The sequence below is a fragment of the Thunnus thynnus genome, chromosome 19 (genome assembly GCF_963924715.1).
Source record: "Thunnus thynnus chromosome 19, fThuThy2.1, whole genome shotgun sequence".
NCBI lineage: Eukaryota > Metazoa > Chordata > Actinopteri > Scombriformes > Scombridae > Thunnus > Thunnus thynnus.
The window spans coordinates 5,155,926-5,216,873 of record NC_089535.1 but is presented as its reverse complement, the minus strand read 5'-3'; the positions used below and the strand labels follow the sequence as shown (position 1 = coordinate 5,216,873).

Genomic DNA, 60,948 nt, shown 5'->3' with positions numbered 1-60,948 from the left:
ACATTACACTCTGCTTTCTTTCTATATGCTAAATCTGGCAGAGCTGCATTTGATAGTTTGATAGTCACTCGTTTCTTCATCGTTATCAATAAATTAATCAGATTTTTAGACCTTTCTAACAACGGTGCAACATTTTGACTTGTCATAGCAGGAAAAGCACAGGTGGAAACAATAACATTAACTTATTGTGATGCAAGGAGAACTATTAAAAGATGTTAATAGTTACACCTAGCTTGGTACATGCTGCTACACTGTGGTAGCAAAGTGCAAAATGTTTTGTTTTGCTTAACGTTCAATATCTCCTTCCAGTATTTTACTGCAACTGCTGCTCCAGTGCTTCATTAGAAGCGTTGTGAATAATCTCTCCCAGACCTGGCTACTCTTTAACGGTTTTTTTAAACTAACTGAGTAAACTGTACAAGAATTCCAACACACATGTACATTGCGTCTATACAAACGGCACAATAAAGAAATAACAGAGTCTTTTAAAAAAGTCAAAATGTCTGCTGTGAAACTTTTTTTATTCAACTTTCTCTCCATGTTCAGGATCCACTGTATCAGACGATTTTGCAGTCAATCTTTCTCAATAAGACATCGTTACCACCTGTTTGAAAAAGACATCCAAGCAATTGTACAGAATATTGGCTTTATTATGAAACCTGGGGCTTTTTTTTTCCACAGACAACCATTCTACATTTGTACAGATCCATTTACCAGATTTATGCTGTAATCACAAAAAAGGAGAGAGTGTGTACAGAGCAGTTTGCCTGCCTGATCTCACCGAAGATTGTTTTTGATACAAAACTGGAGCATATTCAGTAAAAAAAACGCAACACTTCTTCAGACGCTGCAGCTGTGTGTCAGATGTGAAGCCGCTGCCTTGGACGTTAAGAGTTTTACCTTGTATGGGGAAAAAAAAAAATCGTCCGAGATACTTATTTGAAGGGCATCGTCCCAAAAAAAGGTTGCGTCTTAATGAATATGCTCCAGAAAAAAAAAAACAGTTCAAAATTGTATACAATCGTATAATTTAAATTCCCCGACCCCAACAAAATAACTATATAAGAAGCAACTAAAGCACACAGCAGTCATTAGGTGTCAGACCCGCCCACCCAGCCAGCCACCCTCAATTAACACGTAACACTTATTTCAGTATTTTTCTACACGTAGGAGTTTCACCCCAAGTAGTTCAGTTTAAAACCCTGCCTCAGCTCCTCGAGGTCTCGCCACCAAAGCGAGTTTTAAAATAGGAAGTGTCTGAAATTCAAAATGGACTCGTGAACTCTTACGGGCCGAGAAACCTGGCTCTGCCTGTTGTTTTCTGAACTACATAAGGGAGTCCCCGCTTCCCCCCCGCAAAAAAAAATATGTCCACTGAAGTCTCCCAACCCCCCCCATTCCACCCCCTCCCTCCCCGCCCGACGGCATGGATCGCTGTGAATCAACAGACAAGAGCTAGAAGCTGTAGAGTTTCCCTTAAAGACCAGCTGCTATATGTAAATCCTTCAGATATTTCGGCGTGTTCGTCAGGAGTGCAATTTGTCGTCTGAGAGCGAAACACAATGCACAGATATCACATATCTGCCGGCACATCGTCTGACATGACCCCCATGAAAACACAATCCCCGTCCCCTCCTCCCCCCTCCCTCCTTCCTTCCTTCCCTGCATCTCAGACAATTAGCTAATGTATTCTGGTTTTTTTAAATCATTTGAAAAAGGTTTAAATCTTAATAAGGGCTACATTCTCCTGTGGGGGACTCCTGGCGTGTCTATCCATCCATGTGCATTTCTAAGTAGTCTCTTTCATCTTAAAATTATGAGCCTCACAGTCATTCATACAGACGAAACTGTACTGGCATGAACTCGGTAATTAACTGTAATTATCAAACAATATTGGAGGAAAAAAAAAACAAACAGTTAAAACCAAAAAAAAAACTAACGCAAACACCAGACATCTATCCCAGAATCTTTTGGCCGTTCGTTCCAAACATACAATTATTACACGTATAAAGAAGGAACCAAAAATAGGTTAACAGGAGAACAAAACATCTGAGATCCAATCATATGTAGGCTTTACTCAAAACTGCCAGTCTCATTTCCAGAGTGTAAATAACTGTCTTGGTGTTGGAGAAAACAGTGGAGGACACACAGGGATCGATTCAAAATCGCACTACACCACTCGCCGTACTTCGAAAAATCTCTTCAGGTAGTAAATCTGTCCGAGCGTCATCGCCACCAGAACCAGGGCTTCGAAGAACGACCACAGCACCACTCTGCTGTTTGTGTTGTCGTTGACTAGAAGCAGAAGAAGAAAAAAGAAAAGAGACAAATTTGTGAAATTACACTCACATAATATCATCACCTGTTATTTTTGGGATTTTATTTTTAGACTCACTTGCTCTGTGTATCCTCTCACGGACCTCCATGTACTCCTGCTCGTGCTTCACAGCTGTCATGGCAACTGCCAGCTCATTGATCATCTCCTCCAGCTTGTTTTGGTGAGCTGAAACAGGAAAAACATTATCCATCAGCTGAAAGTCACAACACGAGTTACTGTGCACAAACAAAAAACATGCACAGGGTATGCAAAACATGCATAACATCTGTCGTGTGTGTGTGTGTGTGTGACTGGGGAAGCAAGACATTTGTAACTCATACTTGTTCTCACTGTGCAAGTAGTCAAACCACTCACGAACATCACAAAATTCCTCGGTATGTACCGTAGGAATGCACGATATTAGTTTAAACTATGGAAACAACTCTGGTTAGAGGAAACTCTGCAGTGCATCACAAACTCAAAAGTCTATTTCACAACAGCAGTACGCTGCCCTGTTCCCTACCATCCCAGCTGTCACCACCTACAAAGAGGGGAAAAGTTGCCAAAATAAAGTCAAATAAAAAAGGGAAGAAACTAACACACAAGCTCAATAAAAGCAGAATAAAGAGAGAGAAAAAATGGTTTACACTGTGCTTGATTCTTCTGGGAACAAGCTGACAGATTTAATGATATGGAATTTCTCATTTTTGTCTCTTGTAAACAAACATTTATGCATCTTCTTCTACTCCTACCTTCTGTCTCCATGTCTTGGCCTTTGGGTGCCTCTCCGATATCGATGGTAAACATGACAATCTTGGGTGTCATAGTGGACATCTTGTTGCTGAAGCAGAACTTGTAGGTGCCGTCCATGTGTGCTGCCACTGAGTATTTCCCACTGGACTCTCTGTCGCCTTTGTAAATCTGCTTTCCATCAGGCCCTGTTATCTGTAGAAAAAAAAAAAAGTGGGGAGAAATAAAAGAGTTAATAACAGTGCACCAGTAATATAACATGATGGCTTTTGGAGGCAACATATGGCAACACTTGAGTGAAATAAAAACACTCACAATTGTGCACATTAAAACAGAGCAACATGTACACGGAAAACTTGTAAAAGAGAAGCTTAATTTTATATAGTTTCACGTTATATTAGAGGTTTTAACACTTCTGCAGAATTTAGCCGCTATGCTAACGCTGCACTTCCTGTATCGTTTTGAATAATTCAATAACAAGTGACACACGTTTCTTAACATAAATCTGCCTGAATAATACCTCTGTAACAATCTATCCCTTCAGATTGAGTTGTTTTTGTCCGACTGTGAGTGAAAAGCGATCAACCCTAGACAGAAACTAGTTTAATGTGTCGTTACGCAGACAGACGGCGGCTGCTGCTAACGTTAGCGCAGGCCCGCCGCCGCAGGTTTAAGTTCAAATAAACGCAGATTTCCCCTCGTTAGGTGGCTACTTTATCATCTCACCTCAACATCGATGTCCAGGAAGCCTCCTTCGGCTACCTCAAACATGAGGCCCATCTTGGTGCCGGAGTTGACCCGCTCATAGAAGCACTCCTCGGCATGGGCGTCTATGCTAACGAAGTAGCCGGACGCAGTGGCAGACAGGACGGCCAGCAGGACAACCAGCTCCGACACGGTAAACATGTTTGAAATGTGTTGTAGCGAAGGTCGCACCAAGCCAGAGGATATAAAGGGTATCCTTGCTTCAGGATGTCGGTTTATATGATTGAATTGTTGCAGGAGAGGAGCCGCACCAGCTTCGGCTGCTCTCTGACTGCCACGTACAGGCTTAAACCGACCGGCGAGCAGCGAGGGCCAAAATTAAGAGAGTGCGTGGCGCAAAGGTTGTCACAATGAAGATCTGTAGTGGTGACTCTCCTCTAATTCAGAGTGGAGCAGTGATGGAGGAAGTACTCAGATAAAAGTATAATACAGCAATGTGAAAATACTCCATTAATAGTAAAAGTCCTGCATGAAAAGTCATACTACAGTAAAAGTACATAAGTATTATGAGCTTCATGTAGTTAAAGTATTGCAGTAAAAGTAGTGGTTTGGTCCCTCTGACTGATATATTATTATATATGACATCATTAGATGAAGACTGAAGCATCAGTGTTAGAGCAGCATGTTACTGTTGTAGCTGCTGGAGGTGGAGCAAGTAATCTTTGATTTTTGCTGAAATATTGGATCATTTGAACATTTATTGAAATGAAAGCATGTGAGAAGTTTAGAGGGAAAAATCACTATTTGGTGGAGCTGTTAACAACTCATAGACATGTGAAATGTGACCCCGACTACACACTGCTTTTTGTAAGACGTCAAAAGCCAAAAAGGTTAGAAACTGCTGGTTTCATCTTTAACAATGTGTTGTATTTTAAAAGTGTGTAGAAAGTACAATATTTCCCTCTGAAATGTAGTGGAGTGGAAGTATAAAGTAGCATCACATGGAAATACTCAAGTAAAGTACAAGTACCTCAAAACTGTACTTGAGTAAATGTACTTAGTTACTTTCCACCACTGGAGTGTAGACCTTATATAACTCTTCATTTGATAGGATGACTACTTTTATCACTCAATATATAGACACTGAATTTTCCTTTTCTTACAAACAAGTAGACAACTGTTTGGTTTTTCTAATTATACCTCTGCTAAAGCTAATGAGTTACATCTATATTAACTTTTATTAAAGAGCCCCTCCAGACATGTATTAAGACTCTGCTTGGAACAATAATGTGTGTCTGATGTGGTTTTTCCACAAAAAAGTATAATTACCTGTTAAAATCCTTAAAATGGCATCTACTCCTCCCTCATGAATTCATAATCTATTATATGCAAAAAAAAAAATTTATCTCAGAAGTTTAAAGATCCCCTCCAGACATGTTTTAAGTTTTGAATAATAATTTACATCTGATATAGTTTTTCCATAAAATAGTTAAATTACTATTACTATTCCTTTTCCTGCTGGACACCAGATGTCTCCTCCTTCACTGTAAAGTCCATCCTCAGTGTTTGTGCTTCTGGAGGCTTCAAATTTCCACATCACACTTCTGCATAAGTTGAATATCGGACTACGATTGCCTCCGAACTAGTTGTGATGTCATAAATCCTGCTCGTAGGCCCCTTAAAACTGGATTTTCATTGACTGCAGATAAACTTTCCACTTTCATTAGATGAATGTGAAAACAAACTCTGCACATACATCATTCTACACAGAGAAGCTCAAACATCCAACTGTAGGAACGAGAAGAAAGACACATTTATTGAGTGGAGACAAGCATCCCATAAAAAAAAACATACAGCAACACAATAGAGCATAATGGTTTAATTGAAGTTATGAATGTTTTTGGCTGAACAGGTGGATCTCAGTCTGGGTCATACAGATTAATTCATGCCATTAACGTTTGTTCATCTGACACTGTTTTATCACCAGTTTACTGTAATTATGTGGTTTAAGATAACTGCCACCATCTCAGTGATGGGTCCTAGTAAGGCTTACATCCTAAAAAACTCTCCTCAAAGACCCCAAAAACAAAAACTTTCTGGCTTGAAGCTGGACGTCACAATTTAAAGAGTGTTTTTTTTCTTCTAACAATATCTTTATTGATATTTTCAAATAATATCCAACAGTATAGACACACATATGTTCATAGAGGTTATAAAGGATAATATCAAAGGCAAGTAGTCTCTAGTTTGTAACATATGATAACTCCTGATATCAAATTGTTCCAATAGAATAATCAATAAATAAATGATAATGAATATATATATAAGTATTTTTCTGAGTTACTATAATACCAAAATCAAACTACTTGCTCCTCTCACAAGAGAAAATATTCATTAAGAGTGAGATGACACTGAACAGCCTGATACTCCTGGTTCTGTTTTTCATCTACGCATCTAAATGGAGGAAAATGAAAGCCCTGTTTTCAGTTTTTAAAAGGGACGTTGTGGACAGTCGTCTCAGTGCTTTGAGACTAATGAAAGGAAAACATGCAGAGTCTCTACTCAGAGTTTACGACGAACTGAAAATATCTGATGACCTCCAGAGCAGCGGTCAGCACTCAGGTTCAACCATGGGCCAGTTTTTTTTTAGCACTGCCTATAGAGGGGCCAACATATAGGCACTGTGAAAACAAAGCCTAATATGTTTTGTTTATTTCTTTTTATTAATTCAAGAATAAAATTGGGGTTGTATCTGTGGGCAGATTTCATAATTCCCATTAGTAAGTGACAGCAACTTATTTTAATACTCATTTGGCAAAAAACGACTCATAAACATGAACATATCCTCTATGTTACAATACAAGACTAGAAATGTAATTGATAATGTATCCACACACAATAAAAAGTGCTGTTATTGACACAAATCTGTTCTGCTCACATCAGCCAAATTATGTTATGTACCTTTTTTATTCACCTGGTAAATTTATAAGATGTTAGGAGGTCAAATATGTTGGGATTTACATGAGATTTGTGTTTACATTGTTATCTCCTGTAGATTTATGAGGAGTCATGAACAAGATTTGATGTATAAAAGGGAAAACTTCAGCTTTCCTTTAAGGGCCAAATATTTTTGTTGGAGGCCCAGATTTGGACCACGGGCCACTATTTGCCAACCACTCCCCTAGAGCAACTACATTAAAAAATAATCATGGTATCATTGTAATATTTTCTATTATTATTTACCTTATTATATTATTATTTTATTGCTTCTCCATGTTATTTTAAGTCATCTTTCTTATCTAATGTGCCTTGTATGTTAAGAGATGTTTATTGTTGTTATTATTTGTATGTTGATGCTTGTAAATTAACCTTTTCTTAATAATAATAAAAAAAGATGATTATGTAATCATGTGATCTCTGCGGACAAAGTTTCAATTTGTGCAACTGCCGCGCGGCAGAGGCGGTGCGGCAGCGGCAGAGCGTTCCACTCCCTCCGCTGCCGCTCTGCCGCGAGTGCCGCTGAAATCAATAAGCTCTAATGAGCATGCGCGGAGTGAAAGTGGACGGGCTCTTTAATTTACGTTACGCTGTTTGCCGGACGGGTCCGAACGCTGCGGTTTGTTTCGAGGGGACGACGCGCAAGCGAACATCGGCCGCCGCGGGTGGAAAAATCTGCGCACCCTCTGTTTTGTCGCATGTTTGGTGACGTCCGATAATCGACTTGCTGTGAAGTCTCCGGGGCCGAGGCCTACAGACTTTTTGTAGCGCCCGCTGGTAAAATCTCCCGTCGATGCCTGGATTCCGGTGCCCGTTGTGACCGGGTGTGAACCGATGAAGCACTTTATCCTGTGATTGAAGCAGAAACGGTCGGAAACGTTAGCCAGCTAGCTGAAGCTACCGCTAACTGCCAGCGAGGAAGTGAGGAGCGAAAAAAATGACATCTCGGAGGTAAAAGGAGGGGGGGGGGGGGCTGTGTGGAAAACAATGTCTGCTGATCATGTTAGCTGAGCTGGCTAACTTTAACTCAACTCAGCTGTTTGGATGTTGTCGGTAAACAAGCTCAGAGTGTCCCGGTGTTTCTGGGAAAAAAAAGCTGGAATAGCTAGCAAAACCGCTTCATGTAGCACACACACCGGCAACTTGTAACCCAGTCAGAAGCTGTTTGGCACACACTGTAAACACTGATACCAAACCTACAAAGCTCACTCACTTCTTTGTTATTCATAGATTCTAGTAACAGACAGAGTTGAAGATAGCTGAACACTGACTTTGACCGCTGAAAACCGAGCACAGCTACTGTCAGCAGCACTGAACGGCTTTATTGTGTTATGAAATGCAAATCAAGTCAGTTTCGTGCAACTACACATCACGAATCACAGATCGGTCTCAGAGCGACTTCTATCCTTAGATTTGGAAAAGGAAAAAACTGCCTTTTTAATGGGGGGAAAAAGGGGAGGAAACTTCAGGAAGAGCAACAGAAGAGGAGAGATCTCTCCTCCAGTACGGAGACATGAAATGTGAATATATATATATATGTACAGACAGTAGAAAGAATGACAATATTAAAGGACGGGTTCACACTTTTTAAAGCAACAGTCAGGAGCCCAAATGAACAGTGAAACATGATTTTCTTACTGTAATAATCTCCCCTGTTCCCCCCTTCATAATGCACTTACAATTTAAGTGATGAAGAACAAAATCAACAGTCCTCCTTCTGTGCAAAAAACATATTTTAAAGTTAATCTGCAGCTAATATGAAGCTTCAGCGTCCAAATGAGTCAAATCAAGTAGATATCTTTCAATGTTACAGTCTTTTTAGTGCCAAAGTCCCTCTTTTTGTTTCTATACTTCCACCGCAGCTCAACAGGGAAACACTGTCCGAGGAAAACCTGACTGTCGTTTTAAGACAGACTTGAAAAATTGTGAACTCGTCCTTTAAGTAAATAGAGTACAAACATTAAATACTAAGCGCAGAACATTTGTAGCAGAGCGTAAAAGTGATTTGAAGGGAAGGCTGCGGATCAGAGACGACATCAAGCGACATTCAGGTGCTGCTAAGATCTCGCAGGACCGCAAAACCTCCTCAGTATCACAAAGAAAGATGACAGACAAAACTGAAAGATATCATTTTTAGAGGGAGAAGTCTAGAGCTGCAAGGATTAATCGATTGAATGATTAGTTGGCCCTTATTTTGACAGCTGATTAATCGTTTTGAGTCATTTTTTAAACGGCAAAATGTCCAAATTCTCTGATTCCAGCTTCTCAGATGTGAATATTTTCTGGTTTCTTTTAGTCTTCTATGACAGTAAACTGAATATCTTTGAGTTGTCGGGACAAAACGAGACATTTTACACTGTTTTCTAGCATTTTATAGACCAAACAACTAATTGATTAATTGATAAAATAATTGACAGCTTAATAGATAATAACAGTTAGTTGCAGCCCTGCTTGGTACTGACACAACAAGATAAAGGGAGAGAACAGAGACCACCAGTGTTCTAACTCTAAGTCTTGATTTCATACGAACGGTCACACAGCAGGACGTACAGTCATGTTGGGTCTGAAGTGACGGATTGTAAATCATCCGCGGCGGTTGAGACACTCGCATTGTGTCCGAAACCTCTCTGGTGTTTACTCACTCCCAACCTTTTCTTGGCACAGAGGATTGTTCTTATACCGTCAGTGTCGCTGTGGCTCGGCCTGTTTGTGGGTTTGACATGCCTGTTCTTAAATTATACGAGCTCCCGTTCAGGCGTGATCTCTCTCTCTCTCTCTCTCTCTCTCTCTCTCTCTTCCTCTCTCTCTTCCTCCCAACACACAAATAAGCTTTTGGTAAAAGTCAGAAAATAAACAGAGATGGAGAAGAGAGGAAGAAGACAAGAGAGAAAAGAGAGAGAGGCCTCGAGAGACGGAAACGTAGACTTGTTTAGTCTGTGTTGAGTTGTGGTTATTTAAAGAATTAAAAAAAAAAAACCAACAGATTGACCTTCATGTACAGCTGCAGTGATGTTCTGGTTACTCTTCAGTACTGATGACTGGCCTCAGTTTAAAGTCAGTGTTCAATGTATTTACAGCAGAAAACCCCAGAATAACATAAAGAGCTGCGAGGATTAGTAGATTAATCGACTGTTTTGAGTCATTTTAAAGAAAAAAACGTGCAAATTCTCTGATTCCAGTTTCTTGATTGTGAATATTTTATGTTTGTTTTTTTTACAGTAAACTGAATATCTTTGAGTTTTGGACAAAATAAAACATTTGAGGACGTCATTTTTCACCGTTTTTGAATTGATTAATCTTTAGTTGCAGCCTTAATAACCTATAAAGAAATATAATCATCATTCAGGTTTTCCTCGCTGCCTGGGAACCTTTGATAATATATACTTATATACTACAGTGAGGCTGCAACTAATGATTATTTTCATTATCAATTAATCAAGTCAGTTTTTAGTTATATAGCCCAATATCTATATATTAATATCTAATAATGTCCTCCTGCTTCTTGATGTACTTTTAGTGTCATCTCTTGCTTTTTCTTCTGTGTAAAGTGTCTTTTAGAAAAATGCTCTATAAATAAAATGTATTATTATTATTATTATTATTATATCAGAAATCACACATTTTTCTCAAAGGGGCTTTACAATCTGTACAGTATACAAATCCTTCATCTGTAGATCCTTAATTGATTCATCGTTCGGTCTACAAAACGTCTGAGAAATTATAACTTTTTAGTCACTTTTCACTATTTTCTGAGTCACAGGTGACGTCTTGTTTTCTGAGTTGAAAAACCAACGATGTTCAGTTTACTGTCATTTATGATACAGAAAAACGTGAAATCGTCACATTTTAGAAGCTAAAACCAGATAATTTTTTGGCCATTTTTATTCAATCATCAAAACTAGCTATTGATTAATCAACCATTCAACTAATTGTTACAGCTCGACGCTACAGTGAACTCTGTAGTGAATAGTAAATAAAGATTTTTGGACTCATAGCCAGAACTGACAGGTGTAGTTATGCTGCAACTGTAGTTTTTTTAATCTATTACATGAGTTACGGTTAGAAAAAAGTCGTTTAAATGACGTGTTTATTACTATTTTCATTGCAATGTGGGAAGTTTTGAGGACACAGTATAACATGGGGCAGTTTTATCAGGATTTTTCGTTAAAACGTTGTTAAAATTTAGTTTCTGGTAACTTTATTTGCACTGTGTATCAGTTAGATAGCAGAGTAACAAGGTTATATTCACTGGGATTGAATCAAACCTTGTATTTCTACATAATCTACAGTAGATTTGTGAAATTCTGACAAGTTTTGTCGTTTAATATAAATATCAAAACTTCAGCTTTCATCAGGAGGCCAAAATATGTTTCCCTGAGGGCCAGATTTCGCCCTCGGGCCACTATTTGCCCACCGCTCGATATACAGTAGAGCGTTAATTTAATAAAAAGTCAAAGATGAAAGTAAACAAAACGCACTATACAGTAATAAGGAAGTGATTTCAGACAGAAGCTAATCATCGTTCCTCTCTCCCATCTCTCAGGTGGTTTCACCCCAACATCACAGGCGTGGAGGCTGAAAACCTCCTGCTGACTCGAGGAGTGGATGGCAGCTTCTTAGCCAGACCCAGTAAGAGTAACCCGGGAGACTTCACCCTCTCAGTACGGTGAGTCACTATCGGCTATAAGCAGTAATCACTTCCCTTTTTAAAGAAAACGTTGGATGATAGTATGAAGACCGACCTTTTTACTAATAATAAAAAAAAAAAAAGCTTGTGGTTTTTATCTCGGGGCCTGTCGACCCATAAATTTTGAAGCTGAAGTATCATTAACTGGGTTTAGCTGATGTAGACGATGTTATTTTTGGAAAGAGTCTCATGTTTGAGCTCGTTCTCTCTCTCTCTCTCTCTCTCTCTCTCATCTCTTCACCATATTTACTTCCTATGGAAACAAAACAAAGTCACGCTCCTCTTGTGGAGACATTTCCAGACTGGGAGACCAGTCTCTTCTGGTTCAAACCAGCGCATGTCTTTTCTCCCTTCTCTGCACATTTCTGCCAGACTTTTTAACCAGAAGTCATTCAGGGTTACAGAGCTCCAGACCTGCCACAAGTTCTCCTTTTTTTTTTTTCTATTTTCTGAGATAATGGTGGTCACCTACGATGACTCAATGCAGTTTTGTAGCGTCTTATCTGATTGGCCGCTCGGTCTGTTGCATAAAAACGTTCAGTTCAGTCTCTCGATGTCATCACCGCTGCCTTTGAATATCTTTCACGGTTTTTTAAGTCTCTCACTTCTTGTAAATAGCAGAGATGTTGTAAGTGATGCATGCAGAACACTTAGAAACAATTAACTCATCAGTCAGTCGTATTTTTCACAGCAAAAATGCCAAAATTTCACTGGTTCCAGCTTCAGAATATTGATGCATTGACTGAGGAAAGAGAGAAATATTATATATAGTACAATCAGCTCACCTGCACTAAACTGATACAGTGAGTCTCATCTGTTAACCTGGAAGACTTGTGTTTTGTTTGAGCTGTGAAACATCAGATTTCAACACGGTGAGAGAAATAAAAAAAAAAGTGTGAATCCTGGTTTTTAGTTCAGTTCGTCAGCAGCCGGAGAGTCAATAACGTTGGGCTTTAGAGGAGGAGACTGTAGAGATGTTGGTCTGTTTGAACAGTAGTTTAGTCGACTTCACTGCATTTATCACCGGACAGCGACTGACAAAATGTGAGTCTACTCTTCTCGACAGATACGTTGATTTAGCAGCTTTTAGCGGGCAGTTTGTTGCTTTTTTTTATACCAGATATGTCAAAAAAGCTGAATATTTTAGGGTTTTGGACTTTAAGTTGAATGAAACGACACTTTAAAGATATGTTAACTTAAATTTTGAGAAATTTTTCACATTTTTCTGTCATTTTATAGACAAAATGAGTTTAGTTGCAGCTTATTTTAACTATAACACATGCACAAGTCTATACGTGGACTCATATGACTCCTCGGTATAGATATATGTGTTTATAATGTTCTCACTCCTGGTGGTAACTCTTCTGTAAATGTGTTGTTTTTTTTTTGCTGCAGGCGAAATGGAGCCGTCACCCACATTAAGATCCAGAACACAGGAGACTACTACGACCTTTACGGCGGGGAGAAGTTTGCCACTCTGGCGGAGCTGGTGCAGTATTACATGGAGCATCACGGCCAGCTGAAAGAGAAAAACGGAGACGTTATCGAGCTCAAGTATCCGCTCAACTGTGCGGACCCCACCTCAGAGAGGTGAGCACCGACACGTTATCGGTTCTACTTTGGGTCGTATTGAATTGTTAGTTTTCTTTATCGAGTTATGAACATATTGGGGTGGCCAAGTTTGGAATAAGTATGACTTTTATTGTGTTAGTAAGCTGTATACTGTAATGTGGTTGTACTGTGCAGAAGTTTAGGCACTAAATGTAAAGTTAGGCATCAAAAATAATGAAAGAAGGAACCACTGAAAGACAGCAGTCAGCGGACTCACACTCTCCTGTTTCTCTAGATGGTTCCACGGTCACTTGTCGGGTCGGGAGGCCGAGAAGCTGCTGACAGAAAAGGGGAAGAACGGCAGCTTCCTGGTGAGAGAGAGTCAGAGTCATCCCGGAGACTTCGTCCTGTCGGTCCGAACGGGAGACGACAAGACGGACAGCAGTGACAGCAAACCCAAAGTCACTCACGTCATGATCCGCTGTCAGGTAAACCCGCCTTCCTCCTCAACGCTCCTCAGCTAAACGGAGACCTTTTATTCTCTCCGTTACGGTGTGATACTGACAGATACAGATGCTTTTTATCGCTGTTCTGATTTCTCTGAGTCACCTGGTTTCTTGAGTGCATGTAAAACATCGTGATTGTCTCGTGACCGGTCTTTTGCACTCGTGGCTGATGTGTCCGTGTGTTTCTCATCCAGCATGACCTGAAGTACGACGTGGGCGGAGGGGAGAAGTTCGACTCCCTCACCGACCTGGTAGAGCACTACAAAAAGAACCCCATGGTGGAAACTCTGGGTACCGTGCTTCAGCTCAAACAGGTACCTCTCCTCCTCCTCCTCCTCCTCCTCCAAGTATCCCAAAACTGACTTTACAATCTGCTCAACAAGTAAGACAACTTCTCTCTCCTCTCCAGCCGCTGAACACTACTCGCATCAACGCTGCAGAGATCGAGAGTCGAGTCAGGGAGCTGAGCAAACTAGCGGAGGCCACAGACAAGGTCAAACAAGGCTTCTGGGAGGAATTTGAGGTGAGCGGTTGTCTCGTTCTGCAGATCTGTCCTTTTTTTTATGGATGAAACAATGTACAAGACAACATATAGAGTAAATAAATATCATGCAGTTTGATAAAAGATGTTCTGGTTGAGACTCTTGTTTCTTTTTGTTTTCTCCTCAGACCTTGCAGCAACAAGAGTGCAAACTGCTCTACAGTCGCAAAGAAGGCCAGAGAGCAGAGAACAAAAACAAGAACAGATACAAGAACATTCTGCCTTGTGAGAAACTCTCTTTCACTGTAACAACCTCCGAGTTGTATCTCTGTAAGCGCAGGAATCACCTGAAGAGATTTTCGAAACTAACTGTGCGGTTTCTGTTTCTGTTTCCAGTCGACCACACTCGTGTGTGTCTGAAAGACGGGGACCTAAATGAGCCAGGCTCTGATTACATCAACGCCAATATCATCATGGTAGTATCTGCTATCATGGTAAACTCACTTCATCCTCAGGACACACACACACAAACACACACACACATAAATAAACGTAATTAATTCTGTGTATGATAATATGTAGATGATCCAGATGTTAGCATATGTCAGTTTACACTCTTGTTTTTGACTCCTTGTGTTGTGTTTCTCTGTTCATGTCGAGTATTCAGCTGACTGTCATGTCCATCTGTGTGTGTGTGTGTGTGTGTGTGTGTGTGTGTGTGTGTGTGTTCAGCCCGAGCTGGACTCAAAGTGTAACAGTACCAAGGGGAAGAAGTCCTACATCGCCACTCAGGGCTGCCTGCAGAACACCATCAGTGACTTCTGGAGGATGGTGTTTCAGGAGAACTCTCGAGTCATCGTCATGACAACCAAAGAGGTGGAGAGAGGGAAGGTGAGCACAACTAAGACGGTGTAGTTTCAACAAGCTCTCCCAAATTAAATGAAAAAATACGTTGTTTGTCCTCTAGAACAACACCTTGGATCTGATGCCTCTATAGACAGGACGACATAGTTTGTCTGCCTCTGTTTGACCGATAGAACGGCGCTCCCTTGTGGCTAAACAGAGTAAAAGCGCTAATTGAGAAAGTGGTGATGTGCTGTGACGGCAATAGAAACGGTCGTTGATCTTGTTGACATCTTTATGTTGTATAAAACCGGCAGACGTTACATCAATATGTTGTATTTCCAAATAAGCTACAATTTATTTTTTTATCTTTCACTTCTCCCGACAGAGTAAGTGTGTGAAATACTGGCCGGACATGTCGGCTCTGAAGGAGTACGGCGCCATGCGTGTTCGCAACGTCAGAGAGACGGCCGCACATGACTACATCTTAAGAGAACTCAAACTGTCCAAAGTTGGACAGGTAAGTGTGTGTGTTGTTACTATAACATTATAAGTTAGTACTTGATTGTTTAAGAAAAATCTGGATTTGTATTTCATAAGATTGAGATGATCTGTTTATTTGTTCTTAACCTGTAAAACAAAAGTGAAATCCAGTCTATAGACAGTACCTGTAGTGTTACTAATGGCGCTGGTGGATGCTTTGAAGTGTATCTTTTAATTAACATGTCATTGTGTTTCTATTGTTTTTTGCACTTAACAAATACATGTGGGCTTTTCTTACGTAACAAGTCCAAAAATATTTCTACATGTTCTTAAAAATGTTTTATTATCAAAAAAAAAAAAAAAACACATATAAAGTATGTCATGTTAACAGTATGTTGTACTTTTAACTTCACCAGACGCATTAGTTCCTTCAGAAGACGTCAATGTTTAAAAGCTGGTCACAAATATATCGTTTCATTTTTAAAAAAGGGTTCAGTAACTTCCTAAAACAGCTGGTCACTGTAGTTTTTAGCAAACGTTACTCAGACAGGAGGAAATAGAGCATTTGTTGGGGACTATTTTTAGCGGTGGATGAATCCACATTTGATGCTCTAGTGAGTATTTCTGGCAGTAGGACGGTGTGTGTGTTCATGGTGATGAAGGAACATGTCACTCAGTGCAGCGATGTGACTCACTGATGTGTTTTTAATAGTTTTTGGACAACAACAGAGGAATAAGATACATCAGGCTTTGATACACACACAATACTTGTTAGCAGATCAATTTATTGTTTTGGTCTTAAAAGAAAATATAGATTACCATACTTTACTTGAAATTTGACTATATTTGGTTGGTGATCTCTGCTAGAAATATACAAGACATGTAATTTTAAACTACTCTTTACATTATTAGATAAATTTGTCATTTTAGGTTGTAAAAAATATTGTTTTAACTGATTTATCTTTGTGAAACGGTAATATATCAATGAATTATATTTATTACCGGAAATCAACACATGGCTTTCATATGCACAAAATCAAAACAATACAATATCTTTGCCTTCACGTCTCGTTTTTTTTTTCCTCACATGTTAAGATGCCGACCAGATGCTTGGAAGATTTTCTGTCATAAATTTTATTCAAAAACATTTTACTGCATTCACATGACAAAAAAAATACAACCTTACAGATTTACACAATCATAAAAGTCCATTTAAAATCTGTTCAGATCATTAAGAACATCGTATTCATGTTCTGAGCTTGTTATTGATTTGTATTGGTAACACACTGCTGCGTGTTTTCAGGGCAACACAGAACGTACAGTTTGGCAGTACCACTTCAGGGCCTGGCCGGACCACGGAGTCCCCACCGACCCGGGCGGTGTACTGGACTTCTTAGAGGAGGTCAACCTGAAACAGGAGAGCATACTGGACGCTGGACCTATAGCGGTACACTGCAGGTACATATACACAGAAAACAAACACATAACGCCCTAACAATGAGGTTCACGTCAAACTTGGTAGCCCTCGATCGATAAATCATAACTGTTAAACCAGAACCTTCCCTTCACAGAGACGCAGTTTCAGTCATCAGTAAATCCACTTTAGTTTAGTTTATTACATTTATTTGTCAGGGACCACGTACACAATAAAACATTCATCTCACACAGGCAGAAGAGATTTATTTATTTATTTCTCTGTTCTCTATTTCTCTGTTATGTGTCTCCGGGTTATGCTAACCCATTATTGCTAACTTTGCAGCTAACCTCCGTCACTTTTCCAGCACTTGGGGAAACAACAGACGTGACTTTTTAGCATTTATTAACTGACACACCGTAGTCTGTACTGTACATTTACTGCCAGACTGACAACTTACCGCTAACCTTTTCCTCTGCCCCGCTCGCATTCACCGTCACTTCTCTGCCTCTCGCTGTTTCCCGCTCGCTATGCAAACACACTACGCAAGCCTCAACGGCGTTACGCTACCAGTGGTTTCCCAGGCAACGAGATAAAGGTTGACTCACGTACCGGAGCAGCGCTGCACAGAGACTCCCAAACGCTATCGATTTCTGAATTAATGGATATTTGGCGTTATTTTTGGCATTAAAAAAAACATTTTTCTTGGCCTGGCGGGGGTTCTTGTTGTGATAATTACAGGAGAAACACTGATTTAGTAAACGCTGAGTAAACGTTGAGTACAGTTACACCCAGCAGTCTTCATTAGATTGGGCGAGTTCAAAGTTGTGAAAACAACGGGGGTGTTTTGAATACACCCCCGTTGTTTTCACAGGCAGTTTGTTAGTCTGTCCCTCCCGCCGCAGGAAATAATGGATTAATCCTGGAAAGCTATTGATGTAGCACTTTTCTCCTTATGAAAGTAACAAGGAGATTGTTACTTTCATAAGGAGCTCTTCCGACCAACGAGAATTTGGTCGGACGAGAGCATATCGACTAACTAATCGACCAGTCGACCAGCAGACTACAGCCCTAGACATCACAGAAGAACAACGCTCCTTATAACTTTTCATCTATGTTCAAAATCATCAAATTTATCACTTTTTCTCCGTTCTGGTTCACAACCAGACGTTCTCCACGTCTGGGTGTAAACTGCAAGTGTTGAGAAGCAAGCATAGCATGAAGAACCTCGGAGGAGATTCACAAACAAACAAAAACTAGTCTTTTTATCCCACAAAAATGTGATATCACAACTTGTATTGTGATGTATATCAGCAGAACAATCAGAGTGATCAATAAATGAAAATGGAGTTTGTGTATTTTGTTTGTTTTTGACATTACTAAGGAGCAGAATGACCCATTAACATGGTTCTTATATCCCTGGAAACCCTGACAGTCTCTTATCCATCCAGCCATAGATGGATATTTGTGCTGGAATAAAAACTTGTGGATATAAAAAGTCTCCTATAGCATGCAGGGCTGCAACTAGAGATTCCTTTCATTATAGAATAATCTGCAGTTGGTTTTTTTTTATTATTAATCATTTTGTCTATAAAGTATCAGAAAATAATCAAAAATGCCCTTTATAATCTCCCACATTTAACAATGACAGTCAAGAACCTTTAGATAATTAATTTACTGTAATGAATGACAAAGAAAATCATTAAATCATCACATTTAAGCAGCTAAAACCAGGAAACATTTTTGCACATTTGCTTTAAAAATGACTAAAATGATTATTGGATTACCAAAATAGTTGCAGATTAATTTTTTGTCAATCACCTAATCGATTAAGCAACTAATCACGTGTTGCACTGCTCTAAAAAACCTCCTGAAAAATACAATATATGTCATGCATATGTCACATAAACAGGCCGTTAAAGCCTCTAACAGAGGAGACATGTCGACTCAAAGACGTTCTCTTGTGTTCTCCAGTGCAGGAATTGGGCGGACAGGAACGTTTATAGTGATCGACATCCTGATAGACGTGATCAGAGAAAAAGGTGAGTCTGCATATCTGATATAAAGTCAGTTTAGTTCAAGAAGTTATGCAACCAATGCTTAGGATTATTATTTATCTATGTCGTTTTCATCCTGCAGGGGTGGACTGTGACATCGACGTGCCAAAGACCATCCAGATGGTTCGTTCTCAGCGCTCTGGGATGGTGCAGACCGAGGCGCAGTACAGATTCATCTATATGGCCGTACAGCACTACATAGAAACGTTGCAGAGACGCATAGAGGAGGAACAGGTGTGCAGCAGACAACATCTCACTTCAGCTCCGTTCACATCACACGCTCAAGTGGCCCCCAGATCCGATTTATTTGTCTCCAAGGCCGCATTTAAGGCCTGGACGCGATTTTTTCATGCGATTAATTGGCACGTCGATATATTTTTTCGAACTGTTGTTTGTGTCATGAGTACTTTCACACAGAACGCGAATATTACGAGGCGAAAAAGCGCTGCGTGACTTTTCACACAGCGAATAAAAGCATCAACCAATCACAGAGCGTTAATCGCACAGACAGCTGTTTCTTGCGACGGCCCACGTGGGGTGTTGAGAATCCCGCTATGTGAGTTTTGAACTAATTCACCATATCTATATTGATTGATCAGCTCCAGGTCTGTCTGTGAAAGCAGACAGGTAGGTTCACTCACTACGGTGGGTGGAGCAATAAAGCCAATGAATCAATACATTGATGTATCATGTATCATATGCATCATCACCATGTATTTATAAATACAAACACTGTGGATTTCTTCTCGTGGAGCCGACATGCAAACTGTTTCGGTTCAGTAACTCCCTGCTGTCAGTCAGCCTGGTGAAGGAGCTGCAGCTGACAGGCGGCTGCTTCTGTGGACGTGAGACGCTGAACGCAGGTCGGAGATCATCATCATCATCACTGGAGGATGATGTCGACATCCTCCAGTGATGATGATCTTGTCCTTCTTCTCCTCACTCGACAAAAGAAGAGGAGAGCGTTATATCCGCTCGATTCACAACTGATGCGAACTATTCGCTATTTCGCAATTTCATGTCGTTTATTGGCGTCGCTGTGTATGTGTAAAGGCCGCGTTTACACTGCCTGGTTCAAGTGACCCAATTCTGATTTTTTTTGCTCACATGCGGCACAGATCGGATATGTATTATTATGAACGTGTAAACGGGGGGGAAAAAAATGCACATGGAATCGGATATTCTCAGATCTGTTTTGGGCCTCAATCATATGTGGAAATAAATCTGATAGTGATCGGATATCAATGCCGACGCGGCTGTCATCTAAACGGACAGATCGGATGGATATTCCCCTGTCGTCGTGATTCACATGTCATTAAAAATGCGACCGTCTTATACTTTTTCACATTTTAATGACGTTATTTTCCTTTTCGCTAACCAAACCCTTGTTTACGCATGCGGGTTGTTTCAAGTATTAAGAAAGTGTAAAACAAAGGTATCGGGTATAAAGTAGATGTAAACAGATGGGCAGACAAATCAGATGTAGGCAGAAAATCGTAACTGGGCATCAAGACTTGCAGGAAAAATTCTTCAAATTTGGCACAAACATCCACTTGGACCCAAGGATATGAATAGAATTTGGTGGTTAAAGGTCAAAGGTCACTGTGACCTCACAAAACACATTTTTGGCCATAACTCAAGAGTTCATATAAGTATAACAAAGTTTCACACAAATGTCTAATAGGATAAAACGATAAAGTGATGACATTTTATAACCAAAAGGTTAAAGGTCAACTTCACTGTGACATCATAAAGTTCTGTAAAAACACTTTTTCTGGCTGTTATTTGTTCAGATACTGAGTTGGTGACACTAATCTTAAAAGTGTGGTGATTTTATTAAATATCTTGAAAGTCTTCACTACAACTATTATGATGGATATAAACTGCAACCTGATTGGCTGGCGGAGGCGTATAACTGTGAGGCGGTATATCTAGTTTCATATCAGATCTGGGCCACTTGGCACATGCGGTTCTACATCTGATCTCTGGCTCATGCGACCGCTGTCAGAACGATCGTGTGGTTTATTTAACGTCTCACTTCTTCGCGCATATCGCCTGTCGACAACGTTCAGCGTCGGTGCCTCACAGCCCAGTAAAAATAAACATGGAGGAAATGGAGCAACAACAGCGACGAGGGTCAACGGAGAGACCAGGAAGTGTCAGATTTGTTTATGGAAAAGCTTCTATTCAAGTCAAACTGGAAGGAATTTATCACAACTGAATAGAAGCACAGTCCATGTTTCTGATTTGACTTTATATGACGTTATTCTTGTAGGCATGTGGCTCATATTTCAGTTAAGTCTGCACTTGTGTGACAGTTGAACGTAGCCTTTGTCTTTTTTATTTTCACCTTCTCTTGTTTCTAACCTTCCTGTACTTTCTCTTCTGCAGAAAAGTAAGATTAAAGGGCGCGAGTACACCAACATTAAGTACTCTTTGTCTGACCTGACTGGAGGAGAGCAGAGCCCTTTGCCTCCTTGCACTCCTATTCCTACTCCCACCTGCACAGAGTAAGTAAATGCTGATAGTAAAGAACCTGCCTGTTTTAACTGTTTATGTTATATTTAATCACTCTTTGTGTCCTTGTAAAGAAAAGTTTACTGGTAGTTTCTCACGGCAGCGTGTGGATGTGTTGGCAGGATGAGGGATGACAGCTCCAGAGTGTATGAGAACGTGGGCCTGATGCAGCAGCAGAAGAGCTACAGATGAGATTCACCTTTGACCCCAGTGCTCTATCAGTTCCAGGTAAGTACAGTAACATAGCACTCAGCATAGAAAACAATAATATACTGTAAACTCTCAAAATAATGAGTAGCAAACACAAAGAAAGGCCTGGTAATAACTCTTAAGGCTGCATTCACACCAAATCAGGCGGTGCGGCGAAAACGCTTGATAACGTTAAAGTTAGACCTTGCTAATGGCTCAGACTCATTTTAAAAAAGACGAGAAAAAGAGAGAGAGAGAGAGAGCAGCTGTGGGCGAGCGAGCTAGAGAGTGAATGAAGAGAGGGAGCGCTGGTAGAGAGAAAGCCGGTGAAACAGATCAATAAAACGTTATTTTCTGATTGTTTCACAGCGGTTACATTGTAGAGCACAAATAAACACACCCACACCCCCCACACACACACACACCTCCGCTCGACCCTGCGGCTGAACGCCACACCGCCTGATTTGGTGTGAATGCAGCCTAATGACTCACATGGTAAATTCAGTATAATATATGTTCCTACAGCACTAATCTAATCCAGTCTACTGTTGTGGTTCATTGTCTTCAAATATAAACTTTATAAAATGATATTATGCCAGTGGTTTGTTTTCAGCTCCATCTGCTGCCTCAAAAGTCACCTAATACATCAATTAAAATTGTTTTAACTTAAAAATATTGTTCTAACTTACTACTTTGCCATTTTTTTGTAAGTTTTTTTTAGTGTACTGTTTCATGTTATTATCCTACCAGGAAAGGGAAGGATTACACCTTATAAATTGCTGTATTGTGAAACATGTTTACAGAGTGTCGAGTTTCATTGACAAGTAGCTTAACCCCGATCAATAAAACAACAAAGTAGAGGTGATTTTTAATCAATAAGAGAATAAAGAATAGGATTTTCTGATGGGGCGTCCTGGTGGCCAAAAGGGTCTAAGACCTCTCATCTCATTTCCTGTCACTTTTATACTGTTATGTTTCAAAATAAAAGCAGAAACATCCAAAAAAATACTTAAAAAAAAAAAAAAAAAAAAAGCAAGAAACTCAGAGCAATAGAGTGGTAAGTAAGACAAGACTGTGAAAATGTACATCATAGTGCATTTATTCAATTTATTTAGACAACAAGTAAACATGGAGGAAGTGTTGAGTTAACTAAATAAAACAGAAACAGGGATAATCTCAGATCTCTCAGGCTTTTTCTGGCTAATTTATGTTTCATGTGTATTTTTGTGTATCATCCGTATGTACAAAATAATACAGATACACTGTTGAGATTATTAGAATTCATTCAGTCATTAATATCAGACTCCTAATTATTTTTCCTCTCTGTCTCCTTCAGGATCTTGATACCTGACCAGTTTTTTTTCGCCAGCCACACCTTGACGCCTGAGACTTGACCGTAACAATAACATGGATCAATGGAAAAAAACACAACACACAAAAATAAACAAAAAAAAAAAAAAACATAATGTGAGAGAGACCAGACACCAGGGTCCTCCTGTTTTTTCGCTCATCCTACATGAACGTTGGCCCTCTAGTTGAATTTAAACCACTGTGATCATCAGAAGAGCCTTTTTGAGAAGCCTAACACGCTAAATCCTCTACTAAACAACACACAGTCTGGGGTTTTTTAGCCGCAACAAGGGCTGCAAACAGCGAGCGCTCTCTCTCTCTCTCCTCAGAGGGGGGGGAAAAAAACCTAGCTAACCTTTGTTCATCTCTCGTTTTTTTTTTTCAAAAATTTTTATTAACCAAAGGAAAATAATGTAGATTGTTTGTTTTGTAGATGGAAGTGAGGAGTTTTCTGGAAAAAAAAAAAAAAAAGGCCTGTGCCAAAACCACGAGTTTTATCCACCGATTTAAAAAGTCTTTATCGGGCCTGTGAAGCCTTTTATAAAGCAGCGGGAGCTGAGAGAGCGCGTTTGTGGAGCAAAAGTGGGGCAAAATTTCCAGTGATTTATTGTCTCGTTTTCACTGAGTCGTATATAGTGTAATGTTTCTGAATGAAGAAGTATTGGCATTGTAATGTAATACCATATTTACTGTTGATTCGTAATCCACTGACTTCTAAACATGAATTCCTTGTTTTTTTTTTTGTTTTTGTTTTTTTTTTGTTTTTTTTTTTGCGCCAGAACTGCCTTGAATAGAAACTTTTAATTCAGGCTGTTCTGTTTGTTTTTCCACGTTGGGTTTATTAATATGTTTCCACTGAGATACACGCGGTATCTGTTGATTAACCATTCCTGAGCTCAAGCCGAATGTCCTTAATGCCGCGTTTTTACTCCGCGGCATAACAGTTACAGTCACAGCCTTGATTCACCTGGTGGATTTATTAAATAATCTAATCTGGGATTAAGATTAAGGGGAGTTTTCAGGGGAGGGCACATGTTTGATTTTTTTTAATGCCTCTTCTTCATGCCTGCACTTCAATGTCAGAGTCGGTATCGTGTTAAGATTTCAGAGGAGTCTGTTGTGTATCTCAGTTGCAGGCACGGCTGCCAAAAAAAACTTTGTTTTTTTAAGTTTTTTTAAAAGTGCATATTACTTCTTTTTTTTTTTTTTAAATTCTTTCTTGTTATTTTTTAAAAGACAAATGCCTTTTTTTGTGTACCATTGCCTATTTTTTGAGCACCACATGTACTTAATTTTAAGAGTCACAGTTTTAAGAAGCAATCACACACATCTGTAAAGCTTTCGGCGGTATAGATCAGTCGTTATGATGGTTGTACTGTAGGTTTGTGGCCCTGTGATTCAGTAGTTTATACACACACACACACACACACACACATATATATATATGTATACAGGTTTCTATAGGAGAGTGGTTTACCAGCAACCCAGGTAACCAGGAAGTTGTCTTTCTATTAATGTCAATCAAACCATTTAAAGAAATAGTTTGACATATTCAGGAAACAAAAATGCTTATTCTCTTTCTGGTTGAGTTACATGAGAAGATCTCAGCATAAAGACTGCTCCTTCTGTTTAATGATGCTCTGCAGTATTTAAAAACTGATCCTCTGTCCAAAAAGTGCAGAAAAATTTACTGTTCTCTGTTGAATGTTGAATGAAAAAAAAGAGTAAAAAAAAAATGACTTTCATAATTTCTCAGAGCCAATGTTGCTTGTTTTGTCCGACCAACATTCCCCCAAAAACTAGAGATTTGTTTTAATTTACTGACGAAGAAAAGCAGCAAATCTTCACGTTTGAGAAGCTGAAATTAGAGAATATTTGGTCTGATTACTTGAAAAATGATAATTATTGGATTATCAAAATAGTTGCCGATTAATTTTCTGTCAATTGACTAATAATTATCTAGCTATGTTGTTTTTTTAGAAGTATTTTTGGTGAACGATAGCAGTCAGTGCTAACTTTAGTCACTAACTAGTCAGTCGAATGTTTTCAATGTGAAGCAGCAGGAAATGTTGGTTTGTGAGGCTGATATCATCACATGTTGCATCGTTTCCCGCCACTAATGATGTAAACTACCATATAGACACGTAATTATAGAACGTAAATACATTGAATGGAACATTTTACCATGAATAGTATCAAAAATGGGCTTTTATTTCATGAAAATCAGAAAGATTATAAACAGAAATATTAAAACAAGTCGTGGTTTTATGTGCTGGAACTATTTGTTGACCGACTCACTTCTCAGAAACAGAGCCAGAGCCAGGCTAGCTGTTTCCCCCTACTTCCAGTCTTTATGCTAAGCTAAGCTAACAGCCTGATAACTCTAGAGTCATATATGGCGTACAGATATATAGATAGGAGACGATCTTCTCATCGAACTCTCCTGCAAGAAAGCAAATAAGCGTTAATTCCCAAAATGTCGAACTGTTCCTTTAATCTTCACCGTCAGCTGCGGTATTTAGGGGGAGTCTGATGTTTTTGTATCTGCATTATCATCGTACTGGTGAGAATCCACAACACTTGCCCTCTCATTTCAAACATGTGGCCTAAATATTCTCTCTCTTCGAGCCTTTCCCGACCTCTCTGCACATCTGCTCGCCGTCACTACGCCTTGAAAAACTGCAGCCTTTTTTTTTTTTGTTTTTTTTTGTTGGGCGATTGAACTTCGCTGCTGACTCAGAGTCTTTGAACTGAGCAAAAAAAGGAAGAAGCGGCTCTCCTCTTTTGCCTTGAGGGACGGTTCTCAACAAACCACTGATCCAGGATTGAACAGTGTCTCTCTGTAATATTAAGAATCATGAAATCAGTGTTTTTTGTTTTGTTTTTTCGGGAGCTGCTTCCTCCCACCTGGAGGACTCTGCTAACACCCGGCTGCTGCTGCATCACAGCAAGTGTTCTTTTGAAATGATTCCTCTCCTCCCGGGTGACCATCCACTGACTGAGTAATGAGATCTTCTGTAGTGTGGTGTACTGTATGCAGTTTTATCGTTGAACGGATTGAGTTTGTACTTGTCTAATGTTTAGTGGAGTGCTTGCTCGTGGTGTTTTGTGTCCAGATGTGTGGATGTGATGTGAGAGAGTGCGGCTGCTTATCAGCCAAATACTGTGTGTGTTCCTTTCTCTCTTCTTGTTTTTGTTTTTTTTTCTCTTCCCAGATGATAAAACTGCTCTCCATTTATCATGTAAGCAATTTAGATGCATAGACGTGCCTTCTATGCATATGCCTATGTGTATGTGATAGCTATTATTATTAAAAAAAACAAAACAAAAACAAAAAACAAAACAGTGCTCTTTAGTTCCACCGCCATTCAAGAACTTGTAACACTTTAATGTGAATTCATCCTGAACATCCTGAACAAAAAAAGGAAAAAAAAAAAAAAAAACGGTGATCGCAATGCAAACAAACTATATTTTTTAACGTGTATATTGTACATGAGTACCTGGTAGAGGAGAATGTACTTACTAAAACATATCTACTTGCCAATAAGATATACTGTATGTATATTCCTACAGCTTTCTCTCTGTGACACAGAGAGGGACCTTTCACAAAGCTTAAGAGGTTTATTGTATGACTTTCAATGCAGTTAACCATGTTAACTTCCTCAATAACAATAAATGGCTAGCTCATGCCTCATTAAAATGCTGTCTTTTGTGTGTGTGTGTGTGGTTTGTAGAATTTGTTTGGCCAACATTTTGAGTTGCAACAGTTTTGATAACAGAGAATTTTTTAAGCAAAAATGCCAAAAATTAGCTGTTTTCAGCTTCTCAAATGTGGCGATTTATTGCTTTTCTTTGTTGTACGTGATGATAAACTGTCAGACAAGACAGTTGAAGACATCACCTCAGGCTATGGGGAACTGACAGGAATTTTTCACTATTTTCTGACATTTTATAGACAAAAAATCTATAAAATAGTTAGTAGATTAATCGATAATCATTAGTTGCATCTCTACAACAATTGAAGAGACAAACTTGTTGATTCAGAGGAAGGATACAAGTAAAATTTACATGTTTGAATTAAATATTTGATTAGTTTCTTGATGTATTGTTTCTGTAGTGAATGTGGACCGAGACAAGTACTGCCTCCAAGATATGCTGATATAAATTCAGTAACTGCTCAAAACCAGTTTATCTCATTTGCTCCTAGACTGTGGTAATTGTGAAGCACCACTGCAGACAAAGTACAAGTCTTTTGAGCAAACATACCCACTCAAATCTGAAGTGAAGGCACAGAAAATATGATCGATCCACTTTGTTTTAGGATGCACATTATTTCATTTTTAAATGCAGCCCTTATTTTACTTGAAATGAGAAGAGAACGTGTATTTACTACCAGAGCACTGAGTGTATTATTACGTTGTTGGTGTATTTACTCATTCACACCTCAACATCAACTGTATTCATTGTTCTATGTGTTGATGTAGGCACATTTTGAACATCACTGCTCTAGTTTATTTAATGCAATTAAGCATTACAGACAGATATTACAGACACTGATTTTATTTAGTCTGCGTTGGTCTCCAGTCTTAACATGGAGGTCGTCACAGTGGTTGTCTCCTTGTGACCTTCTTGCTCAGGAGCTGTGGAAGCTGCTTCTCCTCGTCCAGCTCCTCCTGGACCTCCTGCTTCATTTGATGGAGACAGAATCTCCTCGCTGTGGTCCAGGCCTGTCAACAACGCTCAGTTAGACTGAAGTCTGGAGATTCACTATGTTTTACTCACCAGTTCAGCCATGAGGAGATGTTTTGTCTCTGGTCTCCCGATCATTTCTTGAAATCTGTAAAAATAAAAAAAGAGATTGTGTTATTTTTTACAACTGTTTTGTAAAAAAGCTGTAATATAATATGTCAGTTTTCTATCAGTATATGAGTCAAATAAACGGTCAGTTTGACTTACAAAGTTTCTTCCTGTCAGCAGCCAGGTCTTCATCTGTCTGACAGTGAAATGATCAGGGACTTGATTCTGGTCGTCACAGTGGTTGTCCCCTCATCCAGTGAGGAAACCTTTGTATGACCCCCCCCCAGAAGTCTCCCTTTTTGGTGTTCTATAGCACAGACATTGCTATTATTCTTATATAAGTACCCTCCCTCTCCTTCAGATGTCCCCCGTTTTAGTCCTCTGTGACAGACACTTGTGAAGCCTCTCTCCCCCCCAGAAGTCCCTCTTGTTGGTCTTCCGTGGCACAGACATTGCTATTATTTAGTCTTCAGAAGGACAATGGAAGCAGCGTGACATTGCCCTCCAAATGCCATGGAAGAAGGCACGCACTCTCTTCTTCCTCTTCATCTTTCTCTGAACTCCGAAGTCCTCAGCCTCCAACTCCTCCTGCAGGACCTCCAGCTCTGGCTCCATGTATATAATCACGTTGGTCTCCAGTCTTGAGGATGAGGATGTCCTCACAGGGCTTGTCTCATCCAACGAGACCTCTGGAGAAGCCGTCTTCTCCTCCAGAGGTCCCTCTTGTGACCCTACCGCCGTGCTGAGCTGAGGCTGAGGTCTGCATGCAGCAGCCTGCACTCTATTTTCCATATCTTGGATCGCAAAGATGACGTTCTCTCTTGCAGAAAAGAAGCTGTCATCATAGTCCATTATGTGGAAGATCTTCTGGGAGTAACGGTCAAACTCCTTTAAGATGGATTTGACCATGAATCTTGCTGCTATAGTGCAGACCCCGAGCAGAGGAGCTGCAGAGAGAGGTCCGTACCGAGGCAGACAGGGAGCTGCTGAGTCCCTCAGCAGTCTCCCAACCTCAACGCTGGCTGCTTCTATTTGGCCTGCAGACTTTGGTTCCTCCAGGAGGAACTTGAGAGTGGTGTTAATCACCTCCTGGATGACTGGTGCAGTGCTCTTCTGGAGGTCTAACAGCTCTTGTGGCTTCGCATCCCCTGAAGAGACGGGAGGAATGTGAGATCCACCAAAATATTTCAGCAGCTTGCTGAACAGTGATGGTAGATATGTTCGCACAGCCTTCTCTGCTTTTGGTTGGAAGACTGTAACAAACATCTGAAGGCCCTCCAGTGTGACCTTCCTGTTCAGCAGCTGTGAAAGCCGCTTCTCCTCGTCCAGCTCCTCCTGGACCTCCTGCTCGATTTGACTGAGGCAGAATCTCCTCTCTGTTGTCCAGGCCTGTCAACAACACTCAGTTAGTCTCAGCAATAAGATAATAAAGGTTTATAGTAGACTAGTGTTACATACAGGTTTACATATCAAACTACAGTCTGAAGATTCACTATATTTACTCACCAGTTCAGCCATGAGGAGATGTTTTGTCTCGAGTCTGCCATCATCATTCATTATTGTAATTTCCTGAGACCTGTAAAAATAAAAAATAAATTGTATTATTTTCTACAACTGCTACATGTTTGTAAAAAAGCTGTAATATAATATGTCAGTTTTCTATCAGTATATGAGTCAAATAAACTGTCAGTTTGACTTACTCCTCCACAAAGCTCCTTCCTGTCAGCAGCCAGGTCTTCATCTGTTGAACAGTTAGATGATCGGGGACTTGATCCTGCTGCTTCAGGAGCACGAATTGCCTCAGCATCATTTTCTGCAAGACAGATTCAGCAAACAATCAGTTCACAGAAACACCATATTATACTCAAATGTAACATTAAATTGAACAGTGCACCTTTACATTTGACAGTGACTTACTTCTGCTTGGTAGCGGCATCGCTCTTCTTCAGAGAGAGAGGATGGTCTCGTTTGTTGGACTCGTTTAAAGATGGCGTTGGCGTCCATTTTTAAGAGTTGTCAGTTTTCCACAGAGAGAAAAAAAACAATCAGTAAACAGGTTTGTCGAACGCAAGGAACGAATATGTCGGTTCAGAGGGTTTGGACAGCTGAGCGATCAGGTACCAAATGAGTGAGAATGTGCAATTGTTCCTCAAGTCAAGAATATTCGGAATGTAGATGTGTGTGACATCATCGACATTCTTGACACATCAAAGGACGGAACTGATGAGCAAATGAGCTTAACTCCGCCCACTGCATACCGTATTTTCTCTAATAGTGGCCGGGGCCTTTATTTTAATTGAACACCGGCCACTATTAGAGAAAATACGGTAATTTTGAAAAATGCAAAAAAGTGGTCAAGGGGCTGAGGGGGGGTTGTGGAGTGGGGTGGGGAGGGGGTGTGGGGGTGGATTATAGGGCCCCCGCCACTCAGCCTTGCAGATGATTTTTCCCAGTGGTCACTCACAGTATCGCAGCAAAAAATCCTGCGGCCCAAAAAGCATTTTCCCCATAGACCACCATTGTAAAAGAGACATCTGTAAAACTGTTGACAGGCAAACAACATCAATTATGACTCTTTTTATTATGAATTTTTGATCCTCTTTTTTTAAATGTAAAATCACAGTGTGACCTGAGCTGTTACTGAACCTGACTGACTGCAACTCAGCAGCTCTGCTCCGCAGCAGACAGGTTCAGTCAGACTTTCATCGGAGCTCCGGCTGCACATTTTTAAACAAGATTTTACCAGCTGATAACCGCAGGAACAAACAGCTTGAGAGTTGAAGAGCTGCAGGATGAGATGTGAGGAGGATTTCTGATGTTTTTGTGGCTGCCAGCAGCTCCTCCTCCTGCGGACAGTCACAGATGGAGAGACCCCCTCCAGCAGACCAGCGCCGCTGTTAGCTGCCGTTAGCTCCTGAAGCTAAAACTGTCTCAATCAGCATATATCAGAAAATGAGCACAGGGTTGGGGGAGGCGAGTGTTATCATTTTACCATTTATGTAAATTTCATGACGTAGAGACCTCACAAATGGTCAACTCTAAGTCAGCATTGGCCTTTTCAGGGCTGTTTTTTAACAGTGGATGACAAGTTGAGCCATTTTGAACCCATGAAATGCTGATTTTTATACAGTTGCTGTAAATGTCAGTAATAGATTGACATTAACAGCAGATAATTTACTGAATTTACATCTTTCAAACCATACTTGGCCATGTTTCCTCTAATACACAAAATAATTATAAATATAATACTATATACCATTCAGAAATGTAAATTATTGTAAATATATAGGAATAAAAGAGAAGGCTGGTGATATTCTGTATTTTTGTTTTTGTCGATAAATACCATGAGGAAACCAAAACTGACAAGTTCATTCTACTAACAAGTAGGCTGTTGTGTGTGTTGTGTTGTGTGCTATAGACCTCCACTGTTGTTCAAAAACTATTAAAATCACATCAATAAGCCACTAAATTATAGTTTATTTTAATTGGTCTCAGATACACCATCCTGCTGCTGTAAATACTCACTAGCAAAATATATATTAATCTTGCCGGTGAAAATAGCAGCTGATATGCATTTTCTCATGGTTAAAAACTTTAGCCTTATCTTCTAAATGTTTGCCTGGGAAAACACTACAATTAATAACAGTAATGTCCATGTTGTAAAGGTATTAAAGAACCACACCAATGGTTTTGCATGTTTTAGTCATTTTACTGTAAATCAAGTGTACTTTGAGTACAGCTTTTTTATTGTTCCATTTGGTTTTCATTCATTTTCTGCATCGTATGAAAATCAAATAGCAGATTTGAAACTTATTGTGTAATTATTATTATTGTATCTGACTCAATTTCACACTTGATGGATGTACTGCTGAGGGACAAAGGCCCCGCTCAGTTAAACTGCCCGAGAGAGAAGAAGAAACGCACACAGGAGAGAAAAACAGAGGCGGAAGCAATATAACTAGCCAATAGGAACTGTCTGTCTGTATGTCCTTCACGTATCTTTTGAACTGTTCATCAGATCAACTCCATATTTGGCTGATGTATGGCTGGGGAACAAAGTGAGTGCAGTGTCGAATTTGGTGCAATTTGGACACACGATATGTTTAATATTGGTAAAGTTTAAATAAACCAGTGCTCAATGAGCCACTCCGCTGTGCAGGGGCAGGACGGAGCTTCAGGATTCTGCCGATTGACTCCAGCATGTCAGGGAGAAAGAAGAGATGAAGTGTGATTTGAGTCAGAGAAAAGTGCTCTAAAGAGAGAAAAGAAGACAGCAAAAACAATCAAGAATGGACACTTCGACCCCGTGTCTAGACAGAAAGCGTAGTGTCGGCAGCACGTTTAGCAGAGCAGCAGTGAGTGACTACACAGGAGGCGTTCTGGTACACTGTTGAGTGTAGGTCACCGCGTTTTGGAAGTGTTCCCAGCCAAATATATGACTGTAGTTACAAGCATAAAATGGAACAAATACTTCCCATGGGCAGTTCAAAACCAGTTTGTCTCACTCCGAGACGGTGGCTATTGTGAAGCGCCACTACTGACAAAGTACAAGTGTTTTGAGCAAACTAACCCACTCAAATCCGAACTGAAGGCACAGAGAATGAAAAATGTAGTTTACTGAAGTGTGTTTGCATTTGAAGTAGTTGAAATACTGAGGGAAGTTGAAGTGGCAATAAAAATACTGCGCTGAAAGAAATGTAAGTGATCATTTGAGCTGGAAGAGATGAAAACAGAAAAAAAACCTGTTGAAATTGTAGTTAGAAGCAGAACTTTTAGTTTAGGTGTAAGCACTGAGTGAAGTTCAAGTGTCGCTAGATGTGAAAGTTCTGAACGGAGTTGAAGTGTAGAGCTGCCACCTCATCAACGGGCAGATGATGTTTGGAACTGGAAACTTTTAAAGGGATGTTAATGAAGCAGGTCGGCAGGCAGGAGTCCAAACGTAGCAGAAAATATTGGTACCCTTCCACTTTTTTAAAAAAAAAAAAACCCTCAATTTCCTCTGTATTAAGTTGAAACTGACAGAAGTATATGGTACTCACCATTCTTTATTTCACATTGAATGTAAAAAATATTTTGTTGAACATCACTGTTCCAGTACAGATAAGAGCATTACATTACCCTAGTTTCTAATGTAGAAGCATAAAGGACTGTCTACCACATAGTGGAAATTGACATAATAATAATAATAATCATCATCATCATCATTACTATCATGTGCCGAATGTTAGCAGCTTACATTAGAACAGTTAAACATATCCAGTCCTTAAAACTTTCTCTCTGTGTTTTTGGTTTTGGAAAGGTTAGAAAAAATAATGCTCTGGGTATTGAGCATTGCTGTTATTATAATTCAATGCACATCTCCTCAGATATGAGAATATACATGTATATTTAAAAGATTCATGTTGAAATGTTGAAATTTATGTTGAAAAGAGATGTATTTGGCAAAACCTTTAGAGTTACATTTTATATTTTAGTTACAGCTGACCTCTTTGCGACAAGAGGTTGTCGTTTGAAATGAATGTTGTGATCAGGTGACTGGTCGCTCTTGGAGGACACAGCTAGGGTCCGGTCCGGGTCCAGATTCAGGTCCGGAAGCAGCAGAGTCTGGTCTCTGCTGGATCTCGATAGAAAAGAAACAATTACAGCTTTATTAAAGCTCACGAATTCAGTAAAATTCTTTCTGGAAATGATATAATTACAGATAGAGGTCATTGAATGAATGAATGAATTTATTGAATATCAATGAATACTCTCAAATATATAAACTGAGAACTGTTCATGCTGATTTAGATTTTAGCTAATATTGATCATATTGCCTGATTTTACTACTGAAAACAACGTACTTTTTATCAGATGAATGTCGTTTGAAATCAATTGAACAAAGGTTCGACTGGTCGCTCTTTAAAGACACACAGCTGGGTTCAGGTTCAGGTTCAGGTTCAGGTTCAGGTTCAGGTTCAGGTTCAGGTCCAGGTCCAGGTCCAGGTCTAAGTCCAGATCCAGCAAAGTCTGGTCTGACCCAGTATGGGCTTCTACACAACACACACAGAGCTTTAAGTGTGAATAATGATGATGGATTAATGTAACAGTGATGGACAGTTAGAGATCCTCAACTCACCTCTGAGCTTTAGTCTGGAGGTCATGTTCCACACACAGAGAGCTTTTAGAGGGAGGGACTCCCTCCTCTCTCTCCTCACACTGATCCATGCTGCTGAAATCACATCCACATCAGTCACACACACTTTCTACCTTCATCTGGAAAGGAAACATGAATCATCCTTTACATCATTTCTCCTGTGAAATCCTAAATATCAGCTGCTCCTCCTGTGATTGACTGTTATTTTCTGTGCTATATTAGTGTGAATGCAGCCAGACAGCAATGTGAGACAGAGAAAGCTGTCATCGGCTGCTGCAGTTCTTTTATCAGTCAACTAGATGGTGTCATGAGGCTGCAGTGAAGTGAAGAGCAGCACACACGATGCACGGAGGAGGATTTACATTCACTGACTGGATTTGAAAGGAAGCTTCATTAATATTCAGTAAATTTAACACCAATAAACAACATTTAAAAAGTTTCAGTAGTGCATGATTATGCATGATCCTCCATTTAAATAAAAAAGCCAGAGTGTGCAGGATGCAATAGCAGATCAGCTGTTCCAAAGCGTCACCCCAATTATTAGGGACCGAGCCCAAAAGGCAGAGGAAACAATTGTTTTTCGTGTGTTTGTTTATTTGTTTGTGTGTTTCTTTCTTTATTATTACGGGACATCACACCTAAATTTGACCCCCTAAACATGCTCAAAAACTCACCAAATTTGGCATACACATCAGGTCTGGTGAAAAATTTGATAAAATGTAAAAATTAACCCCTTAAGTGCCAAAATGTGCTCTCTAGTGCCACCTATGTCACTAAAATGGCCGCCACGGCAATACACACTCATTATAAAATCACAGGAGGAGCAAGAAAAGACTTTAAAACTCACACTCTAATATCTCAAAAACAACACAAGATAGAAAAAACATGTAAATTTAAGATTTGTAGGTCAAAGTCTCGTGACTCATTTAAGGTTCAAATGAAGTTTGTATCTAAAACTATGTGGAAACAGTAAATGTTCAAAAAGATGTGGGTTCACTCACACTCTCCATTCAAATATATGAGTATTTTTCTGTGTCCAGCTGCAGTTACTTATTGTCTCTACACGCCTGACAGTACACATGTCGATCAAATTTTCAAAATAAAAGCACGCCACACTTGTAAGAAATATCCCTCATTTTTAAAAAGCAAAATGATCTGATCCCGACGGGCCAGAGTGCGAGGTCCCGACCAACGCTGCTTGCAGCTTTAATTATAATTTACTTTTCATGGGATTTCTTTTACAGTGAATACAAACATAAATAAGCACCACGTGTTAAACTTGTCACACTAGTTGATATCTAACAAATGTAATTTGGTTTGAAATTCAGTTTGTTGTGTAAGTAACAATATTATTTTGTATAGAATGTTTTGATTGTGGTGATGACAACCTGATACTGTCAGTGATGCAAAGCAATGATGTCTCACTCTGATGTGTCACTCTGATCAAAGTGTCAGCTATTTCCTGGAATGAGTCAGATCTTCATCTGTCGAGGAGGCAGGACAGGAATATCTGAAAACCAATCCGACCTCTTAAAACACAATCAATGGCAGTGCTGTCATTTAAAAAAAACTGTTCATGTGATCTGTGTTTGGAGATGCAGCTAAAAATAATTTTCATTATCGATTAATCAATGAATTGTTTGGTCTATAAAATGTCGGAAAATGGTGAAAAGCGTCGATCACTCTTTCCCAGAGTCCAAGATGACATCCTCAAATGTCTTGTTTTGTCCACAACCCAAAGATATTCAGTTTACCGTCATAGTGGACTAATTGTTGCAGCTCTGTCTGTGTTAGTACTCAGAGGGCAAAAATCATTTCTACTGACAAATAAGAGAAGATGGGGGGAAAACCCTCCAACATGTGACTCAGTCTGCTCAACAAAGACAAGTAAAGTTAATATCTTTGTGATGCTGACATGCAGTAAGATGCAGTTTGTAGATGTTCATCTTTCTTGCATTTGTACTAAAATTCTGCACAACAGATTTTTAACTTCATCTAATTTCTCCTCGTTGGTTTTTAAGGATCTGAGAGTGAGCAGTTATTCTAATTCCTGATTCAGTGTTCAATGTTTCAGCTGAGTCAGACCTGATAGAAGAGGAGGAGGGGTGCTTTTTTATTTGAGAGACAACATCAAATGTGAAAGTATGATTTACAATGTAGGTTAGAATATGTTGGGATGAAAATAATCTTGTCCCAACAAATGTCTTTTAAGATCATATGTGTATAGGCCCACTTCTGCAGATGACACTTTCTATGATCAACTCACAGAAGTCTTTAAAGAGTGCAATCTCAACAAAGAATTATTACTTAAGGGTGATTTTGATGTGAACTGGGAGGATAAATCTAAGAGGAAAAAACTAAAAATGATCACAGAGAAATTCCATCAAGAATAACTAGTAAAAGGCCCAACTAGGATTGCAAAATGCTCCAGTACACAAATTGATCTGATATTTACTAGCAAACCAGAAAGAATAACTAAAAGTTATCATTTAATCACTGGCTTATCTGCAACCTGACATGTTTCCCTTTGAGCTAAAGTCGTAGATGCGCCCCATTTAATGGGCTTGCTCTGAAACCTCTACAACCTTGGCTAGGGGATTGTACAACTCAATCCATAAGAATGTACAATTTATGCAATTTATTTCCATTGAATGGCGGATTCATAGTAGATCGGCTGCTGAATTTAGTGTCTCAGACTGCAGGAGGAGCGGCTCATCTCTGCTTTCTCTACAGACTGATTAATGCAGGATAAACCCTCCGTCAGTCATCAGTAAGTAGTGGGACACAGTAATAAAACGCTGTGTTCAACCACTGAGGATGAACTCACCTCAATTGTTACTCCACACTTTAAAACTCTTCAACCACAAAATATCGAAGAATGTTCCAGCCGTTAACGTTAGTTGTGAGTTCACTTGTAGTTTCCAAACCACAATTTTAAAAACCAAACGGCAGATTTTCTAGAAGGTCAAAGCGCTAACGACATGCACAAAGAGCCATTGAAGTGTCAAACGCTGAAAATTGTCGGTTACATTACCTTTAGATGGAGAGAAGACGCTGAGTCAAGATGTCAGAGACACTCGAAGCAATCATACAGGAAATAAGCGGGAAGAGAGAGCGCGAGCTGCTGTTTGTTGCTGAACCGCAGTTAGTGCCACCTGTCACGTTTTGTGATCGATCGCCTCACCACAACGGAGGGCCACACAGAGAAAAAATGTTTGAGATTACGAGAAAAAAGTCATAACATTACAAGAATAAAGTCGTAACTCTACGAGATAAAAGTGATGTAACCTATTTCTACTTCCAGCCATCTCCTCTTAAGAGACAATTTCTTCCAAGTCCGTACTTTCTACAGAATTTCAAAGTGCTGATACCTTACGCAATACAATCTGGTGCTGATGTGCCAATAGATGACAAGATACTCCACATACCTCATGTTGAGGGAGACGGCAGACTGCTCCTCTGATATTTCCCCCATAAGTAGGCTGTTACATTTTTCTCAAAGCCTAATAACAGTTAATTCTAATAAAATTCACTACAAACACATTACGTTACATGAGGGGCCGTTAAGGACATTAGTCAGCATTACCATGCATATACATGAACTTTTCCTCTCACATATGAAACCAAAGTCATTCACATACTGTACTGAAAACCACACACACACACTGAAAAAGCTGAAAAGTTTTTCCACACTGAATGTGGTCATATAGGCCTACACAGCTGAAACGTTTCCTCTCAGTGCACATATGAAATTCATTCAAATACTATACTGAAAACCACACACACACTGAAACGCTCTTATAGAAACTACTGAAAAGCTTTCACACATACTAGTCAAATGTGTTCATATACACAGTTTAAATGCTCTCATATAGTATTGTGAAATCCTTTTACATGAACTATTGAAAAGCTTTCACAGTTGCTATTGAAAAAATATAATTTTGTATGTGCGTTATACTATTTAACTTAAAATAATTACTAGATGTGTACATAAAACAGTCTTTATGAACCCATAATAACTTTTAAGATGTAACGGGAGCATTTTCAAACAAACAGCATGACAAGGGAGCCTTGAATTAAGACATGACAAACGTACATACATGACAACACTACAGTATGTGCAGTGCTAAGCTCATGGATGTATTATAAGAGCTGGATACTGGACTAAAAATGGTGTCCATTCAGTCCAATAAGAATTGCTTGGCTGGCACATACACCAAAAAAAGTTTTTTGGCTTCCGAGTTTACTCCTGCGTTGTGAGGCTGACTGAATATGCGCAGTAGTGTTTCTCCACCTGGTCCCACCTGCGAGTTCCTGCTCGGCCCATAGACTTTAGATTGTGACAACGTCAGATTTTTAAATTGCTTTTCTCGGCTCAAGGAAAGTTTTACAAATATAAAACCTCCATGGATCAAAAATTCATAACAGAAAGAGTCATAATTTACCTTGTTTGCAGTTTGAAGTGTCCTGTCAACAGTTTTACAGATGTCTCTTTTACAGTGGTGGTCTATGGAGAAAATGCTTTTTGGGCCGCAGGGGGAATTTTTCGCTGCAATACCGCAAGTGGCCACTAGGAAAAATTGGCTGCAAGGCTGAGCGGTGGCGCCCTATCCAGCTCTTATAATACATCCATGGCTAAGCTACAAGAAAATTAGCTCACTGCAGTAAGTCAGTTTCTTCTGCTTCACTTCTGGTGGAGTTGTTGAGCAGAAATACAGATAGCGCCACTCTTCCATTGCAACCACATCATGGTTGGAGGGGGGATTATCCTAAAATCCTGTCAGCAGGATTCAAGGACTCTGCTGCTACCTAGCGTCTACAATTATCTAGTGCAGCCCAGTCTTTTACCGCTGCGGCAGCACCATAGTAACACAGCGGTAAAGCAGACAAACAAAATGAATCACATATGTATTGGTAAGTAACGCTGCTTCTTCTATTAGGCTACTTGCAGGCTGTTGAGCAGACATCAGTGCCACTAACAAACGAACAACATGCTCTTGTCTCAGCCACCTTCTGGTTCAATTGAAATCCTCTCATACAACATACTGAAATGCCCTCATACAAAATTATATTTTTTCAATGGCAACTGTGAAAGCTTTTCAATAGTTTCACAATACTACGTGAGAGCATTTAAACTGTGTATATGAACACATTTTACTGGAATGTGTGAAAGCTTTTCAGTAGTTTTTATAGTGTGTTTCAGTTGCATCTGTAAAAGCATTTAACTTGTATGTGTGTGTGGTTTTCAGAATAGTATGTGAATGATTTTGGTTTCATATGTGTATGTAACAGGAAAAGTACAAGTATATGCATGGTAATTCTGAATAATGTCCCTAACGGCCCCTCATAACGTTATGCCAACATTGTACTTTGGTTATATTTTTTTGTAAGTCGCAACATTATCAACAGGTGACGTTGTGAAATCATTGCTGTGTGGTTGCAAAATAACCAGTCCTCATGGAGACTGTTCTGCAACGTTGCAATAACGTTATTGAATTACGTAAATACGATGTAACTAAATAACATGTGACTGCTGTGTCATGGCTGGAGGAGAGCAGGCAGTCGTCTGAATTGATCTGCAGCTCAGGATCCATAGTGAGTTGACTCCTTTCTGAAACTGAAATTTCAGCATTTGTCCAAGTATGGGTTAACTAATTAACTTCATATATTTTCTGACACAGTTGGATATCTTTTGGACTGATGATTCAACTAGTTGCATACCAATCCAAACTGTGAAAGAGCTCCAATTGGACTTGCAATCATTGTTTTTTCAATATTGTGTTGCAATGTTGTGTTTTCAGCTTGTTCAACTGCCCTCTAGAGGCAAAAAAAGAGAAAAACTACAACAAAAATTTGTCTCTTTCTTTCTCCCTTGACTTTCTCCCATCAAAATATTCTTCCTTTTTCCTCTTCCTCTTTTTCTTTCTTTGTCTTTATTTCAGCCTCTTCAGCCTGATGTCACAGGGTTACAGACAAAGTCCTCGAGAAGCATCTGATTCGCCACAGGACGCCCTTTCAGATGGCGATCGCTCACTCACGAGACTCAGCGCTTAGGCAACACTGCTCCATGCCACCACCGCCAGGGATACAAGCTGATGTGTTATGACATCCCTGCAGAAGACACACACACACACACACACACACACACACACACACACACACACACACACACATACTTCCAGGCATTCAGAGTGAACGAGCAGCATCTGGACAATTTCTCTGAAGGACTTTATACCCAGGGTTATTAATGACATTACTGAACAGAGACATGTGTGTATGCAGGGCAGGCACATGTCTACCTTCCTCCTACACACACACATTTTCCTAGGTCACTCTCGAAGGCTCGAGTTTGGTATTTTGACTGTCGCCATCTTTGATTTTTGGAGCCAGAAGTGACCAGGTTTGGACAAGAGGGTGGAACCAACCCTAGCGCTAGCTGCTAGCTTGGTTAGCATGGTGCATTTACAGTCTATGGTTAACTGTAATAATGCTAATGCTAATTTTTGCTGGCGAAAAACAGGCTTAAAACCATTAAATCAAAATGTACTTACTGGAAAAACAGAATATCCCACTCCTGCGGGTCTAGAGGGTCTTTTAGTACAAACACTGAACAAGACTTTTTTAGGCCACCAAAATGTTACAATTATTTTCATGAACTGAAAATACACTAAAATAGCGGCAGCTACACCTATATTCCTATTCTAATCTGGGGTTACAGTACGTAATGTATGTAACCAATGTTATCGCTGTGGTAGCAACTTGCCATGCCCTAAAGCATACACTGCTTTATCATCTATTTTACTCTAAATGGGACCATAATTTACAAAATGAACATCATGCTGTGTTGAAGAAGACTTGAAACTAGCGACTGAGACCATAAACTCATTAGGAAAGTGTTTACTGAGGTAATAAATCAAGTGAGAGGTAGGGTCATTTTCTCATAGACTTCCATACAATTGGACTTCATTTTGGAGCCAGTGGAGTCGTCTCCTGCTGGCCATTAGAGGGAATGTAGGTTTAAGTCACTTCCGCGTTGGCTTCATTTCTCAGCCCCAGAATTATCCGCTTGGTCCCAAAGATGTAACAGAAATGCACACTCACACACACACACACACTATCCACACGCCATTGACCATAAGCCCTCAGCATGCACAGTCATGAATTTGGCATTTATCCATCATTTGTCATTAACTATGCTTCCCCTTCTTTCCCCTTTTCTGTTTTTCTGTAATGCTGGTCTTTCATCCTTCTCTGTTTTTTCTTGTCATTTCCTACAATTTCACTATGGCTGAGGGCACCTTCATCACTACCAAATAATCCAATAATCCCCCCAAAAAACTCCAAATTTGGTGATTTTAACTTTTAGAGACCCACTAATATTTAGCACATATAAGAGTAAAGTTACACCAAAAAAGGACTGAGGTATAGTGTTCTTAGCTATAATTTTCCTGCCTCCTCTACTGCTCCTGATGATGGTTTTAAAGTCAATTTATCAGACACAGCTAACAGATACGGTCTAACTTGTAGTACTGCTGCTCTCATTTGGTTAAAATCCCTCCTTAGAGCATTTTTAAAAAAGGCCTTAAAGGATATTATCAGCAATGCTCATGTGCCGAGTCAAACCAACAATGAATTGATCTATTGTGTGTGTATCCAAAGCCTGAAATATCTTATTCCTCTGTGCTGTAAACCTCCGTTGTTGTCCAAAAACTATTAAAAACACGTCAATGAGCCACACCGCCACACTGGGTGACATGTTCCTTCATCACGAAGAGTTTGGTAATGTTAGTTTGTTTAGAAACGGCTCCAAAGACTAATAACAGTGATCACATTTTCAGTTTCTGGAGAGTTTCTGGGCTCATGGAAAGTTGAACCTCTTTGTTCATTGAACGCACCAAGCAAATTACTTCTGTTACCACATCTTAGATAAGGATGATTTATGAACCATGAGGCCTTCCTGGCATTATCTGTTTTTGGACACTGGTTTAGATCAGGCTGCCAGTTTGTTAAATTTGTTTGTTAATTTGCTCTGTTCATCTCTATAATTACACCCACATCCTCTCAGGGCTGTCCTCTGTGCAGTGTTCAGCATTACTTGCTCGTGGGCAGTCCTTTTGCCCTCCTCTTCTCTAACTACTGTACAAACACAACTCTAGTTGTATCCCTGAAGCATTTCTGCATCGTTTGCAAATCTGATTGTATCACATCAAGCATCCATCCATCAGCCTCTTCTTACATTGTAGTATATCATGCTCGAGTTAATGCTGAGGTACTCATCAGCTGGTATGCACATCTCTTCTTTGGCTTATATAAGTAATTATGTGTTTTCATAACCAGCTTCATTATGTAAATATGCAGCGGTGGAAGAAGTATTCAGATCCTTTACTTAAGTAAAAGTACCAATACAGCAATGTACAAATACTCCATTACAAGTAAAAGTCCTGCATGAAAAATCCTACTACAATAAAAGTATATAAGTATTATGAGCTTGATGTAGTTAAAGTATTGCAGTAAAAGTACATAAGTATTATGAGCTTGATGTAGTTAAAGTATTGCAGTAAAAGTAGTGGTTTGGTCCCTCTGACTGATATATTATTATATATGACATCATTAGATTATTAATAGTGAAGCATCAGTGTTAGAGCAGCATGTTACTGTTGTAGCTGCTGGAGGTGGAGCTAGTTTACACTACTTTATATACAGTTAGCTAGTTTAGTCCACTGGTTCCCAACCTAGGGGTCAGGGGCCTCTCCAAAGGGTCAGCAGATAAATCTGAGGGGTGGTGAGATGATTAATGGGAGAGGAAAGAAGAAAAAACAAAGTTCTGATACACAAATCTGTTTTCAGTTTTTGGACTTTTTCTCTAATCTTTGATTTTTGCTGAAATATTGGATCATTTGAACATTTATTGAAATGAAAGCATGTGAGAAGTTTAGAGGGAAAAATCACTATTTGGTGGAGCTGTTAACAACTCATAGACATGTGAAATGTGACCCCGACTACACACTGCTTTTTGTAAGACGTCAAAAGCCAAAAAGGTTGGAAACCACTGGTTTCATCTTTAACAATGTGTTGTATTTTAAAAGCTTCTTATATTATCCATTGAGTCAAATCTTCATCTGAAAAGTAACTAAAGCTGTCAAATATTTCTTTATTAATTTTTTGTCTGAAAAATGTCAAAAATTTCCTCTGAGTCCAAGGTGAGGTATTCTAGACGACTGTATTGTGCAACAAAAAGATATTCAATTTACCACAATATAAAACAGTATATACAATATAAAAAATATAAAACACAAAAAGCATTTTTGCTAGAAAAAAAATGATGATGATTGTCCAATTTTCTGGTGATTAATTTTCTGTCAATCAACTTTTAAAAAAATGTTTTTTAATTTAATAAAAAAAGGTTTTATCTTATATTATTGTGTATTTTATTACATTTTATTTTGTATTTTTTTAATTGTCTGATTTTACTTGCTTCATTGTGATCCTGGTTCAACCATGTAAAGCACTTCCGAACTGTTTTTAAAAGTGCTGTATGAATAAAGATTATAATTATATTATTGTTGTTGTTGTTTCAGCTCTAATTTTATTTTGTTATTTTCCTGCATCACTTCCTGTTCGTTGGGCCTTGAGGATGCTGTGAGGATCAATCTAACACATGTGTTAATCACCTGAACCTCACTAAACCTGATATTTTAAAACTGTTTATTCATAACTATTAATTAAATTAATATAACACAAACTCAAATCTCTGTTCTGTTGAGGAAACTGTTGACTCTTCTCTTCACATCGTCTGGCTCGCAAACAGGCTGTTTTGGTGCTTTTTCAAGGTTGAGTTAACATTCAATTTCATGCAAATCTCATAGCCTTCTGAAATGTTTGGACAATTAAGTGTGCAATGTACCGTAACTACACAGAGCAGACGTGGGGGGGGGGAGCCAGTGGCAAATTGTTAGACATTACAACAAAGGAGCCACAAGAGGGCAACAACAGGCCGGCCAGTACAGCACATTTTAAATTACTGGTTGGCATTTGTTTAATTAGAGCTGAACCTTCAGAGGGCAGAAAGTGGTCCTCAGGGACACTAACTACAAATCAATAAATCATAGTGTGTCCCCAGATGCTGATGTTTATTTCAATACCTTCATATGTCGGTGTCACATCCCACATGTGTGCCAGTAACAGGCTTTGTTGCTCCAGTGACCAGCTCTAGAAAATGGCTTAAGGTTAACCCTTGGCTACGTTTGCTGAATAATAGAATTACATAATCATTATGGTCTCTAATTGCACAGTGCAGCAGGCCTATTGGATTTGTATTGTATTGCACATAATAAGTGCAGCTGTTTTGCTTGAGGGTAAATAAAGAACCAAAAATAGATCTATTAGAAAGTAACTTATTCCCATATGGTGCGTGAATATGAGTCTTGTGCGGCACATGTGTACAGTCAGAAACACAGAGTTAAATATGCAGCAGCGGGTTTTAATCTATCAAGCAATAACAGAACAGGAATGTAATGGTTTGACTGGGGATCGTAGAAGATGTCAGGGGTGGAAGAAGATCCTTTACTTAAGTAGAAGTACTAATACAACAAGGTAAAAACTGCATTCAGAATTAACCCTCTGCAGTCTGTCTGTTGATATGTGAATACATTTTTTATTTACAGTAAAAGAACTTTATTTAAATAAGATATCATAACATAAGCTTAAAAAACATTGAATTATTAATATCCTCAGTGATTTGAGGATGAAAATGGCACTTCACATGTAAATGTACTGTGTTATAGTTTTATTTTTCACATTTTCTGCTGTATTTGTAAGCATTTTTACATACGTTCACCTCAAGTTTTGGACCTTTGACTATGTTTAACACCGACATCCAACATCATAACAGTATAAAAATAACAAAACACTACAAAAAATGTGACAAATACCCTTTAAATAGAAGTACTAATACAACAATGTAAGAATCCTGCATTCAAAATCTTACTAGTACAGTAGTACAGACATATTTTCAGCAAATTAATTTTAGATATCATTTGAAGACATAAAAGGCACAAAAAACAAGTTGCTTTAAATCACTTTACATGTAAATATATTGTGTTACAGTTTTATTTTTCACATTTTCTGCTGTATTTGTAAGCCTTTTTACATACGCTCACCTTAAGTTTTGGACCTTTGATCATTTAACACAGACATCTGATATCATAACATTTTAAAAATAACAGAAAATTACAAAAATTGTTATACTTACCCTTTAAATAGAAGTGCTAATACAACAATGTACAAGTCCTGCATTCAAAATCTTACTAGTACAGAAGTATTAACAGCAAAATTCATTTTAAATATCATTTGAAGACATAAAAGGCACAAAAAACAAGCTGGTATTAAATCACTTTACATGTAAATATACTGTATTATATATAAAACAGATAAATCTGAGGGATCATGAGATGATTAATGGGAGGGAAAGATGAAAAACAAAGTTCTGATGCACAAATTTGCATTTATATTATGGCATTTTCTTTAATCTTTGCTTTTTTGTGTGAAATATTTGACAACTTAACCTCTTTGTCCTCAAACAGCTGTTTAAATGAAACAATCTCGGAAGTTTAGAGGAGAATTTTCTCTTTGGTGAAAGTGATGACAGCTCATAGACACATGAAACGTGACAAGGAGACACAATTAGACTCTGCTTTTTTGTGGGAGGTCACAATTTCAAAAAGGTTGAAAAGCACTGGTTTAAATCTTTAACAGTGTATTTTAATTTTATGTGTATCTATCCAGAGACTGCAGATTAGTTTAAAGCTAAATCTGGCATAAATCATCTCTTCTCATTTTGAGATTAATGTTTTTTATGCACAGTCCTTGTTTAATAAAGACTAATAATTATTATTATTTATAAGATTATAATGTGTTTTTTTAATGTAAAATCTTTATCTTAAAAGTAACTATAACTGCCAGATAAATGTAATGGAGAATAAATATAATAAAGTCAAGAGATTGTGATATGTACAGCAGATACGTACAACAACACAGAACTACTCTCTGGAGACTAAAAACGTGATTGCTGTTGTCGCTGTGTAGACAAACTAACGTGACCAAACTCTTAATAATGAAGGAACATGTCACCCAGTGCAGCGGTGTGGCTCATTAACGTGTTTTTAATAGTTTTTGGACAACAACAGAGGTCTACAGCACAGAGGAATAATATATATCAGGCTGTGGATACACACACAATACTTGTTAGTGAGTTTAGCTATGCACATGAGATTTGTTGGCAATAAGAATAATGTAGAAAATTGCCAGACATATCCTTTAAAACATGTGTTAAGGGGATATTTAAATATTTGCATCCATCAAAAATACAGACAGGATTTATCAATACATCTATCCAGAGTTTTTTACAGTAGTAAAATAACGAAACAAAAAATACATAAATACAGGATAAAAGCCATCTGATTGAGATATGACATAAAACAGAATAAATAAAGGTGTTTCTTGAGGGTTTAGCTCATATTAGAGACAGTTTATCCATATATAGATATAGTTCTACAGTTCAGGGTGTCTACATATATGCTAAAAATGTCTTTGAATACACTAGAGTTGCTGGTGTGAATATAATACTTCCCAGATATCAAGAGCAAGTTTACAACGTATACAACATTACAGCCTTTAAAATATTCCTCAGTCATTTCATCTTGTAGTTTGCCTTGCCAGCAATTGGCAAGCCAAGTGGCATTCCCATTTAGTCTTCTTCTGCTGATGAGATGAGAGTGGACGGATTTAGTTAAACAGAGAGAGAGAGAGAGAGAGAGCGACAGAGAGAGAGAGAGAGAGCGACAGAGAGAGAGAGAGGGAGGGAGGGAGGGAGGGAGGGAGGCGGAGCGAGGGTTTTACTACAGTGTGTGTTGAGGAGGCTGGCAGTGAGGAGGAGGAGGAGAGTACAGGAAAGGATGCTGGATGCTGAGACAGAGCTGCTGTCGTAACATTGTGTGTCACAGAGAAGCAGCTCTCATCCTGACAGAAAAGAAAAAGAACAACACCACATCTGCTCGGAAGCCTAAGGTAAGACGACACAGTCTGTTTTTATTTATTTTAAAAGCTTAAGAGTTTTAACTGTTTGTTTTGTTTTTTTTAATTATGACCTCTCATGGCTTTTAGTTTCAACTTTTTCATTCCAGGTTGCTTCATAGCAGCTTACCTAATAATAAGCTGTTTAATTAAAAGGAACATTTCTGATATTTCCACAAATACCTCTTGTGTCTTCTGTAAAATAATACAAACAAATTCACTATTTAAATTTAAAAAACACTTTGATGTGATTTGTGACCACAAAAAAGGGAGGATTGATTGTGATTTCTTGAGATACATTCAATGTTTGTTTTATTTCTTTTAAATACAGTGTTCACAGATAGCTGATGTGATCTGAATTGTATACTACGATTTACATTGTCAATTTACCTCAGGCACTGGCAGCTGGCAGAGGAGGAACACAAAGGAAAAGAAAGCAGTGAGCGGGGATAAATGACTCATAAATGAATGATTCAAACAGCTTATTAATTACTTTGTCAGTCATCATCACAACACAATGGTCCACCCTAACACCACACTATGGACTGGACACAGTAGCATGCTTGTATATACACATTTATCATGGCGGAAGGTGAAGATAAAAGATTTTTTTAAAATCTGATAATGTTGAGATATAAGATTTTAATTGTTGAGCTTTACAGTTTTTATTGAGCTAGTAGGTGGATTTGTTACCTTTGGACAGAGCTAGGCTAGCTCTTTCCCCTTGTTTCCAGTCTTTATGCTAAGCTAAGCTAACCATCTCCTTCATAGTTCCATATTTAATGCACAAACATGAGAGTGGTATCAATCTTCTGATATAACGCTTAGCAAGAAAGCAAATCCATGTATGTCGCAAAATGACAAATAATTGCTTTAATCAAAAAAGAAAGAACATGTAAAAGTGTAAAAACAACAAATGTGCTGCACATAACTCCCAGAAAGCAGCCAGGCTAGCAGTTGTTTCCAGTCTTTATGCTAAGCTAAGTTAACCATGTCCTTTGTAGCTTCATATTTAACGAACAGACACAAAGCTGGTATTGATCTTCTTATCTAACACTTAGCAAGCAAAAAAGCAAATTTCCAAAAAATGCCTTAATTTGTGAAAAAAAAAACCCAAAAACAAAAAACACGTAAAATGTAAAAACAGCAACATATAACTCCCCCCCAAAACATAACTCATTGTTTTTACACTTTGGTTTTTGTACAGTTAAACAAATGAGATAATAAAACATGTTAATTAGAGAGATTTAGAGGAGCTAGCCAGGCTAGCTGTCTCCCCTTGTTTCCAGTCTTTATGCTAAGCTAGGCTAACCCTCTCCTTGAAATGGACTGACATGAGATTGGCATTAATCTTCTGGTCTAACTCTCAGCAAGAAAGCACAAAAGTTTTTTTTTTACTAACTTCACATTTGCATTTTGTTACAGATAAACAAATATGATATAACGTGTTAATTAGTGAGATTTAGAGGTGCAGGACTGTGTTGCAGCGGCTGTTTGTAACTCCATCACAAGTTTGGGTGTAAAGTCCATCTTAAATTCTTAGTTACTACTAACTAGTTTCAAACTAGTGATTTACTGAATCAGGTTGCACCATTAAAACTTAAGAAATGTCTCATCTAGGAAACACTTAGTAATGTAGAAACAAGTTGCTAGGACACGTCTGTAGTGCCGTCAAATAAGAAGCAACCAACTATGAAGTCACTGTAGCATCATGAACTGTACCATAACTTCCAAAAACAACAGTTTTAGTTGCCAAAAGATAAAATTAACTTAATTGTTAATACTTTGTGAATATAGATATGACATTATTTTATTTCTATCTGAATACCTGGAGAAATATGTGTTTAAGAATTATTAGTATTCATGCTGTTTACAGTGAGAGGGAAATAGCCGATTATGCTAAACTAACCAACGTTATTTGGTCATTTAGTCTAATGACATTGGCATAAAGTTTTGTAATTTGAGGTTTAGTGTATTTTCTCTGTTAAAAACAAAAACATACATACAAAAAAGCAAGAAGCTTTAAATAATAGCAACAACAACATAAGCTAACGTTACTTTTGTTAGATGGATAATTCAGCTAGCTAACACAACAGTTACACCTGGCAGTTAGTAGCTGTAGACATTTACTGACAGCTCATCTCTACTTAAGAACTAGTTTATAATTTAGGTTTTAAATTAGTGATGTGTAAAACTGCACTCAGTAAACACTGACATTATAACGAGGCAAAGTTTGAACTTACAAACAGCTAGTTCTACTGGCTAGCTAGGATGGCTGTTTCTCCCTGTTTCCAGCCTTTATGCTAAACTAGGCTAAATGTCTCCTTTGTAGCTTCATATTTAACAGACATATAAGAGAGTGGTATTGACTTGGCAACAAAGCGATAAGTGCAGGCTGTTTCCCTAAAGGTCGGACTATTTCTTAATAAAATAAAATACAAAAGCTATCAGGAAATACAGTCTTTCACAAAGTGGACAGTGAAATGTGTGCAGCAGAGATGAAGAGGCGTTCTGTCGTCTCTTTGTTTTAGTCACTGGTCATCTCCAGAGAAGCCATCCTTACACAAAGCTGACTGCCTAACGTTTAGTGGCAGCAGTGAAGCTACAAAGGAAGGGACGAGGAGAGAGGAGGAAGAATTGAGGCATGGATTTAGTGTGTGTGTGTGTGAAATCAATTTGCAATACTATAACACTCACTTTTTTTATTCGGTCTATCATCCCCAGCCACAGTCAAGTTTATCGAGCCTCCTCTTCTTTCCCATGCTCCCTGTAATCCCTACTGAATGCCCCTTTTGACCCCCAATCAGCCGTATTGACTACAGTTTGTGTGTGGTGGGTGGTGGTGGATTATACAGGTTGCTGACTGATGTGGCTAATGTGCTTGAACAGAAACGGTTCACGCCAACTCAACACTCCCCGCTTGCTGAACTCAGGGGAAATACTTCTTGCTGTAGGTTTTTATTTTCTTCTTGCATCAGTGCTTTTTGAGATGTTTGCAGTCAAGATGTAATTGTCTTAAGTGCTGCTTTTAGACATCTTAGTGATGAGATATCTGCTGTCAATATGAGGTTAATTAACCATTACCTGAAAGTAAACTAAAGTTAAAGTTCACCCAAATTATAAAAACACATACTCCTAGGATAGTCAAGTATCCTGGGAATTAGGAATCCAGGAACAAATGCAGGAATATATTTTGCCCTTATGTGAGCAAAGCTGAAAGTAGAGCTGTGGAAGTAGTAGATGACAGATGGATGTGTAGTGCACCAGACATTCATTCGCATCCTCTCACAGATTTTTTTATTAACTGTAACTACAATCTTTCCAAAAATATGCCTTACAATAAAGGGACACTGCACTGTTTTTACAAATGAAGATCAGTTTTTTCGTCACAAGGAATACAGCTCAGCCTGTGAAAACAGATGTGAAATGTCTTCATGAGGAGTTTTGTAAAGTTTCAGTAAAGTAACCCCGATGATTACTTCAACTTTATAACAGAAACCGAGTGTTACAACCTGGGAATGTGGAGTTTAAGAGACGCAGGTATTTCTCAGGCAGGGAGGGTCTAATGCTGTTGCATCAGCGAGTTGCATCATGGGAAATGTAGGAAAGAAGTGTTTCGGGAGCTTGACTCATACCAGGAACTAAAATTTTAAAACAATCTGTGCAATCTCTGTACTGGGAACCTGAGAGATGTCATGGAGATGTTTTTTTTTATGATTTGTGCTCTCCTTTTAATTTCATATTATATTTCATATTCACATTATTTTGCCTTTTTCCTTCTAGATGGCAGCAAAAACCTTTGGTTTGGCACTTTCAGTCAATTTTGTTTGACAAAGACAATGAAGAAGAAGTTGAGCTTTTATGAACGGGATGACATGCGCAGTATCATCAATATTTTTTACGGTGCAACTGTCTTGTGACACAATGTTGTCTTTAACAGCCAAAACACCAAGTATATCCTCATATCTCAGTCCAAGAAAAACTGTATTAAATCCAAGTGAACCACAGTGAGACTGTGAAGTGTACACACACGACAAGACTAAAGACATGAGGCTGAGAAGTTATGCCAAATCAAGAGCACAGAAGATTAAATTTAATTGTTGTGGGGGTGTTTTCTCCTTGACACTTCTCCATACTGCTGCATTGATTTAGACATGTAGACATGTTTTTTTTTTAAATCCGTCTCTTGCAAGTCCCCCAGCTTCATGGACATACAATACTAAATCACTGGAGAACCACTTCAACCAAACCCTAACTTTACCCAGCTGTTTAAGTTGTCTAACATCCCCTAACCATGCCTTAACCATAGTTTATTTGCCAAAACCACAATCTTTCCCCAACCAGAGCTATCATAGTTGCCATGCTTGTCGAAAGCTTTGGTACTGCAAGTAAAAGAAAACGTCATTAAACGTATTTTGGGGTTTTACAGTATCGTCCAATATCAAAGCTATTGTCTAAAGATAGTGTTGTTGTTTGAGATGATATTTATTAGTGAATGTTTGTGGGAAAACACATAAAAAACTGTAGAGTAGATGTAAAATTACTAAAACAGCACTGATGTCCTTTTCACACTGATTACAGTCAGAGTCAGAAAGACGCTTGACTTGTAAAAACACAGCAACAAAGCGTCTAGTCTGACTTCTGGACCCCTGACTGAATGTCTATGTCTCAGGAGGCAAATATAGCAGACATTTCTGCATATGAGGGGATGTCACAGTCTATGAATGGTTGATCCACAGATTGGTGGTGGTTGTGTTTGTCAGACATGTTTTCCCCCGAGGCCCCCGACGGGCAACTCAGGCCATGCAGGAGAGAAATCCACACATAGCAGCATATAAAAGTGTCATAGCGGTTTTTCTGTTTACGGCTCTGTTTCTCTGACACATCCTTCCTGGCTGTAAACAATTCCAGTGCGCCCATGATACACTGCTAATCAAACACTTCTGGCCACTGTGGATTCGTGCATCACATCTGCTGCTCCTGCTGTGTTGTGAGAATTCCCGAGTGCTGGAAACGATAATGCCTCAGCTGCACAACTGAGGAGGAGGAAAGTCAATTACTGTACATCTCAACCGTCCAAATTGCTAAACGCTCCAGTGAATGAGCTCACGTGGAACACTTCTCACTGGAAGTAATGGGAAATGGGAAATTCATGAATTTCAATTGATTGCTTAAATGGATTAGGTCCGAACGGACTTGACCCCAGTTTTATGATTGAAGAGGTAATTTCACACACTTGAACTGGACAGGTGCCCATATAAAACATGCCAACAATATAAAGCTGCCTTTTATTGCCTTAAACAATACAACATGTGTTTGTGTTGTTTGCATTTGTATTTGGTTTGTTATAGTTTAAGCTCCTAATTTGGGGCATAGTGACCATTCAGACACTCACAAGAAAACAAAATTAAATTTAGCACTTTAGATTTGTAGCGCCTTTAGTTGTCTGCATGTAATCAACATAGTAATATTATAATATAACAATATATCTATGAGCCTTTGTTTACAAATTCCTATACAAAGTAATAATGTTATTATTGAACCAATGAAGAGTCAGGTGAAAACACATTTGAAGGAATTCATGTAACTCACGTCATCTGCACTAAAGGCCCTGTTCACCCAAATAACATAAAACCTAAACTGTATTTACTTCTAGTAGTATCTACTGTAGCTGTGGAGTGTTTCACACATTGTCCACTCTCATAGTTTGGATCAGATTTGGGCTCCAACATGTAAAGATGTATTTGAGTTTAGTTTGAGTTTGAAGGTTTATATTTCAAGTGAAGAACGAGAAAAAGAAGTAAAATCTGACTACTACTGTTTGTTTACATGGCCTCCAAATCCAGAAACTGGCCAATCAGAACAGAGTGGGTTCCTTGGGAGGGGGGCCCTTAAGTTTTTTTTCCACAAAAAACTTTAATAAGCTCCTTAATAAATCTTTAATTTACATCTACTCCTCCTCCTTCATTGAAAATAATCTCTGAATATGTAAGTGTTATTCATTTCAAAAGTTTTGCTGCTGTACACAAGATGTTTCCTGCTTCACTGTGAAGTCCATTCTCAGTGTTTTAAGGTTCCACATCACACTTGTGTAAAGTTCGTTTCACACATGCACTGCAGCCCTGAAGTTATCCTGAGGAGCTGTATGTGTGAACGCAAATGTCCAAATCAGTTGGACCAGACATGAAACAAACTTCACCCTTCCAGCTCTCTACTACAAAGTCCATAATGTCTGACTGAGCCGGTCATTTTCCGGAGAATTCACAGCGATCGAGTGGGCGTGTTGGTGCCGTTTCTATCATGCGACTGGCGCGCAAAAATACAAATATCCAGGGGTGAAGAAGAAGGGTCATTTACACCAAGAGTGACAACGAGATTCGGGAACTTCTGTCGGTAAAGGCTGACGCCAAAATTGTCGGACTAATTCAAGGAACAGCAAGAGACTCAGTTGTTTATGACCAAATTATGGACCAGATATGTGACCGCACGTACTTCTTGGGTCATGTCCTGCCTCCTGCTCGCTCTACCCAGGCACCACCCCTCACCCCTAAACGAAACGTAGTATTTCCAGTAAGTGAGAACGCGTCTGACATGGACAATCTCCTGATGTGTGCCATGTCAGGACCTGATTATATACGTTATCCAGAGTTTATATGTTGCATACTGGACCATGACTGGCTCCAAAGTAGTTGTGATATCACAAATCATTCTCATAGCTACACGTGTTAAACTGAGATTTTATGGTGAGCACAGAGAAACTTTCCTCCTTCAGCAGATGAATGTGAAAACAAACTCTGCACATACATCATTCTGCACACTGAAGAGAATAACGAGCAAAACACATGTTTTGACTGGAAGGGGACTTTAATTTTGTTGGTCTCTTGGGAGCAGCGGAAACATGCCGTAAAGACTGCATTGACATTTTGTACATTGTCATTATTCTATCTCTGTCCTGCTCTAATCCTGCAGCCAACCTCCTCGGTGTTGAAGTCAGACGATTCACAAACTGCCTCGATCTGCAGTCTCTCTCTCTCTCTCACACACACACACAGAGGAATGAGAGAGACAGATACAGTAGACAGAAAGAGACAGAGATAGACAATAAGCCTGAGGTTTGCGTTCTGTTTGGCTCAGTTTAGTGGCTTCACTGCTGCCTCTGGTGTATTCACACACGCACAGAGATACGGAGAAGCTGTGATTTCCACTCACCACTTACCATATGGATGTTTGCTCTCGTATTGAACTTGTCATGCAGAGCAACACATGCAGATGGCCGCAGCAAACATACTGTACACACGACAAGCTGCTAATTACATCTGTTGTTACTTGTATTCTTCTTTTTAACAATTATTTGCTTTTGGTTTTAAAAAAATCCTGCAGATGATTAGAGACATCCATTTAGCAACTTAGCATGCTAACATTTGCTAATTACCACTAATGACAAAGTACAGCTGAGGCTGATGGGAATGTCATAAAGTATTGGAAATTAAAATTTTGAACACATGGAGGTGCTAGATCAAAAGTCAGAGGATTACCATAGTTATTCAGTTTTATCCTGTGAGGGACATTAATATGTGTACCAAATTTCAAAGCAATCCAGTCCAGCAAACAATTCATTTAAAAACCAAAAATATCAACCTAATGGTAACACTAGAGGAAAGGTTAAGGGGGTCACCAAAGTCAGTAGGAGTCATCCTCTGTGGATCATGAATGTCGGTTTACCAAATTTTGGTGCGAATCTGTATAATAGATGTGGAGATATTTCACTGGATAAGTGAACATTTTGACCTGTTGGTGGTGCAAGAGAAATGTTACAGGATCACTAAAGTTATTGCAATTCATGTCTGAACCAAATTTTATGGCAATTCTCGACTTCCGGTCGGCCATGCTGATGTCCCCTCTTGGGGTCGAGTTCAGTTTAAACCAAAAGTCCAAGAATATCAAATGTCCAGTAAGGTATGGCGGCTGTATGGAGTATTCCCATTGGTGACCTGACAAAAAAACAACAATTTATCAACGATATGATGACTAAATTGTTGCCTCCATTTTTTTCTAAGTGAAAGGTTAGGGTATCACAAATGTCAGTAGGTTTCTTCTTCAAGGCACCATGCATGTCTGAACCAAATTTCATGTCAATCCATCCAATAGTTGTTGAGAGATATCACTCAAAACCAAATAATGTCAACCTCATGGTGACACTGGACAAAGAGTCAGAGGATCATGTACTAGGATTCATCCTCTGGATTCTATGAATGTTTGTGTCAGGAAAAAACATCCAGTAGTTGTTGAGATATTTCAGTCTGGACCAAATTGGTGCACCAACCTTCTGACATCGCCATCTATAAAGCCACATTGCAACAGTAGCGTGGCTAAAAATGCACTCATATGAGTGACAGCACCGTATCCGTCCTCCTGTCATCCGTCAGCCTCCTTGTGTTTGATGTTTTCTTAAACCCATCTTTCACACCCATGTTTTGTTGTCCTGCCACCTCCTCCGCTACACAGAGTCGGTGAAGGATTTTCTAGAAAATTATGTGACGTCAAAGCTTTCAGCCACCCATGTTGGGATTTGAAGAACAGATTACTCTTATATCTACGCTTGGCTTTACCCAGGAGTCATCAGCAAATGGTTTGCATGTATGTGTGTGTATATGCGAAGGTTAACCATCCCCAGAGAGTCATCAGACAGGGGATAAAGTAGGTGGTGATGCTTCTTTGCAGAACTAAGCTCCATAAGCTGCTTCCTCACTAGTTTGACGAGCCTCAGTGGAGGAGTGTAGTGGAGGTGAGACCGGATAGATGGATGATGATGAATGGGTGAAAGAATGAATGGATAAAGCTTGTGTGCAGATTGAAGGCGATGATAATGGAGGATTGATGCTTGGATGAAATCTGTCAGCTGTGTGAGGAAGGGAATGGGTAATGAAAAGGAGGGAAGTTGCATGAGTGTGTTGAATAAATGTGTGTAGAGATGTTCCAGTCTAATTCAGATGGGAGTGTTTGGACTCATTGGGGAATGTTATGTGTACCGTAAATAACAGGGATTTTGCAGTTGTAGTAGATGAGGTTGTTTGAACTGGGTTTCCTGAGATGACTTACCTCATTTGAAGTCCAATGAGGGATCCAACAGCTCAGGATGAATGACTTAAAAGTGTAAAAGAACGTATTTGTACATTGATTCTTTCTATGAATCTTTTGAAGGATAGTTCCTGCCTTGTGGCGAAGTTTGTTTTCTCATTAAACAGTTTAATTCTGTGTGCTTCTCCTGTCCTTAGTTGTTGGGGTTTGGTCTTAGGTTATCAACTATTACAACAAAACATGTCATTGAAATAAATATGTTTTAGGATAACACTATGGTTAAGACTTGGTCAGGTTTTGACACACAAAGTTAGATTAGATTAGTGATTAGATTTAGGGAAAGATTTGGGTTAAAATGACTACTTCTTTAAAGGATAAAGGTGCCGATTTTTTCTGATTGTCAACAAATCTCATGTTTGGATCCAAACCAACAATGAGCTGATCGACTAACAAGTATTGTATGTGTATCCAAAGCCTGATATATCTTATTCCTCTGTGCCGTAGACCTCCGTTGTTGTCCAAAAACTATTAAAAACACGTCAATGACATGTTCCCTCATTATGAAGAGTTTGGTCATGTTAGTTTGTTTAGAAACAGCTCCAAAGACTAATAACAGTTATCACATTTTCAGTCTCCAGAGAGTAGTTCTGTGTAAGGCCGACACCATTGAGCATGTGCAGGAAGGCAGATCTGTTTACAGAGCTTCTTTAGCTTGTTGTGCTACATATCACAAACTCTTGACTTTGTGTCAATAAAGATCTGTAAAACAAACCGCATTCCCTTGCATGAGCAGTGGCGTTCATCAATGAGTCAACGCAAACGTGTATTCAATATTGTAAAAAAAACAAAAAATATCCACAAAATATTAGACACATGTCCTGCTGAAGATGGGATGGAGCTGCATCCAGCTGATATCCAGGGTAACTTAGAGGTTACTGGTTAGAAAAAAGAAAGATGAGCCATAATTCCCATCACTAAGGTGGTTCATCAGATAATCTGTCAGACTTTGCAATAGCCCTGATCCAGGACTGGTATTTTTTCATATTACATTTCTGCATCACTATCTCCTGGAGCTCAGACATAAAATTTATTACATAGGATGGTGGATAATCTTCTTGGTGACCTATAGAGTGAGGGGAAAAAAAGGATGTCAGGTCGATGTAAAGAAGCAAAAAACATGATTTATTCGGTGAGACAATGTAAAAAGGCTTCACAAGCAGGTCAGTCGAAAATATGCAGAAAAAAAGGAAGCTAAGAGATGCAAAAAAAATGAGAGAATTTAATATGCTCAATGTGTGCACAAATACAGGCAAATGAATGGTATAAAGAACACAGAAAGGCTTGGATCAGACAAAGGTCTCTTCCATTAATGTCAGTTCAAACCATCCAAAACAAAGATGGCGCTGGACCTATTTGTTCACTGCCTTGAGGACCACAGCTGAGCTGAAACCTTTGTCTGTCAGAATAAATCATAGGTTTTGTTTCTTTACACTTGCCCGATGTCATTTTTTTTTTCTTTATGGGTTCACCTATGGGTTGTTTGTTTGTATTTCCAACATTTTTGGAAAGTTCCAGCAGATACTGTAGAAATGCTTTATTGGCAAAGTATGTTTAAGTATACAAGGAGTTTAAGTCTGTCCAGTGGTAGAAGAACTACTCAGATCCTTTACATAAGTAAAAGTATCAATAACACAATGCAAAAATACTTCATTACAAGTAAGAGTCCTGCATTTAAGTAAAAGTATAGAAGTATTACCAGCTAAATTTACTTCATAAGGGTCATAAGATTAATCTGAGGGGTCTTGAGATGGTAGATTAGGTAGGAGAGAAGAAAAAGCAAAGTTCTGTTACAAAAATTTGGATGAATTTTTCAGAACTTTTCTTTAATCTTTTTCTTTAATCATTTTTTTGTGAAATATTATAGAGTTTTACCTCTTTTGGCCTCAAAATGTTATCTATTTTTTTTTGTAAAACATTTGGGAACCACTGGTTTAATCTTTAACAATGCAGCATAATTTATAAACTCATCATTATGTTATTTTATGTAAAACTTTAGTCTGAAACTAAACCAAGCTGTAAAATAACTGTAGTGGACTAAAAAGTACAACATTCACCTCTGAATTGTAGTAGTGTAGAAGTATCAAGCAGCATAAAATGGAAATAATTTACTAAGTAAAGTACAAGTACCTTAAAATTGTACTTAAGTACAGTACTTGAGTAAATGAACTTAGTTACTTTCCACAACGTTTGACCGAGACACTGAAATGATCCTTTAACTTGAGATGATCATTATCTGAAAAGCTTCTCTGTCTTTCCTTGCTGAATAATTACTATCTAATCGTTAGATAAATTATTCAATGGAGCTTCTACTATGTAAATGCCTGTTTTTATTAAGAGTAAGCACATTTTTCTTGTGCACCTAAAATATGAATATGAAATTTAAAAAAAAGAAAGGAGAGGTAAAATCAGTCATAAGTAGGGAGGCCTCTCGGCATCAAAGGAAACACAGAATGACGCAATCTGTCAGCTTTCCTCCCTGCGGCGCTTACACACTTCCTCACACAGTGTGTGTTTGCTTGTGTGCTGACATAAATTACTTGTGTGTGTGTGTTTGTGTGTGTGTGTGTGTGTGGCCCTGCAGCTCTTATTCAGCCCACATAGTCTCACAGAGCTAAAATGCCTTGGTTTCCTTTTACTTCACGTCAATTTGCAATGCCTTTCTCTGTGCCACTGACCGTGTGTGACAGCTCTCCCTGCACGCACAGTCTGCGTTCACGTGTGTGCTCTTTATGTGTGTGTGTGTGTGTGTGTGTGTGACAGAGTGGGGGACAGCGTGTGTGTATGTGCACTTTCTTTGCATGTCAATTTGTATTAATGTTAATAACAGGTTGGTGAAAGTCTTGATTACAGAAGACCTACTTTGCTGTGCTCGCCAGCTGCCGGGAGACAGACAGGCTGAGTCGGCTTTCTGATATGAAAGTTGACAGTCGTGAGAGAAAACTGGTGACATCTTTGGTCGTCAATCCAAAACGGTGTCCTACGATACCCCCTGTGAGACTCATCCACCTATGACTAATTTGGAGCTTTGGTGAGCAAAAACAACCTGAGGCAAAACTCTGATCGCGTCAGAAATTTAAGACCAAATTCTCACGATGTGACTGCTGCTATGACGCACGACTAACAAGTCAGAATACAACATGAAATGACGCAGAATACACTGGCTGATGTGACATTTCATGTGTGCTGTTTTTTTTAATAAAGTTTAGGGGGGTAAACACACGTCGGAGCTGCAGATGGATGACGCAAGTTGATGACGTGTCTCTGTCCTCATACATGTTGTTTTTCTATATTTACGTCATAGCGCTAAGATTCACGTCACAATCTGACAACCTCAATCTGATATAGTACAGATTACAGATTGTGAACAAGCAGCAACAACTAATTGAAGCTGGTGTGGAAGTACCTTGAAGCGCCACCGACGGCTGCTAGCTGCTCCAACTGACTCATATTCACAAAGCCTCAACTTCTCTCTAGAAATACTAAGTCAGTCATTGTTTTCAATGAGTTATTATGGTCTCAATCTCTAAATTCAGGTCCTCTAATAAATATGCTGGCGGCATTTCTCCATTAATAAGATTTGAAGGCTGACAGTTGGCTCACCTGCTGCTCTCCTCGGCTCCGGGACTTGCACTATTGTTGCAATATTTCACAGAGTTTAATTTTGCTTGATTACGATACCTGCCCTGTTAGCATCATTTAGCTATAGTGGCTAATGTTAGCCCAAGTGTGCACTGCTTGGTGTTCGCAGTAAGCTAGCTTTAGCTTGGGTTTGAGGTAGCAGGGCGTGTTTCAGGAGTGTGAAAGGCAACACCCAACACTCCTTATCTAGAAGCTTCTTGCTCCAAATGGAAAAGATGCAACTCTGGGCTTCAAAACGGCTAACAAATACGTTATTCAGCAAAGCACAAATAGTGTTCTTTTTACGAATATTTGTTTCATACAAATATTTTAAAAATTATTTGTTTTCAGGAAGAAAAAAAATCACGTTAAATACCAGCACACAGGTTGGTTACATCACTATCTCAGTGTCTCTCTGCTCTGTCTATCAGCAGGTCTCAACGAGGGGAGTCACATCCACCTGCTACATGACTCACATTTCCTAATTTGGACATCAGTCCTGGAGTTGGGGATGTTCCCCAGGGATAAAGCTGAGCTACTGACACAAATGAAGTGCTCCCAAGGGAACACTTCATGAACACTTATTGTAACACTTTCATTTTCTAAAATTAAAAGCGTAATAAAAACAAAAACAGGATTTTTATGCCTCTTTCCACTTTTATTCGAATACAAATACAAATAATTTTGCTGCCTCAACAAATACAGATACAAATACAAATACTGGGCCCTCTGCACATCCCTACTCGCTACGTCCATCTTTATATACATGCTTATGATTGCGACCAAGATATTATTATAGGCTTCTTGCACAGTATGGCGTGCAATAGACTTACATGATTGTTGTTGTTGCAGAGTCTAAAGGTGCCTCCAGGGAGAGACAGGCAGAAAAACAGAGAGACAAGCAGTAATAAAGACAGACTGTCAAACACATTGATAATATGACAGTTAACAGAGGAGCGAACATTACAGAACAGCACCTTGCTCTTAAAAATATTCTACTTTGATCTTTGCTGTTCGATGACATGGAAAAACAAAATCCTCTGACAATCTACATATTTTTAAAAAAAAAAAGATCTTTAATCATCACCATCGTTGTAAAAGTTAAATGAGATATCTCAAATTTAATTTTTCCCCTGCATTGATTCTCAATAATAGCTTTGGACCAGTGGAAGTGGTTAGATGAAAATGGCCCCGTCATTCCTCTCCATCATCGTGGAGTAGTTAACACCCAGTTCAAGTTATGACCTATAATCTCTCAACACACACACACACACACACGGTACACATACATGTAAGTACCTCTGCTCCTCGGAGGTCGTTCCGCCCCTCAGTCAACTCCCT

The 60,948-nt window shown here is 39.0% G+C and overlaps 5 protein-coding genes across 8 annotated transcripts in view; 2 read left to right on the top strand and 3 right to left on the bottom strand.

Annotated features, from left to right (window-relative positions):
• Positions 1-502: 502 nt before the first annotated feature.
• Positions 503-4,143, bottom strand: tmed2 (transmembrane p24 trafficking protein 2). 2 transcript variants are annotated; one of them, XM_067574201.1, is made up of 5 exons: positions 3,794-4,143; positions 3,070-3,262; positions 2,841-2,858; positions 2,396-2,503; positions 503-2,295 (listed from the first exon to the last, which is right to left on the bottom strand). In XM_067574201.1, the coding sequence occupies exons 1-5, from the start codon at positions 3,971-3,973 to the stop codon at positions 2,171-2,173; spliced, it is 624 nt and encodes a 207-aa protein (XP_067430302.1). In that variant the 5' UTR covers positions 3,974-4,143; the 3' UTR covers positions 503-2,170. The 2 variants fall into 2 exon arrangements, with proteins under 2 accessions (XP_067430302.1, XP_067430304.1); XM_067574203.1 differs by lacking the exon at positions 2,841-2,858 and having other exon boundaries at positions 3,794-4,141.
• A 3,213-nt stretch (positions 4,144-7,356) lies between these two features.
• Positions 7,357-24,051, top strand: ptpn11a (protein tyrosine phosphatase non-receptor type 11a). 2 transcript variants are annotated; one of them, XM_067573666.1, is made up of 16 exons: positions 7,357-7,720; positions 11,313-11,435; positions 12,852-13,046; positions 13,303-13,495; positions 13,708-13,827; positions 13,923-14,036; positions 14,183-14,279; positions 14,391-14,470; positions 14,727-14,885; positions 15,226-15,357; positions 16,624-16,778; positions 18,709-18,776; positions 18,874-19,025; positions 21,183-21,301; positions 21,431-21,536; positions 22,834-24,051. In XM_067573666.1, the coding sequence occupies exons 1-15, from the start codon at positions 7,707-7,709 to the stop codon at positions 21,498-21,500; spliced, it is 1,791 nt and encodes a 596-aa protein (XP_067429767.1). In that variant the 5' UTR covers positions 7,357-7,706; the 3' UTR covers positions 21,501-21,536; positions 22,834-24,051. The 2 variants fall into 2 exon arrangements, with proteins under 2 accessions (XP_067429767.1, XP_067429766.1); XM_067573665.1 differs by having other exon boundaries at positions 7,358-7,720; positions 14,391-14,488.
• A 3,939-nt stretch (positions 24,052-27,990) lies between these two features.
• LOC137170361 (uncharacterized) lies at positions 27,991-29,859 on the bottom strand. The gene is made up of 4 exons (XM_067573667.1): positions 29,562-29,859; positions 29,345-29,457; positions 29,151-29,220; positions 27,991-29,033 (listed from the first exon to the last, which is right to left on the bottom strand). Exons 1-4 carry the CDS (start codon positions 29,646-29,648, stop codon positions 28,107-28,109), a joined length of 1,197 nt encoding a protein of 398 aa, XP_067429768.1. The 5' UTR covers positions 29,649-29,859; the 3' UTR covers positions 27,991-28,106.
• Positions 29,860-32,671: 2,812 nt separating this feature from the next.
• LOC137170754 (clumping factor B-like) lies at positions 32,672-36,855 on the bottom strand. Of its 2 annotated transcripts, none has more exons than XM_067574317.1 (4): positions 36,815-36,855; positions 33,763-33,855; positions 33,488-33,676; positions 32,672-33,264 (listed from the first exon to the last, which is right to left on the bottom strand). In XM_067574317.1, exons 2-4 carry the CDS (start codon positions 33,849-33,851, stop codon positions 33,108-33,110), a joined length of 435 nt encoding a protein of 144 aa, XP_067430418.1. In that variant the 5' UTR covers positions 33,852-33,855; positions 36,815-36,855; the 3' UTR covers positions 32,672-33,107. The 2 variants fall into 2 exon arrangements, with proteins under 2 accessions (XP_067430418.1, XP_067430419.1); XM_067574318.1 differs by having other exon boundaries at positions 32,672-33,258.
• A 9,795-nt stretch (positions 36,856-46,650) lies between these two features.
• Positions 46,651-60,948, top strand: part of rph3aa (rabphilin 3A homolog (mouse), a) — a 41,394-nt gene continuing 27,096 nt past the window's right edge. The window contains exon 1 of the mRNA XM_067574769.1: positions 46,651-46,845. The gene's annotated coding sequence lies outside the window, so the exon portion shown is untranslated. The remainder of the gene's footprint in view (positions 46,846-60,948) is intronic.

Excerpts from the sequence above, each read along its gene's own strand:
- tmed2 (XM_067574201.1), bottom strand. The coding sequence starts at position 3,973 with ATGTTTACCGTGTCGGAGCTGGTTGTCCTGCTGGCCGTCCTGTCTGCC. Across the intron at positions 3,263-3,793 it reads TCCTGGACATCGATGTTGAG|ATAACAGGGCCTGATGGAAA; the intron begins GTGAGATGATAA and ends TTTTTTCTACAG. Across the intron at positions 2,296-2,395 it reads TGAGAGGATACACAGAGCAA|TCAACGACAACACAAACAGC; the intron begins GTGAGTCTAAAA and ends TTCTGCTTCTAG.
- ptpn11a (XM_067573665.1), top strand. Across the intron at positions 11,436-12,851 it reads GACTTCACCCTCTCAGTACG|GCGAAATGGAGCCGTCACCC; the intron begins GTGAGTCACTAT and ends TTTTTGCTGCAG. Across the intron at positions 21,302-21,430 it reads CCTACTCCCACCTGCACAGA|GATGAGGGATGACAGCTCCA; the intron begins GTAAGTAAATGC and ends ATGTGTTGGCAG.
- LOC137170361 (XM_067573667.1), bottom strand. The coding sequence starts at position 29,648 with ATGGACGCCAACGCCATCTTTAAACGAGTCCAACAAACGAGACCATCC. Across the intron at positions 29,458-29,561 it reads GATGCCGCTACCAAGCAGAA|AAAATGATGCTGAGGCAATT; the intron begins GTAAGTCACTGT and ends TCTGTCTTGCAG. Across the intron at positions 29,034-29,150 it reads ATCTCCTCATGGCTGAACTG|GCCTGGACAACAGAGAGGAG; the intron begins GTGAGTAAATAT and ends TGTTGTTGACAG.
- LOC137170754 (XM_067574317.1), bottom strand. The coding sequence starts at position 33,851 with ATGGATCAGTGTGAGGAGAGAGAGGAGGGAGTCCCTCCCTCTAAAAGC. Across the intron at positions 33,677-33,762 it reads CTCCAGACTAAAGCTCAGAG|AAGCCCATACTGGGTCAGAC; the intron begins GTGAGTTGAGGA and ends TGTGTTGTGTAG. Across the intron at positions 33,265-33,487 it reads CGACATTCATCTGATAAAAA|ATCCAGCAGAGACCAGACTC; the intron begins GTACGTTGTTTT and ends TTTTCTATCGAG.